This window comes from Marmota marmota, unplaced genomic scaffold (assembly GCF_001458135.2).
Source record: "Marmota marmota marmota unplaced genomic scaffold, marMar, whole genome shotgun sequence".
NCBI lineage: Eukaryota > Metazoa > Chordata > Mammalia > Rodentia > Sciuridae > Marmota > Marmota marmota.
This window is the reverse complement of record NW_026000093.1, coordinates 40,421,852-40,493,940: the sequence shown is the minus strand read 5'-3', so window position 1 is coordinate 40,493,940 and position 72,089 is coordinate 40,421,852. Positions and strand designations below refer to the sequence as shown.

Here is a 72,089-nt window from a genome sequence, read left to right as displayed (position 1 = left end):
CCAAGGGTGTATGCACTGTCCGTGCCTTGCGAGAGGTAGTTGTAGACAATGTCATTAAAGCCAATAGCTAACACATACCCAGGACTGTTTAGGGACTAAGAGAATTGAGGATTTATTTAAAACTGGGAAAAGAGAAGAGTTGGCACCTACAGGAAATCTTGCCAGTGCAGTTATTTTAATTGTCTTATATATTTCAGTGAAATCAATTGTTAAAAGGACATTAGCATTGACTTAATTGGTTCCAAATAAGATAAAACCTAGACTGTCCAGAATCCTTCTATAGCTGAATTGGCTTCACTATTTTTCAGCTTATTTTTCTATATCTCTTCATTGGAGGCAGCCAGGCAGGAAGAAAAAAATGTAGGGAGGATAGAAAGAAAATGTTAATTGACATTGTATCATCATCATTATTAGTGTGTGTGTGTGTGTGTGTGTGTGTACCAGGGATTGAACCAGAGGTGCTTAACCAGTGAGCAATATCCTCAGTCCTTATTTATTTATTTATTTATTTATATTTTTGAGATAAGGTCTTGCTAAGTTGCTTAGGTTCGCCCTAAGTTGCTGAGGCTGGTCTTGAATTTGCAATCCTCTTGTCTCAGCCTCTTGAGTCGATGCAGTGTATATACTTTTTGTAGGGTATATTAAAATAATGTTCTTCTTTGATGGACCCAAAGAGAACTAGAAGAGTTTCCTTTCCAATAACTTGATAAAATTGTGAAAGAGACCAAGAGTATTTCCTATATAGACCAAAGATAGAAAAAAAAAGGGCAAAGATACCACAGGCAGGAAAAGTTAACTACGATTAATCTCACTGTGTGCATATTCTCTGGCAGGATGATTTTTTGAGGTAGGAACTCCATTTTGCTTTTGCAGTGTTTAAAGAGAACATGGCCACTCCTTGGGTCCGCTTGTCTCAGGGGAAGTTTGGATCATAAGGCAATATTTGGTGAAAGCCTGAACTTGTTGAGATGGTATATTAAAGTGCTTTGGGTGTCAGGAGAAAAAGGTAAGAAAACAGGTAAAGAACAGAAGAGGGCAGAGATCCTCCAAGATCTTGGAGTATGGGTGTCTATGCTCTGTTCTCTCATAGAGGACCCTTGGGTGGCAGGACCTCTGGGGGAAATGGCAATATGGAAGACTGGACCCTAAATACAGAATTTGCTAGTCAAGATAAAAATTCCACTGTCTATTTTGATATAAGGTCATTGGGGTCCATGTCTTTGTATTAGTCAGTTTTGCATCACTGTGACTAAAATACTGACCAAAACTACTTAGAGGAGAAAAACTTTATTTTGACCTCACTGTTTCAGATGTAGTCCATGGTGGGCCAACTGCTCTGATCTGGGCTTGAGGTGAGGTAGAACATCATGGCAGAAATGCATGGTGGAAGAAAGATGATTATCTCATGACACCTAGGAAGTAGGAAGAGAGCATGGGAAGGGAGCCAGGGACAGGACATATAATTCCCAAGGGAACACCCTCAGTGACCAACTTCCTCCAGCCATGTCCCACCAAATTATTCATTCAAATGATTAATCTATCAAATGGATTCATTCATTTATTAGGTTATAACTCTCATAAGTAATCATTTTACCTTCTGCATGAACATAGGAGCTTTTGGGAGACGTCACATTTCCAAACTCTAACAGTCTCTTAATGGGCAAAGTGGGCCCATGAAAGTCCAGTTGTGATTTTGTAAATGGACAATTGGAGGTCTGTCTTAGCTTTGTGGATACCATTTGAGCTTCCAAGGTTTCTGTGAGATTTTATAGAAAGAAGAGTGTCAAGCCATGAATGGTCTGAGAGCTTACCTTATCTTCAAGTTAACTTAATATTATTTCATAGGTCTGCAGATATGATGAGACTTCTGGGTCAGAGATGAAGGTGATTTGTTATTCACAGCAATACTAGTAGCCAGAGTATCATGTTTTTGCACTAATTATGAGCTCTAGTACCCATAGAGTGCTGTGAAGAGGCCAGATGATGCCTGCACATGCAATGGGCTGCATCAGGAGAGGAAACCTGAGCTTAGGGAACCCTGATGTAATATAAAAAGCAGTAATCATGCTTGCTCTTTGCTTCAAGGGAGACACTATCTCTATATTCCAAGACTATTTGATAGAGGAGTAGCTTTGCAAAGATAGTCTAGAAGAAAGGGCAGTCAGTGCCTCTTCTTTAACATGTGCAGAAACATTAAAGACCCAAATAGAACTACCTCCCAATGGAGGGGACATTCAACACTGTACTGACTGAGGATGAAATCGTGTTATGAAACAGGAACTTTTAGTCACATTTAATGTGATCTAAAGAAAAACAAGAAAGTAGGATATTTCTTTAAAACAGAGTCTGTGGAAAAAGTTTTATACCGACTACATACTTCATGTGATTTATCTCACTTTAAGAGCATGAATTTTGAGTCAGATCTGAGCTCAAATTCTGGTCACCACTTCCTGGCCAAGTTGTTTATCCCTTAAGTCTCATTTGTCTATCTGTAAAATGGGAATAATAATTTCTTCCTCAAAGATGATGTGAGGAATAAATGAAGTTATGCCTGAAAAGAGCTTAACACATTGCCTGACATAGGCTAGGTGCCAAATATTTGTGAGCTACTGATATTATTAAAAATCCCACAATGCAATAATAATAAATGATGTGGGAAACAGGGCACCTGAAGGCAAAAAAATAGATAAGGCTTACTTTTCAAGTACTTTGCCTTATCTCTGAGGTTCTCCTATTTTTTGAAATTTTGAAAAGTTTTCTGAAAGTTTTGAAATTTTTGAAAGTTTTTTATTAGTTATTTTAGTTATAAATAACATTAGGATTCATTTTTGACATGATTATGAAAGCATGGAATATGATTTGTTCTAATTTAGTCCCTAGCACTTCCCATTTCCCTCCTTTCCTGCTTCCCTCTGCTCCCTTTCTTCTAGTATACTGATCTTTCTGCTATTTACTTATAATTCTTTTAAAACTAGTGTCTTGTGGATATACCTGATGGTGAGATTCACTGTGGTATATTGATATACATAATAGGAAAGTTAGGTCAGATTAATTCCACTGTTTTTTCCTCTCCCATCCTTTCCCCTTTCCTTTTATTCCTTTGTCTATTCCACCAATCTTTCTTCTATTTTTAAAATTTCTCCTTATTTTGGATTAGCTTCCTCATATCAGAGAAAACAAACATTTGATCTTTGACTTTTTGGGAATGGTTTATTTCACTTAGCACAATAGTCTCCAGTTCCATTCATTTCCTGGCAAATGCCATAATGTTTTTCTTCTTTATGGCCCAGTGTACATATACCACATTTTCTTTATCCATTCATCTGTTGAAGGGCACCTAGATTGGCTCCAGAGCTTGGATATTGTGAATTGTGCTCTATAAACATTTATGTGGCTGTGGCGCTTAGTATGATAGTTTAAAATCTTTTGGATACATATACTGAGGACTGGGATAGCTGGGTCATATGGTGGTTTCATTCCTAGTGTTTTGAGGAATCTCCATACTGTGGAAAAGTTTTTTTTTTTTTGACTTCTAGTTCAGATTAGAAAAACATATTTTCTATACTTGCCTCCCTCATGCTTTTCTTTGAGTTAATAGGTCATACAGAAATGTTATTCTTTTTAGAGAAATTCAGAGATAAAGGATAAGAAGGCCTGAAAATTCAGGTTGACTCAGGAACAAGTGATGGCCCCCCACTAGCCTGTTAAAGCTGAGTGGTCCAAAGATCAGCCTCTAGGCTGGCCAAGAGAAGGTTATCAATGTACCATAAGAATGGTACCCTTAGCACAGAGGTGGCTGAAGAAGGGCTCAAGTCCAATGGGTTCCTGGGACACTCACCTCTGACTGGGAACAGCTCAACCATTAAGGACAAATGTTATTTTCAATGTGAGTCATGGTGTGAAAAAGGCTGGGAAGCACTGATTTAAGGATTGAGAATTTTCCGTCCACAATGAGCAAGGTTGTAGATGAAGTTAGGAAGTGATGGCATAAAATCATCATTAAAAATTTCAGAATGAAATCAAGATGTTTCATGCTCAAGCAGGGACAGGAGCAGTGAATTCTGGAATTCCGGGAAGCCAAATTATTTACCAGAGTTGTCCAGTTGGAGGGCACTGGGTGGACATATGCAATGAGGAGATCCTGCATGGGATCTAGCTGTCAGGTCATGTGAATCTTGGAGTTTGGAGGTGAAAATTCTACTTATCAGTGGGGTTGGGGTAGGACTTATCCCTAGAGTAGACTCTATCACTTGATTATAAAGCAGAAGCTCATTTATCTAGGTAATAGGGGACCAATGTCAGAGTGACCCTGAAAACCAGAATAAAGTCCTAGAAAGTGTCCAGGCTAGTGTGTTATGGTTCCCTGTGCTTCCCTAACTTAGGGTGGGAGGGCAAGTTTGGTGCCAGCATCTGGAACAAAGCCAGATTTTAAAGTAAAGGCTTAAGTGTATTTAGATTTGATATCCTGAAGAAGCCAGGCAGGGAGCTAAGCAGACCACAAAATCCAACCTTTCTTTAGGGCTCTTGTGGCTGTGCTTGCCAAGTCTAGAATCTACTAACGGGCCATCCCCCATATCATGGACTATCCACGAATCCATATCAGTGGATAGCTTTGTTCCTCCTGAAGTTCAAGAACATTTAAGTGTCTGTTCTGCAACTTCGAATCACAGGACTTTTTTTTTTTTCTCCTTTAATCGAGTGGGTTAAGTAATGAAGTCAGATAATCATGCTCAGTCCTTGTAGCAGTATTTGAGTCATTTATTAATGCAAGGACATTAATCTGCTCTATTATAAATACAGGATAATTACCCAGATGATGTGTGAAGCTTAAATTTCTTTTCTTTATTTAGTCCAACATAAGAGATAACATATGGTGACTTTACCACGGATACATGTGAATGAGGTCAACCAGTTATGAAAAAAGCAAAAACTGATTGATAAACAGGCATGATTTAGAGGATTAATCAGTCAATAGGTGTTCTTCTGTAACTGGGACATATATTAGGAGCATGAGGACAAAAGAAGTGAAAACTAGGTATAATTCTCACAGCGTTTCCAATCTAGCAGGGAAGGAAGGGTAAGCTATCAGGGTTAATTAGGTGGATGGAAACTTGGAAACTCTAGGAAACTTGGAGACCCTCCATGTAGAGGTGCTTGGCAATGTCCACCACATGCTGAGGGCAGGTAGGCATCACCCACCATAATAGTTGGCACCTCTGATTCGCTTCTTGGGCTTGGAGGAGGGGAGAGCTCTTTAAAACAAAATTAGTTCAATCCAGTATAGGTAGCTGATTGTACAAGGTAGTAATTTTGAGCTTCATTCTTTAAAGAAACTACAAAAGCAGGCAAATCTGGTTAACTGAGCTTGATGCCAATTAAGAAAGCCAAAATGATATCTAACATCATGCTCAGGATCTATAACAAGTCTTATCTTTTAAAAATGTTCTTTTAGTTTTTATTTCTCTATAGTGATTATTTTCTGGAGAAGGATCTCAGTAGATAGGTGTCTGTTACTGAAGGAATTCTAGTACTAAGTGTGGAGTGTTGATTCTGCTGGATGCTCCTCTGTTACTCCCAAAGCTCTCCCTTACATCCTGGTATGTTGGTGACAGTTTGTAGGAGAGCAGCAAGGAAAAGGGAGCCCCATACCACATGTGAATGAGGTCAACCAGTTATGAAAAAAGTGTGGCTGTGGGCTGGAGAGAGGAGAATGAAGAGGCAGGAGAGACACAGTGGGAGAGGGAACTATCCGACCCATGTATATTTCTTTGGCATATTTTGAGTTGCTTTTTCAAAGAAACTACAGACATCTGCAGAAATGGGAATGACTCAGAAAATCTGTCCTTTTGTAACAAAACAATCTGCATCTATGTATGTTAGTAAAGTAAGTAACAAATGCAGACAGAAGCTTTTCTTCTCTGATATCCCTCTTCCCCTTTTGCCTGGGAGAAACAGATTGGAGGTCTGATATCTGACCCAGATAGAGATTACAGCAGGTGGCTGTCACCTGGGTGACTGCATCTGTGTAAGACCACCTGTGCTTACTGTGCACATCTTCTCCCATCTTTGCACTTCCTGTGCCACCTGTCTTCCACCCACCAGTCTGAGCCCCCATTCCTTCAACATTAGGATCAACTATTTTGCCTCTCTGAGTCTGATTCTCCCACACCTCAGGCATGTAATAAAATGTGTGTTTTTGAAATGGTAGGAAGACCTGAATAAATCCCCTAGATTTAATGCACTTACTTTTGACTTTTAAAAATCATACCAATTTTAGAGGTCAGGTAGCTAAGCAATATACTATTAGACTCCATTAGTTTTGCTATAGATACCACCTCTGATGTGTAGGCCATGATAGTGTTGGTTATGTAAGTTGTTTTTCAGGAACTTGGAGGCCACTTTTGTCTAGTTCAAACTGATTGGAAACACTGACCCTTCACTCTGGCCTGTGTGACTGTGCAAGGGGTGATTTTTGACATCAGAAGGCGAACACTCCACCCTCAGAACACATTAATGCTGCCGTTTTCTGAAAACACGTCCATCCTATGAACAGCCTGAAGTGTGATTGCCCACGTGCAGTCTACTGATGACTTCACCTTTCCTCCCTCCAATCACCTTCCCCAGGCCTTCAATCACTCTTCTTCTCTATCCCATAAAGACTCCTAAACCCTATCCTTGGGTGGTAGGTTTGAGACTTCCTCCCCTGTCTCAGCCGCCTCTTATATAAACCCTTTCTCTTTTGCAAAAATCTTCATTTTAGTGGTGGGCATACTGTGTGACAGGCTGAACTGCCTGGTGCAGTAACATTCTTTTTAAAGTTTATTTTATGAATTAAAGTTATCTGAACTTCAGAGGGAAAAGAAAAAAAAATTGAAACATCCTTACAACACAAAATAAAGATAGGGATCTCGAGGAACTTCCGAATCCGAGGGCCAAACATGGATGCCTAAGGCATTGCGGATCCTGAGGCCTAAACATGGACGCCTGAGGCATTTCTGGATTCTAGAGCCCAAACATTGACACCTGAGGCACTTCGGGATCCTAGAGTCTCAACATGGACGTGCATCAAAGGAACTTCTGGATCCCAGAGCCTAAACATGGACGTGCGCCTGAGGAACTTCCGGATCCGGGGCCTAAATGTGCACCTGAGGAACTTCTGAGGGCCTAAACATGGACGCCTGAGGCATTCCGGATCCTGGGGCCTAAACATGGATGCCTGAGGCACTTCTGGATCCTAGAGCCTAAACATGGATGCCTGAGGAACTTCCAGACCCGAGGGCTTAAACATGGACGTGCACCTGAGGAAATTCCAGATCCAGGGGCCTAAACATGGACATACACCTGACAAACTTCCATGTGCACCTGAGGAACTTCCGATCCAGGGTCCTAAACATGGATGTGCACCCGAGGAAATCTGCTTCTTGAACATTTCCAAGTTCTTTCCCACTTCTGCTGGTATCTCCCTTAACCTAGGCTCCTTTTACATGGCTCATTCTTGTCCTTCAGAACTTAGAGCAGATATGAACTCCTTAAGTATGTCTTTTCAAACTGCTGTCCAGTTTATCTCAGCTTCCTGTATCTACTGCTGTGTAACACATTGCCCCAAACTCAGCAGCTAGAACAACAAAATCTCTTGTCTCATGTTTTCTGAGAGTGAGTTCTTCTGGCTCAGGATCTCTTCTGAGGTTGCAGTTAAACTATCAGCTGGGGCTGCCGTCATCTAAGGACTGGAGGATGCACATCTAACACCATTTACCTGGATGTAAGCAGGCTTCAGTTCCTTGCTGGCTGTCACATGGGGCTCTCCATAGGCTGTTTGTGTTCCCAGAGTGAGACAGAGCATAAAAGTGACCCAAATAGAAGCTGTAGTTTCTTATAGAACCAAATCTTGAAAGTGACATACCATTGCTTCTGCCATATTCTATTTGTCAGCCAGACCAACTCTGTACATGTGGAAGAGGACTTGAGAGCATGAGTATCAGGAGGTGGGATCCTCCATTTTGAAAGCTGATGACCACAGTCCTGTTTTGCTTCTTCATAGCTCATATCCCAGTCTTTGATTCTCTTGTGGGCTTATGTACGTGTAGATTGTCAATCTCATCCCTATGCAAATGACACAATAAACATTATTTAAATAGTAAATATTCAAGTGAACCAAATGTTAAGTTATAGAAGTTATTAACTGACAATTTTCTTTTAAATTTATGTTTATCACAGTTTGTGATGAAGAGTTTGCTTATAAGATCTCTCACTGAATAAGGGAGCAAGAACATGAAATTGATGTCTACTTTCATTTTTTTTTAACTTGGTGAATGATTTAACAAGAATTATGTGTATTCTTATACTTTCTTTTGCACTTTGTCAAGTACAGGTTCTAATAAAAATAGTCTGCTATAATACATCATAGTTTCAAAATTGCTTTCACATTGTATGCTTCATTTGATCTTAACAAGGCCATTTATGTTGATAGGACTTATATTTATAGATATTGGAGATTTGAAGAGGTCAGTGACTTGCCAAAGAGAGACACTTATTGGGTAATATGGGGACCTAAACAAAGCCTCTGCCAAATGAAGACACTATTCCTGAGCCTAGACCACCTTTACTCAATGTTTTGCATGATACTTGTCTCATAATAATTTTTATATAAAATCCTATTCTTAGAATAAATTATTTTCTTTCACAGCATGGACTGATTCATGTACATAGAGAAATTATATTAACTAACCATTGTGACATGGGCTTTGAATTGTGCATTTAATTTCATTTAATTATCATTTGATTGCCCACTCTGTACCAGAGTAGTGCTATGTGCTGCATATAAAAAAAGGTGATATGGGGGCTGGGATGTAGGAGTGGTATAATGCTTTCCCAACACATATGAAGCCCTAGGTTTGATCCCCAGCAAACACACACACACACACACACACACACACACACAATATGTTATACGCCCTGGTTTTAAAAAATGATACTTCTTGAATTTTTCTTTTCCTAATTCTAGAAGGGACTCAGATATTTTTCAGAATACTTGAAAAACATAAACATATAAAAAAAGAACACAATTTATTTATAATTTAACCTCTAAATGTAGACTAGTGTTAACAGTTTGGAGTATTTTCTCCTCGGTTTCAGGTATATGTATATATAAGATATTCTGTATTTGTGATAGCTCCCAGGGAGTTGCTCCATAATACCATCACACAAGAAAAAAATGTTGCATTTATGAAAGTGTTATTTTTTTCTTTTTTGACATCTTGTTAAATTTGACCTAGTCTTAACTAACTTGGTTTTGGATTAGCCTACTGTTCTCATGAGGTTGTAAAAGACTCCTCTATGCTTTGAATGTCCCCTCCAAATCTTGTTCTGAAATTTAATTGCCACTATTGGGAGGTGGGGCCTTTCAGAGGTGATTAGATCATGGGGGTTCTGACCTCAATAATGGATTAATGTCCTTATCTTGGGAATGGGTTAGTTATTCAGGGAAGTGACTTTATTACACCTTCTCATCACTTTTCTTCCCCCCACCCATGCTTTCTCACCATGCAATACCTTCTTTCCTTTTATGGTACAGCAAGAAGTCCCTCACCAGATGATGACAACTTGATATTGGACATCTTAGCCTACAGAACTGTAAGAAATAAGTTTCTTTATAAATTACTCAGTAATTTTTCTTTATAAATTACCCAGTCTTTGGTATTCTGTTATAGTAGCAGAAAACAGACTAAAACAGATCCCAAAAAGTTGCATAGTATGGGAAAATTGGGAAGGCTTCTGCTTTTTTGGCCACCATGGTGGTAGAACTTAAAATGGATCATTTAGTGATTGAGGCTCCTGGGTCTCATAGCTCACCAGGGACCCTGTTCAGGTACCAGTTCTCCAAGGACCATGCTTACCTATGAAATACATCAAAGAGAGCCAGAGAGTAGTAACTTATCACTGGACTCTTGCTTTCCCTCCAGTCTTATAGAATCCAAGTCTCTCCTGGGTCTAGGGCCATGGCTTTCATTACCTTTAAATCATCTCTGTCCCATGAAGGTACAGCTTGCTCACTCTTGCAGTGATTGAAAGACTAAAGTTATGAGCTCCATTTTGGAGAAACAAGAGTCTGCAAGCTTGCAGGCCTTGCTGTTCTTCAGTAGTGGGGGCACGGGAGGGGAAAATTACATTTCCATCCTCTTGCTAATGATTACTCAGCAGAATGGAAAGATGTGAATTAATTTATTAATTACCCTTTCTACTGTTTCTCTCTACCTATATTGAAATGATACTGAACATGGTTTCGTATCCTGCTTTTTAACCCAATGTCATGTGAACATATCCTGCATTATTAAACATTTTATAAGAAACATGAGTTTGCTACTTTTTAATGTTATAAAGAATTCTGAAATCAATATTCTTGAGCATGAGTCTTTGTGACAACCTTATGATCATTTTTTTTAATAGTAAATGATGGTTTCTGCTTTTGAAGATTTTACATCTGGTTTCAGAATAAGAGTGGGGCACGGAGACAATGAGAGAAATAATTTTTGTGCTGGTAGTGGATAAAACCATGGAGACAGACAGCCAGGTACAAAGGTGGCCCAAATGGGAGAGAAAACAGTAGCAGTGATAGATTTGCAAAGATGTGCTCAGATAACTCTTTCCTAAGTCTTCTGACAATCAGTAGCATCTATTTTAAATCTGACCCTGAAAGAGAGGTGAAGATCTTACTACTCACAAAGTCAGGCCTCAGACCAGAAGCATCAGCAACCTGGAAGTTGTTACAAATGCAGAATCTCAGCCTCCACTCCAGACCTTGATAAATTGTAGAAAGCATCACTCTCGTCCCATCCTATGACTTTGTGTTCTAACCAGCTGATAAGCCTGCATTTTTTGCTTGCAGCCTAATTTCCCCTTCCATCAACACAGAGCCTATGTTTGAAAATGCATGAGCAGTTATTGCTATTACGATGATGACTATTATTACTATTGCCTTGATTTTATAGTGTATATTTTCTTTTAAGAGCTGAGAAGTCTTAAGAAACGTTATATCACTAATCCTAACAATATCACTGTGAAATAGGTAGGTGGCAAATATAAACAAGTATCAATATTATGTTAAATCATACTTAAGTATATGGTATGAAATCCTGAGCGATCTAATGAAAGCAATATACTTTTGCTTCTGGTGAAGTATTTTATGTTTATATTTCTCATGGTAAAACTTGAGGGATAGGGCTGTGTGACCTATTATGGGTTTCTCTCTCTCTCAACAATTTAGATAATGTTCCTTTTGCATTTAAATGAAATTGGTTTAGGTATTTTTTTTTTTTAATAAATTCTCGATGTGAAAGAGATTTTACAAACATAACCTCGGCAATGTCTCTTCAACACCACACATTTAAGGAAAACAGAGAATCACCAAATTGAATTGAAATCAGAGGCTGGAATTTAATCCATTCAGCTTCTAAATTGAGGCATTTCTGGACTGAGACCAACTCATCTTTCCATCTTGCCAATGACAATATCATGTTAGAGCTTTCCAAACTTTAAGTCATTTGCCCATCACATCCATCAATTCTATTATTTATCTTTAAAATAGGCAATTTTTAAGGAAGTGTTTATGTTTTTGAAGCAATTGTTTTTGTTAATATTATTTCCCCCACTTTTTCATTGAGTCGTAATATCTATACATTTTTATGGGACGTAGTATAAATGCATACAATGTGTAAAGATCCAATCAGGGTAATAAGCACTTACATTTCCTCAAATGTTTATCATTTCTATCTGCTGGGAACCTTTGGGCTGTTCTAGTTATTTTGAAATATACCATAGATTATTGTAACCAAAATTTACCCTACTGTGTTATACTCCTATCTAACTAATTTTTAAAAATTTAAATACATTTTCTTTCAAAGGAAATTTTATAATACCTGTTATAAATGGAAGACCATTAAGTCTTACTTGGTATAAAATGAAATAATGTTATATTCAAAACAAACACTGTAAAACCAAATAATGTTGTTATCATTGAACCTTGAGGCTGGTGTTCTCTTTGTTAAAATGAGGGATTTAGCAGGTATTGTAGTGGTGGTAAAGCTATGTTGGTGCCAAACTGAGACTGTCGTTTTGAGGCAATTGAGAGAATTAACAGATTATTTTTCTGATGTTGTAATTTAATGTTACTTAATGCCTACATGTGTATTACCCCCAATCAATTTACCTTAACTTCTGTAGTTTTGGATATTAATTCTCAGCTGCCACCAGAGTGATCTACCCACATTATTTCCCATCACTCCTCCCTCTTCCCACTAAATTCTTCTGCTCTGAACCTTTGTAAATCTTCTTCCCCTTGATGTGAGTTCTCTTCTCCCACCATCTGAATCTGTTAAGCCTTCAAGCTGGATCCCAAATTCCTCTTGGAGAGAGTCCTTGATTACCTGGAACTGTGGCAATCTCACCATGCTTTAAATTCCCTTTTCAGTACTCAGTTCATTTTTATCATACACTATCTTAATGGTTGAGAATCTTCTTGAGGGAAAGAAAAATCTGTCTTTATGACAGGCTAGGTAGTAAGTTTTCTGAGGGCAGTTTGATAGCTTGATATCTCCTTCTCTGTATGGTGCCTTGCAAGTTGCAGGGATTCAATAAGTGACTATTGCTTGTTTGAGGCAAAATTTCTCTGTCCCTACTACATTTTTTTTTCATATGAAAATTCATTTTCTAACTGGGGCTGTATCTACAGTAGACTGATAGCTCTGAGAGTTCCCATTTGACCTCGTCACTCTGTTCAGTATCATTATAGCAGAAGTAGAAACTTCCAGCAGCCTGTAAGTGAGAACAATAAATTCCAATTTATTTCTGCTCTGACCTGGAAGTTATGGCTTGTGCTATTTGTAACTGTGAGCTTCCTTAGTAACCTTAGAAAAGCCTTGTCTAACTCAGAAAAGGTAAATTAAATCAAATTGAAACTTTAGGTTTGGATTCAATCTAGTAGCCCAATCATCTAGAATTCATAGAAATCATTCCTGGAAGAGGGAAGAAAACTATCTTAAACCACCTGACACAGTTTTCATTATTCAAGCCATCAGATCAAACTTCTGTCTTCGGAGTCAATGCATTGCAGACTCTCCCTACCACAGTATGATTGCTTTCAATTTAGTCCTTCCTTTTGGGCTCTGTTTGCCAGGTTAATTAATTACATATGTTCCATATCCTGAAAGGTAATTGTTTCTAGGATTTGGATGCAATAGTCCCCAATAGATCACCAAATTTACAAACAAGTTGTTACTGCTGAAGTCTTTGATCTTTCACTTGGGTAAAATTGAAGAGTACCAAGATCATTATCTAAATACTGATAAGCTTTCCTTGTTCAGAATCTTCTTTCTTGTTTGAAATCTTCTTTGTGTTGGTTGCACTTCATATGAGATAACTGACCCTTGTAAGGAGTGTTTCTTCAGGTGTATATTCCTTTTTTAAAAATAAAATGTGAGTGTGTAACGATGTGATTCTGCAATTTGTATTTGGGGTAAAAATGGGAGTTCATAACCCAATTGAGTCAAATGTATGAAAGATGATATATCATGAGCTTTGTAATGTTTTGAACAACCAATAAAAAAATAAAAAAAAATATATTTTATTTTTGTGGTGCTGGGGATTAAACTCAGGGCCTTGTGCATGTGAGGCAAGCACTCTACCAACTGAGCTATATTCCCAGCCCCAGGAGTATATTCTTTTTGCAGAGGACTTCTTTTCACCTGTGAAACATCCAGAAAATAGCTAGAGCACATTTTAAACAGCATAGAAAATTATTGTGAAAGATTGGAATTTACATAAGATCTGGGGAAGTCAAATGTAAGCAAGCAAATCCAAAGCTCCTTTTCGTTATTTTTGGTTAGAGATGTTGAGATTGCATTTTTATGGCCTTTATAAAATTGTCAGATTGTGTAGGAATGTTAAAGGGTTAATTCATTTCATTTACTTAAATATTCCAAACCACGATGAAAACATTTTTTCACCTAAGAGGAAAGATTGTGGGTGAAAAACTGAAGATACATGATTTATCACTCCCCTCACAAATAAAATTTATTCATTGCATCCACCAGCCATCACACAGATGGTCAGAAAATTGGCTTTGTGTAGGGATGTGGATTCAGGCATGAATATTAATATGAGACAGATGTAAACGCATATTAATATGCATTTGCTTTGCATGGACTGACATTACAATATTTTCATTAAAGAAACTGCATTTGAAAAGAAAGTATAGGTCACCTTTTACAAAGCATAAAATTGTATAGTGGAATGAATTTGTTGGCTCTAGAAAACTGATGGAGATAAGAAATGGAAATATTAATGTTGAATCTATGGTTGGATGTTTACATGTTACATGGCAGTGGAGGCATCAGACTGATTTTGTCTCTCTGGATTACAATTAAGCTATATTTTCGAACTTCAGTCATACTGGGTACAGGCTGCCATTTGAGCAATCTAGGAAGCAAAGTCCTGTTTGGATACAATACATGGATAAGTATAAATTATGAGTCTGAGAGAAAGTATTTAGAAAGATCCATTCATAGCTAAAACACACATTTTCAGTATGAGGTTGTTGTAATAGCAGTGATTCATAAAAATATAAGATTTATGCAGGCATGGTAGTTTGGATTTTTTTTTTTTTGATGCGGGACAGCATTTACGCTGACATCAGCGTATGCATGTGTGCTCTGTTAGTATCTGCTTATGATAGCATTGTGCTTCCTTCCCAAGTGGAAAGAGAGAATGTGATATTGTAAAAAGCTATTCACGTGCTCACTGCTTTGTACCCACAAACCATTCACAGGGTGTTTTGCCACTAAAATATTGCTTACTGGAGAGAACAGCAGCTTTCTTCTGTTTGTGAATCCCTTTAAAACTGCTGCGTTAGCTCTTCAGAAAAACGTGATTACATCCCAGCACATGAATGTGCAAGTTAATAATTATAAATGATCTGTTATTGATTATTCACTTCAGTGACTTCACTAATCCTTACAAAACCTCCAGGAAGCTTCTGAATTCCATTCTCTAACCCCAATTTTCCTCTCAGACTTCATCATGTCTATCCAGTTGCCCACTGAACAAATCCATTTGGGGATCCAGCATGGAGTCCAAAAACAGAGCTAACATTTTCTCCCCACATCCTTACTAGACTGGTGTCATGAAGAGAGCATGAGCCCCAAAGTCAGGAAGCTTTGGGTTCAAATCCTGTCTGGGTTACTAACTAGTCATGTGATCCAGGCAATAATACTACTTTTCTGAGACTATTCTTTTTAGGGGGGTGGTGTGAGTACCGGGAATTGAACTCAGGGGCACTCAACCACTGAACCACATCCCCACCCCTATTTTGTATTTTATTTAGAGACAGGGTCTCACTGAGTTGTTTAGCATCTTGACATTGTTGAGGCTGGCTTTGAACTTTCGATCCTCCTGACTTAGCCTCCTGGAGCTGCTGGGATTACAGCAGGCACCACTGTGCCCGGCTTCTGAACCTATTTCTTATTGGGTAAACAAACAGATCATTTTATCAGTTTTCACAGCTATGTTTAAGTGATTCTTTTGTGTATTGAACGTGAAAATGATGGGAAAGTGCTCAGCATGTTTGGTATTTAGGTCCTCAGATTTATTTCCATAATTTTCTGCATCTTCTACTGGTCCTGCCATTTCTCCAATCTCTCCCTTTATTCAGTTATTGCTCATGTCTGTCTCATTCATTTTCACTATATCATCATTCCTCCTTGATCTTTTACTGTATCTGTCCTTTTATTATATAGTTGTTTTAACATCTGCTCATCTAAACGGTTAGGCAGGGTGGCTTTCCCCAAGCATAGCACACATTAATACAATTCTCCCTCACTCAGAATCAGGGGCATAGCATTACTCATCAAGTGAAACCTCAACCCTTAGTTGGCAGGCAGTCTTATGTTTCCCTTATCTATCCCTTAAAGCCACTGTCTTTCTTCTTGAGGCAAAACTCCAGAGCTACAGCCAAGTGGGCTTGACCACTTTTCCCTAAACCTGCTCTCCCCTTCCTGTCTTGGCCATTGTGTAGATTCTATCTGAGAGAGCTCCCCTTCACATCACCACCTGATAGATTCCTATCTATTTAAAGGGGATCAAGGGTGGGGGAAGGGAGGTACTCAAGAATGAAGTTGATGAAATTATGTTATGTGTGTATATATAACAAAATATAACACAATGAATCCACCTTTATGTATAATTATAATGTACCAATTAAAAAAGTAAATAGAAAGGAGAAGAATAGAGAAAGAGGATGAGGAGGAGGAAAGAGGGAAGAAAAAGCGGGAGTACTGGGAAATAAAATGGAGAAAATTATGTTATGTGCATGTATGAATATGTCACAAAGAACCTCAATATTATGCATAATTATAATGAACTAATAAAATATTTAAAATATCAACTGTAAATAATAATACAAATAATCAACAAATAATCCTCCTTTAGGAATGTTTTTCCTCTGTATACCCATAATGATTTCAGTCAACTAATATGTGATAGTTAATTTCATATGTCCACTCGACTGGGCCATGGGGTGCCCAGATATCTGCCTGACTAAACATTATTAATTCTGGATGTGTCTGTGAGATTGTTTCTATCTGTGAGGTTGTTTCCAGGTCCTTTCTGGAAGAGATTAATATTTGAATTGGTTGCCCTCCTCAACGTGGGCAGGCATCACACAATCTCTTAAGCACCTGAGTAGAACCAAAAGGCATAGGAAAGTTGTATTCTTTCTTTCTGATTGATTGAGCTAGGACACTAGTCTTCTCTTGCTGTCAGACTGGGAATTACACCATTAACTCCCTAGCACTGAGACCTTCAAACTTGGGACTGAGTTCACCACCAGGTTTCCTTGGTTTCCAAGCTTGTAGATGGCAGGACATGGGATTGCTCAAGTCTCCATAATCATGTGAGCTAATTACTTATAATAAATATATTTCTCTATACATCTATTGCTTCTATTTCTCTGGAGAATATTAGATGAAAGTTTGATAGCACTTTGCAGCACTCTGATTCATTTAACCTTCTTTTACCTCTACCGTGTATCAATTACACAAATGAGGAAACTGAGTTACCAGGGTTAGGCAACTCCCTTGGTCATGTAGCTGTTAGGTGGCACATTTAAGCTCCATTCAGGAAGTGTGCTTACAGAATCAGTATTATTCTCCACATGTGTTCTTCATCCTGCTTTTCAACTTTAATATTTTAATACTTCTTGTGTCTTCTCTCCAGTTTTCTATCAAGACAGCAATTAAAAAATAGTAACAGTAAGATATAATTTGATTGTATTATTGAATCACATACCTTTTTTGACATATTTGGGTCAGAAGATTTAAACTAATGTTTGTCTGAAAGGAGTTCTGTATGAGCTATTTGATAGCTCAATATGTGTGTGTATGATAAAATGCATATAATATACCAGATAAAATAACAAAATGTGTATATCAGGTATTTCTTCATATATTTGTTTGTTATACTTCCTTAAAATTTGATGTAATAAGACAGTTTGACTTTGGTTCTGTATATTCTTTATATATGTAGTTTCCACACAGAAGATTTTTCAACCATATGAGACATCTTGCATTAATCAGGCCAGAATATTTCCATGCTTCTAGATGCCCAGTTGTTTCTGGGTGAAAAACAAGTCTGATTTTCTCAATGCCTTATTTCCAGTATATAGCATATTGCCCAGAATATGGCTAGTAAACAAATGCTCCAAGAACCATTCTATTTCCTCATGTTGTTCTAAGTACTCTTAGTAATAAGTTATTTATATGTTAATGTATTCTTTCATGTTTGTTATGATCATCCTTGGTGTGGTTTCTAAAGTTGCAATACAGAGTTCCCCATCTAGTCACTTCCAGAGAAACAAAGGAATGAATCTTTTTAATTTATTTTTTATTCTAATTTGTTATATATGATAGCAGAATGCATTACAATCCATATTACACATTAAAGCACAATTTTTCATATCTCTGGTTGTATATAAAGTATATTCACACCATTCATGTCTTCATACATGTACTTAGGGTAATGATATCCATCTCATTCCACCATTTTTTTTACTCCCATGCCTCCTCCTTTTCTCTCCCACCCCTTTTTCCTGTCTAGATTTCATCTAATCCTCTCATGCACCCCCTCCCAACCCCACTATTTCCCACTTGAGGGCAGCTTAGCGTCACAGCAAATAGAGCCCAGGGTAATTACGACTATGTTTAATAGGTCCCCTGATCCTACTTCTCTGTACTAGTGTAGGAATCCAGTTTTTCAAAGCAGGGACTCCTAGTCAGGGGACACACACCCTTCAGGAGATCCATGTTGGGCTTTTGGGTCCATAAGACTGCTAAAATTAGGTATAGAATTGTACACGTGAAGCAGGCCAGAGACTTCCACCCAGAAGACCCTGGCCATAATGAAGCTTCTCCTCTTGTCAGAAAGTTTTACAAAGAGGATCAGCAAAGATCTTAATGTGGTTAGATTTCCTATTTCCTGTTGCTTTGTCTTGCAAAAACTAAGCTTGGCCATGGACCTCTGACTATTCTAAGAAATAAAACAGAAAGCACTTTCTGAGAACTCAAAGGAAAAGAAATATTTTTATGTAAACCTCCAAGCCCCTCCTCCCATTGGGTATAAGGTTCAAAGAATTTCCAAAATCTTTGTTCAGAGAATTTTGGGCAATAGCCCTTTCTGGACTGACTGCAGTAAATAAAACAGCTTCCTGAAAATTCCTCCAGTGTCCAGTCTCTTCTGTCCTACTTCACATGAATTTTTGTGGGGGAGAAGGTCACAGATTTTTTTAAGAATTTTTTTTTTTGTGTGGCCTGGGAGGCTGAATTAGGAGAATTGTAAGTTCAAAGTCAGTTTCAGTAACTTAGCAAGACCCTGTCTCAAAAACAATCAATCAATTAATCAATCAATCAAACAAACAAACAAACAAAAGGGCTGGAGATGTGGTTAACTGTCCCCCCCCAAGTAATTATTATTTTATCTTCATTTGCCTTTTTAAATGATAAAAGTAATATTTTTATACTATAAAAATTTCGAACTGTACAGAAAAGCATCAGGTAAAAAAATTTCGGTAGCACTGAAGTATATCAAGTAAAAAAAAAATTCTTTTTTCTTAACTTTTTACTCTTAATATCCTAAATTCCTTTCTCATAAGGAGATCATATCATAATTCTATTTGGCAACCAACCTTAATAATGTAAGTATGTATCTCCATATCATTTTATCTGTACTGACTTGCCTTTTTAATGAACTTTTTTTGAGATAATTATGGATTTATCACAGGCAATTAGAAACAACAATAACAAAACAAACAAAAACCAAAGTACAGGGAGGTCCTACGTTTTTCCCCAATTGTAACATCTTACATAACTATAGTACAATATCAGACCTAGGAAACTGACATTGGTCCATTCACATTATTGATATTTTACCAGTTGTGTGTGTGTGTGTGTGTGTGTGCAGTTCTAAGCAACTATGTTATGGGCAGATTTGTGTAACCACTAGTATAATTAAGGCACAGAACTGTTCTATAATACATGGGTCCTTCCTTATAACACATCCACCTTCCTCCCCACTCTCTCTAATCCATGATAACCACTACTCTGGTCTTCATCCTATAATTTTATTATTTCAAGAATGTTATATAAATGCAATCTTACAATTTGTCATCTTTAAAGATTTGCTTTTTATTTTTATTTTTTTTACTCAAAATAAGTCCCTGGAGATTCATCCAAGGTGTTCTGTGAATCCATAGTTCACTCTTTTTATTGCTGAGTGGTATTCCACAGTGAGTTGTACCACTGTTTAGGCTTTTTGCTCACTGAAGGACATCTAAGTTATTTCCAGTTTTGGAATATTATGAATAAAGCTGCTTTGAACATTAACTTATAGGTTTTTCTGTGAACATAAGTTTTGATTTCTTTAGGATGAATGCCCAATGGAGCAATTAGGTTATAGAGTAAGTATAGCTTTACAAGATGTTGCAAAACTATTTTGGGCTCCCAGCTTTTTTACAGGTTATTAAGAGGGCTGTGACTCTAAGAAAGTTGAACCAAATTCACATGACCCAAATATGGCCTGGGACCCACTTGATTTGCTTCATAATGTTATCTAAGGGAATTTCTCTTTTTTCTCACTCTTTCTACTGCTATGCATAGCCATTTCATACTAAAATGTGAGCGACAGTTCTTTGATTATATTTATTTATTATTTTCAACCCTAGTCCTAGAACTCCCCTAATACCTATTTATTCTCAATCTTTTTGATATTGATTATCTGCAAAAGCAATCAGCTCCAACTCTTGCCATCAATGATTTTGACTGAATTTGTCAAACTGTTCTTAATTACAAACATTGTTGACACTCTGTCTACTGATTATTAGCATCCACTCTGCTATTTCTGTATGTTCTAGAAAGTTAGCCTCTTTCTTCTGACTCTTGCATTGCATTCCTCTTTCTGGATAGTACTTTCAGTTTTCAGTACCTGATTTATACCTGAGCCTCATCTTTGCAGATCTGATTTTAGCCTGACAGCAACAGCCTGGTCTTGGCTGAACCTGGATTAGATTCTAAGGATCACGAGGAAGTAGCAAAAAGGGTCTTTGTCACTTTGTTATTTTCTCCTTCTCTCTTTTTAGCTAATGTTTATCCAGAGCTAAGTAAGTGTCAAGCATTGTGCTGAGCATTTTTCATGCATTGCCACAATTAATATTTATACCAACCTCATGCACCAAGCTCATGGCTATCTTTTCTGAAGCTTTCCAACCCTCTAAAGCATGTTGATTAGTATTCGCAGCACACTGGGTGCTCAAGGCCAGTGGGTTAGTCTCTTCTCTGGTCTGCTGAGCTTTCCAGCTTCCCTCTGTTGAGGGATAATCTCAGAGGGTCAGTTGAGTTTGTTCTCAAACCTGTTTTTCAGGTGTGTTTGTTTTTGAAAGTATATAAATTCACTGAATATTGTGTAAAATGATGACATATGGATGAGAAAGAAAGAGGAATTGCTTTCATGAAAACTAAGTTGAATTTAGAATGTCTTGATAAGAAAAGTCACTAAACAATTTGCTCTTTAGTGTGGGAAGAAATTAAGAAGATCTAGAAGGATTGTGCACTTGCACTGTTTCACAGGTGTCTGTGTGTTCTTGTTCATCTTTAAAGGAAGTAGAACTGGGAATTGTAGATATACTGTGGGGGCACTCAATGGAAGAAGGATAACCAACCCTGCAATGACAATGAAAAGATTATTTCCTTTTTCTTTTTTTCCATTGGTGCTGGGGATTGAACCCAGAACCTCACATATGCTAAGTACAGACTCTACTGAGCTACACCCCCAGCCTCTAAAAGATTCTTACAAAAACAAACAAGCAAACAACAACAACAAAAGCCTTCACACTGTTTCAGAAGCTCGGTGAATGTTAATTTACTTGTTTTACATTATGTAAAAGGTTTAAGAGATGTATTTGTATCATTTTGAGGCTCTTCTTTGTAAACGGTATTTTGTTTACAAAACTAATTCCATGACTGAATTATTCAGGAAAGAGGGTCTGCAGCACTAGTATTGCGTTTTACAGATGGGGAAATGGAAGCTTAGAGAGGTTATGTAGCTTGTTTTCCTCTACCAGACAATTCCATGTTATCCCGTGGAATATTGCAAAACTAAGATTGGATATATATCCTTAAACGTCAGGATATTGCTTGGTCCTATATAATTTTTTAAAATCTTTTAAAATTGTAATCTATAAGATGCATGTTGATGTTTAAAAATATTTTTGATGATGATGAATCCAGAACATTATAATATTGTAATTAAAATACTCAGGCTTACCTCAGTAGGGAAAACAGGTTATAAACAGTATATATAATGTAAATGTAATTTTTGGAGAATTATGTGTATATATGCATTTAATGTTATGAAGAATTATATATTTTATTAATATTATATTCATATGTATATGTTAGATTTATCACCACGATTAACTACATGTGTTTTCACATAAAATAGACCAAAGGATTTATGCCCAGTGTTAATAATTGTTTCTATTTTTGAGTTGTGAGAGAAATTCTTTCTTGGGGGGCTATTTTTTATTTTTCAAAATTTTCTCTGTACACACAAAATACCTTTATAATCATTTGAAATTTTCTAAAAAGCCAAACACATGCTGTATATTTTTCCTTTCCCCTCAACTCTATACAAAAATGTGCTGTGCAGCCTATTGTTATAGTCATCTTAATACATTATTGTTATTTCCCCTTTGTCTGGACTTCTGGACAAACTGCTTTAAAAAACAGGCTTCTGTTGCAACCTCCTTTTCTGTGATACCTGACAATTGATCTCCAGTGTTTCTCTCCTGGGCCTACCAATGCCTTATAGAGCTGCATTCTGAAGAATTGAATGCAGTATGAGTTGATTTAACAGGGCTTCTGTCATCCCAGATCTCTATTATGTGTAAGATTATAAGAAATCTCCTGTCTTGTGACCTGGAATGGCCCAACTAGAATGAATAATTCACTATACATTCTTCTTCAGTCACCTATTTATCCCTCACCTTTTTAAAACAGAAATTTCCTAACAAATGAAAAAAAAATCATGGGTAAACAAGTTTCAGATGTCATTTCTTGTACACCTTCAGCAGATTCCTGAGCTATATAAATGTGCAAATGAAAGCTGTCTCTCCTTCTCCGCTTGGTTTTCTCTGTGCAATTCATTTTGTTATGTCTCCATCTTTTCTTTTTGATGTAACAATTGCCGATGTGAGGATGAATTGTAATATTACTTGTCTGGGATCTGAGTGAGGTGTGTCTGAGGAATGCAATGATTAGGGTGTGTGTGTCGGGGGGTGTTTCTATGGGGGAAAAAAAACATTAAAAAAGAATCAGCATCGGCAAAAAAAATTCTCAGCCAGTACAAGTATCTTTTAGTTAAAAACAAAGTCCTAAGTTACAGTTTTTCACAGGAACACGATAAATGATAATAATTCATTAAACTTTAACAATTTAATCAAGGAGTCAGTAATGGTGGGAGGCCTCTGTGTGAAGCATAGGAAAAAAATTCTTTCTGAGGTTTGATGCAATTTTCTTGCTTTTAATCTGGAGCTCAGAGTGTTTCCAATCATCCTGCTTCACAGTTGGGAGTTTTCCTTGGAGTTCTTGTAGATTGGAAGAGGAATGATAAAACAGCTGTTATCAGGCTGTGTGAGGATCTCTCTCTTACCTCACTACACTAAGACCGTGAGGTGCAGCTGTTGTTTAATAAGGAATTTAAGAGGTGGGTCAGCCTGCCCAGCCTGGGTGAACACAGGCTGTAATTGCTCCAGTGGGAGACATGTGGTACCCTAGAGGGTGCCACATGACTTCTCTGCCTGAGACCTCTGAGAGGCCAGAATAATGATGTCTGTATGTCTATAATGATGTGTGTTTGGGTATAAACAGGGAAGGTGGCAGGTGGCAGATTTGAGCATCACAAAATGTTTTAACTTTCTCTTCCAAACTTAAGACACTTATGGCTTAAGAATAGTTCTGAGAGGTCAGTCTTTGACTTTTCTTGAACAACTTAATTCTCACTGCTAAACCACCTGCCAATCAACATCGTGGAAGTAAATGGAAAGGATCTGAAGATGAACCAAATACCTTGTTCATTATAGAGTTTTCATGGGTGGAGAACAAGAGTGCCCTCAGATGATCTCTTAGGACAGCACTCAAGAACTTGTGCTTACAATAATCTGATGCACAGACACTTGATATTATTCTGCATTTAGCAGATGGCAAAGTCTTCCCAGTCAACTAGGGACAAAGCTGGATTCTTGCAATGAATTAATACTTGTTTAATTTTGGTGTAAAAAGAGCTCCGAGGAGAAGGATCACAGGAGATGAGGAAAGTCTCGTTTTCATAAAGTACCATCACGTTTGTCTGTCCTTTTAGTGATAAAAATGAAAAATACTTAATACAAAAAATTTAAAATCTGAAAAAAAAAGAGATATAAAGTGTTTCTGAATTATGATGTCATCATCTGCAGGAATTCTCATGAACAGTTTGGCATGTGTTTTTCCATTTGGCATGTGTTTCTCATGAATATGTAAACTACCCCTCTATGTATACATTTTTTTTGTAATAATGGAATAATCACATTCATGTTGTTTAATTATATGCTACTTTCACTTATACTCAGTGTATAAATTTATCATGAGTTATTTGGCTGTTTCTCTAAAGATGGACATACAATGTATTTCCACTATTTTGCTCTTGTTATCAATTCTATGATGAATACCTTTGCAATGTTTTTTAATATTTGCCAAATTTTGTTAAGAAATAGAATTTCTGGAAAAATTGATACTATAGCCAAACTGTCACCAAAGATATTAAATCTTTTTATGTTTCCACCAATAGTATATGGAAATGTGTTCTCTGAAGCCATTGTTAACATTAGGTTATGTGTGTCTTTAAAAAACATATTACTCTGTTAGATTAAAATATTAAAAATTTGTTATCCTGATTTGCATTTATTTTATTAATAATGAGATGGTACAACTTTTATATTTGTATACCATTTGAATTTTTTTCTGTTACTTGCTTCTTTGAAACTTTTGCTTATTTCTTCTATTGGAGCATTATATTTTCCTTATAGATTTTTAAGCTGTTTGTGTATTAAACTTATTAATTATTTTGTCATGAATTACCCCTCCCCACTTTTCAGTTGTCTATTTAAAATTTTATTAATATTTTGGGTCAAATAGAAACCTTAAAAATAATATATAGTTAAATCTATTCATTTCTTCCCTTCATGAGTTCTATATTTGGTATAATTTGAAGGCCATGATTGCATCAATTTACTTATATTTTCTTCCAATACTTTCATTGTTTACTTATTCCCATTGGAGTCCTTAAGTGAAGTGTTTCATGGTATACAGCATGAGTTAGGAGTTCCTTAACAATTCTCCACTATTACTTATTGAATTTTCTATTGTTTCATTATTGTTTTGAGGTGTTTCATCAGATTATAAATTCTGATATATACTGGTTCTATTACTGAATTTACTTTTCTTTGAATCCATCTGCTCTGTTACTAATATCATGCCTGATCAAAAACTTTAACAGAATATGTATTTAGAAGGAATATCCTTTTGTCTATTTAGCCATTGCACTATACCACATTTTTGTAAGAAGTTATTAACATGAGTTTAGGGGTTAAGATTGCACAGAATTCAATCCCATCACTTGCACAATATATAATCAGAGGCAAAATTTCTAGCTCTCTTTTAAATAACTCATGCATTGATTTCTTCCTGCATAAAAGGAAGAAAGTAGTACTTAGCTCTCTGAGTTGCTGTGACAAATGAAATAATGCAGGTAAAACTTTTAGTGCAGAACTTGGAATACAGCATGTTCCATAATAACTGTGAGTTTATACTAGAAATATGTTTTGGACATGTTGCGTCTCATGATTTGCTTAGAACTTCATTGGAAAGATTAAATATAGGAATAAAAGGGAAACTTATAAAGATTCACTGTAAGGTAAACGTTCACATTCCAACCTTCCCATCTAGGAGGAAGGAAGGAGGCTGACCCAAGCTGCTGTGGCAGGTACAGAGATGTTAGTACTGTGGCTACTGTTCAAATCAGACATTTCAGGGCTGTAGTGTTTTTATTTTTTTTTCCTGTTAGCTTTTCCTTATACTTGTTCTCAAATACAGTTGATTAGGGTATATCTTTCATCCCCTACATTATCACCTTTAGCCATTGGGCTTGGTGAGTTCCTAAGTCTGACATTTACACACCAGGTCTCATGATCACTGACTATGCCAACCCCTTATATGCTGACTTTTACTATGTTTAGTTCTCGTGGATGGATGGTTATTTCCTGACCTTCTTTCCAGACCAGATGGTGTGGATGTTTGAGTACAGCACCCAAAGAGCAATGACTTTCTTTTTTTCTTTTATGCATCTAAAAGAAATCATGTGCTCTCAGTCTGGTTCTATTTTCTTGGGGGTGACATAAGACAAGGGACTTATAGTTTTCACATTTAATGTTATCCATATCATAATAATAGGCTTTATTGTTCTAAACTCCTATATAAAGACACAACCACTCTTGAGCCATTACCTGTATATATTTTTATCACCCACTATTCATTATAATGTCTTTGTGTTCTGTCAGTGTTATCAGAGGCAACCAGTATTTATTAGGTATCCACAGGATGTGTGACATTGGGGTGGGTGCTGCCAAGGGCACTTATTTAGAATGAAGCATTTCAAGGGAGGACAGTGACTATTTTTCTCTACAGACCACCACTCTACCTTTCATTGTGGTTGAGGCCACCATGTTGGTCAAATGATTTATTTTGTCTCATTGATTCGGCTAGGATTTCCTGGGAATATGAGTGCATTTGTCATGTGTTTCTGATGGTCTCAGTGCAGTATCTTTGTGTGAATTTACAAATAAGAAAAGATAGTATCTCCCATGATTCTTCCACTTTAACATAGAGTGAGAAGCAAGAAATGCTAATACCTTGCACCAGTCGTTGGAAATCAGCAAAACTTTCTGAGGCAGGAAAAAGAAATAATGTGAATATGTCATGTGTGTGTTTATTTTAGTTGGCATAACAACTTTAAATTTCAATACACATGCTATTAAACAACATGACTCTTGTAAACATTTCTAGATGCATCTACTAAAACAAACTTAGTTTATCTTATTACATATGATATCCTGGAATTTGTGGGGAGGCCTTAATGTTCTTTCCTACGAGCAAATTCTCCCTTCTTGGCTTTCCCTTAGTGTGGATTCTGCACTCTCAATTTTCTCAGTCTTTGAATTCATTAATCACCTTAAATCTCACAGTGAAGGTGTAGCTATAATTTACAACCATTCTATTGGGTGGTAACCCTTGTGAGTCTAAGCATTTGTCCAGGTCAGCACATAGGTCTTTGATCCTATTCTTTCTTGAGTTACATGTCATTTCTTATACTCTGCTCAAAGTTTCTTAGCAGAATTGGAAACTTTCCAGTAGAAGGTTGCCATGACATATTCTTTAGCACTGAAAGAAATTTACATTGCATCAAATAGAGAAGCAGGCTAAGCCATTGAACAAGACATTTCAATGCAACAGAAGTCTTTTGGACTATTATGTATGCGTGATAGCCATTATCACCAATAGAAGTATTGATAAGAAATATCATGAAATGGCAATGCATGGAATTGCACCTTTTTATATACAGAATTTTATTAGTCTTTTGTTTGAATGCTGTTGTGTGGTTTTGTGTGTGTTCTTTTATTCATCATAGGTAAAGTAGATGCTGTTGCCTTTTTGGGGAGACATCATGGGTTATTGGAAAGAGCAAGCAATTAAGAACAAGACACATTTCAGGTAGTATTCCACCTCAGCTCCTCTAATTTACTCAGTAGTGAATGTAAGCAACTGGATTAGGGGTTGTATCATCTGGGTTCCAGTCAGGAGACAGCGACCATACCAGTCATATTAACAGAGAGAATTTAATATTAGGAATTGTTAACCTGGTTTGGAAGAAATGAAACAACAAAAAGCCAAACACCTAGATATCATAAAGATGATAATGCAGGAAGCAGCTACCACCCATTCATCTGGAGAAACAGAAGGAAGAAATTGGAAATATTAAAACTATGAAGAGTCAGGGCCCTGCAGAATTGGGAGCAGACCTCTAAGGAGGATGCACTGGCTGGCCAGGCCTGTGTTGCAGAGGGGTAGCACAATGATGCCAGTTCTGTGAGTGTTAGAAAAAGTGTATGCTTGAATCACTGATGCTACCGGAATAAAAACTTGCTATTGCAAGCTGGAACGGACTTTTGCAGTGAGGGCTGAGAAGTGTTGCTGAGATGATGCTGACAAGAACAAGAATTAAAACAGGATCCAATCCCTTTTCCTCCTCCGGCCTGCAGCCTCTCTCTCTCTAATGCCCCCTATTGGCAGAGCCTAACAGGGAGCCACAGGCAAAACAGAAATATGGTCTGCAGGATCCCATCCCCAATGTCATCTGAGCAGAGCAACAGAACTGAGAAAAAATAGCTAGGAACCAGTCTGATATTACCTACTTCATCAACTGGCTGTAATTTTAATCATCATCATCATTATTCAAATATATGTAAAGAATCTAGTATAGTGGCTCAAAGTAAGGGCTAAACTCATTAGTTCTTTTCAACTTTTGTTAGTTTGCAAACTCTTCTAACAGCCAGATGTGGTTGTTGAAGATAGTTACTTCCACTTTGCACTCTTTTCCCTCCATTTTGACCTCAACTCCTGATTTGTACTAGTCATATGTAGGGGTTAGTTGTGTTGGTTCTGGAATTCATTTATCATTAGCCATGAACTTTGGGCAAGTTAATTAAGTTTCTTAAACCTCAGTTAATATTGCATGTGATAACATGTATTCAGTTCTTAACTCAAATCCTAGCAAATATATGTTTAATAATGTTAGCTGTTCTTATCCTGTCACCACCATCATCACCACCCTCATCCTCACTAGCACTTAATAAGTATGGAGAACGAGCAACAAAATAGTCTCAACTTAAGATGCAACATTTGAGAAGCCAACCCTCTCCCAAATCACAAACGGTGACCTTGGCTCTCTGCAGTTTAATCTTTGTAATGAAAAGTAAACACAGTCCTTTCTCCTGTAGCCAGAGTCTTCATTTTTGGTTCTTCGACAGACTCTCATTTTCCTAATCTTCTAACTGATAGTCTGAAAGAAGGAAATATTGCCAATTTTGTTTTTCATTAGGGGATATTGAAATCTGAAGTTTCTCTGAGACTTTCCATGAGTCATGAATGTGCTTGTAAAAAGGCCTGGAAGGGATTCAAGAATCCATCATTCTCCTATCAGGGACTCTTGAATTCTGAAGCATTCCTGGCTCCCACTTGCTAAGGGATATGGAGACTGCTGTCACTAGAAATTCAGAATGAGTGTTCTGCATGGTAATGTGGTACATCATTGCTAGGTCCCGAGGCAAGCTGAGGACATCCCGGTTTTATGCATTATGCATGAGAGGGTGTAAGAAATAAAGGATCAATCATCTTCTCCCTCAGATAACATTGATCATTTGCTACACATTATTTGACTGGGCTCGGTGCAGATTTATTTTCTCCAATGAGAACGAGAAGCAGATTGCCTGTTTTCTTAATGAGCAATGGCATCAATCTAGCCAAATCTATCTAATGCATTGGATGGTGCTTTCTCTCTCTCTCTCTCCCTCTTCCCCCTCCCCCCCTCTCTCCCTCTCTCTCTTCTCATCTCTCTCTGTCATAGTTAGAAAGAACATGGACAGCTTCTGAAGAGTATGCCAGCTCCTGTGAGGGTGGTGACAGAGTGGGAAAATTGGGTCTAATTCAAGGTGATGAAAAGTCTCTTTCTTGGCTTTTTTTTAATTTTTAGTTTAAAGCAATGCTTCTTTCCATTTTTCCAGATGGTGTATTCTGAGGGACAGATCTGCAGAATAGGGCAAGCAAAAAGTCACTCAATAATGAAAAAAAAAAAAAAAAGGACAGTAGCATATGCATTGCATGACCAGGTAATGGTACTATACCTTGGAGCAGGCTGAAATGGCACTGCCCTGGATAAAACAGCAAATTCCAATCAGAGAATGTTATTAGGGGTGCTCCTTAGCTAGCACAAATGACCTTTAATAGCAAGAATCAACATGTGCCATCCAATGAGCAAATTGGAATTGAAATTATCTTCTGATGATAGAGTCCTTGTGGCAGCCAATAAACAATGACACATATTGGAAGGAATGGTGTGATCCAGGATTTGAGAGGAGAATGCAGTGTCTTACTAGGGCATGCTCCCTCCCTGATTGAGACAAGTGTTTGCTGAGGGAGGCTGGTATGTTGGGACATAAGCTGGTTGAAGTTGGGAAAATTGGGAGTTGGTGGAGCAAATTATCTAGGCAGGTTTTGACAGAATTGACTTCACTGTAGGTTCAGCTTTCAAGGAATCACTAAACCTAGGGGGAAATGGGGAATTGCAGGCCCTAGTCAAGGCAGAGAGTAGACCAAGAGGGACACCACCTGTGATGGTCAATATTATGTGTCAACTTGACTGACCTAAGGGATGCCCAGATAGCTGATATTACATTATTTCTGTGAGAATGTTTTGGATAAGATTAGCATTCAAATCTTTTTTGTAAGTAAAGATCTCCCTCACTAATATGAATAGGCATCTGTCAATCTGTTGGGGAGGGGTGGTTAGGATGAATAGAACAAAGAAGCAGGAAAGGTAAATTCTCTCTGCTTGAACTGGGACATCCATCTTCTGCCTTCCGGCATCATTGATCCTGGTTCTTGGGTCTTTGGACTTATACTGGGACTTACACTGTCAGTTTCCTTAGTTCTCAGGCCTTTAGACTTGGACTAAATTATAGCACCAGCTTTCCTAGTTCTCCAGCGTGAAGATGGCAGATTGTGGAACTTCTCAGCCTTCGTAATCATGTAAGCCAATTTCTATAACAAATTTTCTATCTATTGATCTACCTATTGATCTATCTATCTACCCTCTTTCTCTTTATTCATCTCTCTTATTGTTCTGTTTCTCTGAAGAACTCTAGCTAATACACCAACAGAGGAGGGAAATGTGCCAAAAGGTGGTTGGAACACAGGGGCAGGCAACATCCAGGGTGTCCTGTCAACAAATGGCAGTAGCTTGGGCCCAGGGAGGAAGAGCTGTGAGAACAAGGCTGGACACCCATCCAGGCAGAGGTGACAGTGTGGGATATAAGGTCTCCCAAGTCATAGACTTCCCATGAACACCCTGGTGTCTCAAAGTCACAAAGAAAGAAATGTTTAGACAAGGTTAGAAGCTCATTAATCAGGAATCACAATACAATGATGTAAATTGTGAAACATAAGCCTGGGATTATTCATTTTGTAGAAAAATCTATTCATTTTGTAGAAGTATGGGAGAATTTTCACCAACCTAAAAATTAAGAACAAAGAAGCCCGGAAGGGACGTTGTCATGGACAATCATGCCACCACTACAGGCTTGCTCCCAGCCTGAAGGCACCGGAGCTACATATCAGGAACAGGGCTGAGGGAGGCCTGGTTACAGGAGCAAGCTTTCAGTGGTGGTGGTGGGGTGGGGGAAGGTATGGCTGGGAGAGTTCAGAGCTCAGCTACAATGATAGCTCACTGTGTGCCAGACACTGTGTGAAGACCATGAGGATTTTTACAAATGGGACTCCATTATTTTAGCTTGCTTGCTTGCTTCCTCCCTCCCCTCCCCTCTCCACCTGCCCCCCCTTCTACAAATGAAACTGTAACACAGAGAAGAAAACCAGCTTTCCAAGGTCACACCACTGGCAGGTAGAGAGCTGATCCATGAGAGAATCTGGTCTCCTCAGCACTGTGCAGCTCACCTGATCGGAGATGTCTCATCTCAGATGTCTCATCTGAGTCAGACCCTGCTGGGGGGTTGGGGTGGGGAGGGGGCTGCTCTGCACCAAATCATTGCCTTCCGCATTCTAGACACTCTTGTTTATTGATTCATCCTGAGATCAACTTACTGTTTAGGGAGTTCAACCACAGTGCTGTGTTGATGTTATTAACTTGTAATTGGCTCCTAAACTGTCTTTTTATTTTGTACCCAAATGTAGATCTTTATATTGTAGATTTTACTTAAAGTCATCTTACTGTCTTTAGCCTATTGCTCTAGCCTGTCAAGATCTCTTTAAATCCTTACGAACAGCAAATTCTTCTTTTTTTTTTATTTTCTTTTTTAAATTCAATACAACATGAAACAAAAACCACAACTCTTCTAAAAGCCCTCCTGTTCCCAAAAGCTCTGACACATTCAGCAAAGATCTATTCCTCCGTGTCTGTCTGTGCAGTGTTTATTTTCTGCTTTGCCGATTCGTGGAGTATAACTGTACCCAAATGTGCCTTTAGACAGCAAACTCTTCGGGGCAAGGGCTCTGCTCTTTGTTTTGGCACATGCTACCTATTATAGAGCTCAGTGTACACCTGGGGCTCTAGATAAATATAACAATCCAGGAGTATTTCTCACTTGGAAAGCTGCATGGGCTCTTACAGGCAGCCTGTTAGCTTTCTTTAAAGAACATCCAAGTGACCGATTTCACCTTGACATTGAAGGTGCCCATCTCTCTGCACCTGTTCCACCTGCTACCCGGCTGGTTCTGCTTCTTTATTGTTTGTGGCTTCTGTGCTGCCCCTAGGAGCCATTCCCGGGAAGGAGCACTTGGGCTTGCAGATGATGCTTGCCTTTATGAATGCTTTGATTCTGACCCCAGTCACACACCCTCCTCTTTTCCACGCCTCAACATAAAACCCTCCCTTCCCTGCCCCACTTTTGTGCTGAAGTGTGGATCCCACATGACTTCCAGAGGACGAAAGCCAGAGCAAGAAGAGGTAAAGAGGTGGGAGGGGATAGATACTTGATTTTTGGCAGTAAAACAACTAACCAAAGCCTGACTTTCACAGATTGTAGTAAAAAAGACTTTGATTTTGGTTTATTTCAGTTTCTTCATCATAGAAGAGGGTAGGGGGGAGGGGATTGCATCTTTTGTGGGCTTTGAGAAGAATAATTTAAATATGGCTAACATATATGTAATTGTCTGCAAAATATACAAAGAAAGGAATGCCAGGTGACATGAATGATTTGAAAGCAAAGTTGTCTGCTTTGATTATAGCCAGATAAAATCACTGTCTTTCTCTCAAAGGGCACTTTTACCGACAATGAAAGTGGGTCTTGAGGGGTCAGTTGAGAGATGTCTTATGCCCATGCATCAACTCTATTTTCTCTCAGATTTTGAGCAAATAATTTAATCCACCAACCTCTGCCCCAGGCTGCTGTCACATAAGGAGTGGTTGTTTTTAAACAGGTTTCAAGGTCTTAGATTACCGAACTTAATCTCATGCCTTTCTGACCCTTTTGGCAAGCCAAATCCACGCTTAATTTCTCTATCAAATGGTCCTTTTCAACAGGCCTTTTATCACGAATCCATCTCATTTACTCACCTCTAAAGTAGTCAGGCAATAAACTATGGAAGAAAACTCCTATGCTATCCTTTAGGGTCTGACATACCTCTATAACTTTTATTACATTCTTGCTCCAGAAAGTTATTTTATTTCTGATTTCAAAATTCTGCCACAGAGTCTTTAGCTTGTTTTCAAATTAAACCAGTCCTGTGAACTAATTTCTTGGTCAAGATCTATAAGATGGACATAGTCCAGCTCAGTTTAACGAGTTCATATCTGACTGTTGACTATTTTCCCACCCAAAGTTTCTTCTGATCTAAATTTGTAATTATGCTGAGGGGAGGGGAAATTACTTTTATGATGTTGGAGGAAAAGAGAAGCCACATCCGCTTTCTCTTCTGCTGATGTTCTTGTAGTCTGTCCTCCTACCCTGGATGACTCATGGAAGAATCACTCGACGAGGCAACCACCCCTCTTCTTGCACTACCAGTGTCTACCCTCTCCTTCTCTCTTTGGGGATTCCTCCCCAGGCAGGCTCTTAGGATTTCTCATTGACTCATCCTTGCTGTGGGTCCATGGGATCCTTGCAGGTCTCTATGCCTGGCTCGTGGCTGATGATGGTGGTCAGAGCCATGTGTCATGTCTTTATGTCTATACCACCCATAGTCCCACTCTGGTTTCCCTCAAATCTCACAGGGCTGGATATGTTTGCAGACTGCTACTCTCCAACTCCATCTGAAAACTATATCAGCAGTCTTTTTTCTCCTTCTGCTCCTCTATCTTCTTCTGTTAGACTTTGCACAACATCACAGGAAATTCTCTGATGCCCCTTCCTCAAGTCCCTAGTAGGGCCAGAAGTGGAAAGGAGTAAAAAACTCCTCCACTGCTCATTTCTAAAAAAATATTTTTATTTTAGTTGGATTTCTATGAATCACCTCACATGCTCAAACCTGTCAGAATGGCAGCAGAAGTAAGGGATGGTGTGAGATAGAGACCCGCTTCCCTTACTTTAAAACTATGCATTCTGCTACTGAGTCTTTAGCTTGTTTTCAAATTAAAGAAGAAATCGATTTCTTCTTTCTCATATCTGGGGCCTTTTACCTCAAAGTCAAGACAGACATTTCTTCTTCCTGTTTCTTTAAATATATGATTCTATTGCTTTGTTCTAGAAAACCTGAAAGCAAGATGATACTCTTTCTCTAATGCCAGGTCAAACCATTCTGAGTCTAGGGTGAGACATGTATGAGGTGTTAGCATGGAGATCTTTGGGTCAAGACCACATGGCACACAGGGACATGGTTTATCTCACTTATATATTATCAGTGGAAAATATAGTATTCCAAGATGGCTTTCTCTACTATGCAGAATAAGCTTGTCCTCTTTTCCCTGTGTCAGTTGGTGTGTGGTAAAGGAATTAAATTTAATCCCCCTTTTCATGACAATCCACCCAGCCCCTCCACAGCCATTCTCTAGATGGTAGGCAAAGGAATCTAGAATGTAAAACTGGCCGAGCCAAGTCACCCTTCCACTGAAAACTCTTCAAATCTTCCCGCTGTTCTCAAAATATATAAAAATCTCTTCTCTCTGGCATCAAGGTCTCATGTGGTCTGGCCTCTACTAGTTTCACTCAGCAACCTCTTACTGCAGCTTTCTCTTCTCTTCCACCCTGTTTTTTTTTTTTTTTTTCTCGCTCTCTCCTACTTGATCCTTCTAAGCACATGGCCCTTGTAAATGGTGTTTCATTTGCTCAAAGCACTTCTTTCCCTTTCAGACTTGTTGCAGTCTCAGTCCTGTGTGATGTCTGATGCCTGAGTTTCATACTGAATTTTGAGCTCAGTGTGCCAGTTCTGCTGATGATAACTGTACCACCAGGACCCACTGAGTGCCTGACACATGGCAGACTAGGATTCAGAGAATGACTGCATGAGTGAATGAACGAATCCAGGAAAAGGTGCCATTCAACCTGAATCCTGATGGATGAAATAGGAGTTCATCATAGGGTTCAGAAGAAGGCAACAATACAAATAACTTGGATAAAGGACTGGGGTAAATTGGTACATCCTAAAACTAAGTGAGGATGCTGGGAGGAACATGGTTTTTCTCAGGAGGCTAGGAATGAGGCTGGGCATGTTTTCTGGGACAGACTGTGAAAGGCTTTGTATTTCTTGTTGGTAAATTGAGACTTTTCCCCAAAGGAATGGACCCACTAAATGTTTTGGAGCAAGAGACTAACATACTATGATAAGAATTCAGCTTGTGTGACACTGTGAGAAAGGAGTGGAACACAGGGAGCCCAGTGAGGAAGGTGGTGCTGAAGTGTAGGGAAGAGATGATAGAGTTTATACCCAAGGAGGTAGCTGTGAGGATGTAGAAGAAATTAGGGAATTCACAAGGCTTGGCCATTAACCAGGGAATGTTAATTGAGGGAGGAAGCACAAAGAAATAACAGCTGCACTCTGAGGACAACTTGTGTAAGAGATGTCCAATAATCTACAAGGTCCTTCGATTTAACACCAGAATGGGAAACACAGTTAACTGTGGGAGAGAGAAGGGGGAAGGGAGGGAGAAAGGGGATGAGAGAAGGAGAAGGACTGAGAATGGGCACACAAGACAATAGTTTGTGGGAAGGAAAACATGGAAATTCTAAAGTACAACTCGACAATGGAGGTGGCTACATGCTTCCTCTGCTGTTTGAGACCCAGTAGTAACTCTTGCCCACCTAGAACATCCTCACCCAGCGATTTCTGGATATAGTGCCTGCCTCCACGTGTCTCTTTGAGAGTCTGGCTTTGGTAGTGGGGAGTTGCTCTGACTGCTGGTAGCATGAAGAGACTACTTGGTGTCCTCAATGATGCTTCCTGAATATTCTCTTTGCTTTGATAATTTGAAATGAAATCATATTATTCTTGGGATTTTGGGGGGAAATCACTTGGAGTAGTTTAGTTACTCATTGGATGGCTGACTTGTGACTAACATCTAGAGGGAAAAAAGCAGAAGGAGAAATACATGGCACATAATCTTGACTCAGAATTTAATCTAATCCAGGGATTTTGGAAAGGGAAAGGCTCTGCCAGTTAGAACTGAAACTGGTGTGAAAGGCATGCAGGTATGAAATGTACCTTTGGAAATGTGTAATGGGATCCTGCTATGCTCTACATATGAAGTATACTCCAAACACTTGTGTATTGAAGACTTGGGTCCCAATATAGCCATGTTTAGAGGTGGGGAACTTGGGAAATTATTGGATCATGAGGCCTCTGACCTCATCAGTGGGTTAATACATTGACTGCTGAATGGACAACCAGGAGGCAGTGGAAATATAGAAGACAGGACCTAGTTGAAGGAAGTAGGTCCCTGGGATTGTGCTCTGCAAGGTTATTTTCTGCTTCCCCAATCCCTGCTTCCTGGCTGCCATGAACTGAGAAGCTTTCCTCGGCCATGTCCTTTAGCCATGTCCTTTAACTGCACCTCTAGCCCAAAGCAATGAAGCTGGCTGACCATGGACTGACACGTCTTTAATCTGTGAGCCAAAGTAAACCTTTCCTCTTTTAAGTTGTTTGTGTCAGGAATTTTGGTTACAGAGATGAAAAGCTGACCAATGCAGATTCCAAAGAGTGAGATCATAGGCTGACCACACGGGGACCAAGTCTTTTAAACTCATGAAGGACTGAGCCATGATTTCACTTTATTCATTTCTCAGGTCTCAACCTTGTTTTGACTCTCAAAGTTACATTGTTACTCAAAAGTGGAAATTATCAAAGTTTAAGAATATGATGGAGGACTATAATCAGAGGACTCGTGAAGAAAAAAATTTCAAAACTGAAAAAATTGTCTTTAAAGTCTTTGTTTTATATCCAAACATTATATAATAAGCAAATCTCAGTTTTAAGTTAAATAAAATAATTATAGTGCATGTATGTGTATATATATTTCATAGATATACATATATTTAATTTTTTAAATAATTTCAATGGCGTTTTGATCAACCAACGGATGTCTGGTTCCAGTTATATGTTTTTATAGGGCAGTATCAAATTGAAAACTGCATATTTAACCTTTGTAATCAAACTTGTGTGGGACAGGGATGTGGGAGCCCAGTTGACCGAGGCAATAGTAGACTGTGCTCTTCCTTATCAAGTTCATTTTAGAGCTCTGCTCATTGATTGAGATTGAGTGGAATGGTTTAAATAATGGTTACATAATTTAAACTATTTTTTCTCTTGTGCTCATGCGTACTCTTATTCTCTGTCTTTTGCTCAGATTTTAGAGTCAAATTTGCATTAATTAAGTGCACATTTACACTTTATTGTTATCTCCTCTTCACAGATGATGAAATTGAATCTTTGAACATTTGAGAAACTTGACAGCTTCTCCAAGCTTTCACATCTGAGCTTTTGAAAGAAAGCCCTGGGGAATGTTTAGGCTTGAGACTGAGGCTGGGAGGGTTTTTTCTGCCTTTGTTTTTCATCCATTACAACCCAACTATTTGCTCAAACTTGAAGTATAGTAATCATTCTTGATTTCCCCCTTTTCACCCTCCATGTAGTAAATATTTAAAATCTATTCATTTCCTTAGTCTAAGTTTCCAATCATCTTTCACATGGATATTAAATGTAAGAATATGATAATAGCAAATGTATGCATGTATATAAAGCATTTACCACATGCCCAGTACTGTACTTAGAATTTAGAACCTTATCTATATTAACTATAGGTAATATATTTAATTCTCACAGTTACCTCTTGAGTTTCTCACTTTAAAACAGAGTTATACTTGGAATAGAAGCAATAGATGATGAATAGCATCCTATTTGATTCTCCTACTTTATTTTCATCTTTTCCAGTTCTCCACAATGTAGTGTTCTTCACCCCCACCACACACACCCCTTACTATATTTTTCAAAGAGAATTAAAATCTTTTCCTCTCTTCCTGGTATTTCACTTTCAAGTTGGAAGCATATAACCTGTTCCCCTTTCCCGTGGGATCTTAACTATATTAGAAGAGTAACTGATGAAAAACAGATGGTAGAAGTTGGATACTAAGGCCCTCTTTGCACCAGTACCTTCTTGGTGCTTTTGACAGACTATGTCCCACATTTGATTGCAGCAATATCTCCTATCCCACATGCTCCTCTTTCAATATTGTGTTCTGAGTGGAAGGGTCCATATTTCTTTCTCTTGAATCTGAGTGGGGTCATACTTATGGTCACTATATTATAGGATTTCTGAGGCTAGGTCATTAAATCTATCTTTTCCATAGATCATGGGAATACTTGCTCTGGATCCTTAAGCAATCAAAATGACCTGAGGCCAATGTGCTGCGTGGAAACTGACCTAGCCTTGGTGAAGAGGCCACATGGAGAAGCCTTGAGACTGCATGAATCCAAAGATGCCCAGCTACCTCTGTTTCAGCCAACCTGTGACTATAAACTCAGGAGTGACCTTGAGGTGATACAAGCATCTAAGGACTTTCAAAATAATGATCCAGAGAGACTATGAGATATAATAAAATAATTACTGGTGTTTTAAGCCACTAATACTTGGGCTGATTTGTCACACAGCAATATATAACCATGTTTAGATCACTTAGGAACTGTTGCCATATGCACTGGGAGAACATCCTCAGTGTTTTTATCCCTGGTTTGTGCTGGGAAAGGGGCATCCTCACCCTCCCAGACTTCTGAGCTTGTGGAATCTGCTGCCTATTGTTGGACTATGACCTTGAGCCCGCCATTCCTGTTTTGTGCACTTGAACTATGTTTCTTATTGAGCTGTCAGCATGTTGGAGTGTCACAGGTGGCAAAACACACATTTGTCAGTTTATGGCGACTGTCTCCTGCCCTATAAGGTGGTGACTGTCTCCTGCCCTATAAGGTGGCTTAGTGGAGAGCTAGCTCATTAGGAGGAGACAAGGTCACTAGGTATAGCTATACCAAGACTAGAAGCTCCCTTGTCAGGTTGTCCCCACATGTTCTCTACTTTCTCCTTCCATTTCTTGATAAATATTTCTGGAAGTATGGAGATACAGATCTCACTTCTGCAGCATATTCTATGAAATATCCACTGTACAGAGCCAACCATACTGTCTGTAAGAGTGCAAGGAATTCTAGGCTTCCTGTTGCTTCTCTACTTCCAAATTTTTCTCAACAAACCTCACTTGAGGCTTATAGTATCTGCTATTTGAGATGTCTTATGGTGTTATGTCTGTGCTTCTTACAATGCCAAGGTATGGTCCTGCTGCATATTCTGAAATTTAACCAGCCTAAGCTGGACTAATAGTGACTGAATAGTGGTCTCCTTCAACGTTAGTTATAAGAATATTTCATCAAAGATATCTTCCTGAATTCCTAGCTCTGTGTCTAGTATTTCATTGATAGAGATTTATCCAGTCAATATTTTTAAAAAATATTTATTTTTTAGTTTTAGTTGGACACCATACCTTTATTTCACCTATTTATTTTTATGTGGTGCTGAGGATTGAACCCAGGGTCTTGCACATGTGAGGCAAGTGCTCTACTGTTGAGCCACAGCCCCAGCCCCTCCAGTCAATATTTTTTAGAGCCCACTATATGTTAGACTCTATACTGGGTACTGGGGATATAAAGTTGAATAAAATAGTCTCTGTTTTTCAAGGATCCTAGACTTTAGAAGGGAGATAGACAGGAATCTGGCAACTGCAATTCAGGATAAGTACCAGGGTAGGAGTATGCATAGAATATCATGAGAAGGAGACAGGCCTGGGGTGGGCTGGGGAATCTAGGAATGTGTCAGCAAAGGAAAGGTGTTATGACTGAGATCTGAAGATTAAGATGGAGTTTGCCAAGTGCAAGGTGAGAGAGGTGCTGTCTCATTCTAGTCATTGAGAAACCATTCTCTGCTGCTGCTAGAAATTATGGGAGTGGGTTTTATTGGTTGAGTAGAGAGTGGATTTTCAAGATGGGGCTGAAGAGGCTGGAGTAAGAAAAGCCTTGAAACTATGCAGGGAACTGGGATCTGCTTCAAGGGCAAGAAGGAGCTACTAATTATTTTAGAGGAGGGGAGAGATAGGATCCATCTTAGGAATTTCATCCTGACTATAGTATAGAGAAGAATGGATCCAAGGGGACTACTAAGTTCATCCAGATGAGAGATGCTGGTGGTCTTCATGAGGACAGTGGCATGGGGATGAAAAAGGTCGATAACATGTAACATATTTTTCAGTGTGAGTCTAGAATATATTTTTGTACTCTCATCCTCCATTATTCCCAGTCACCCCCACTTGAACACTATGCTCCACCTTGCTGGTCTTTAGTAATGTTAGCTCTTCAGTAGCGTCGGCCATCTTGGTTTTCTTTTTCTTCTTTTATTGTCTTCTGTATTTGGTCCACTCTAGTCTTCTTTCAAGACCCATCTTCTCTCTATCTCTCCTGATTTTCTCAGGGAATATTACTGTTCTTTCCTTAATACATCGATTGATCTTTACCCTCTCTTCCACTATTGTCCAGGCCTGGGCTTCTGTTGTAACTCTAGATCCATTCTCTCTTCCCTCCCACTTTGCTTGCCTGAATGAATCAGATCAACCCAAAAAGGGTATCAGTGGATTCTTGTGAAGCTCTGGCTTCTGGTTGGGTTTGGCCATTGTCAGGATAATGGAGGGACTAATGAAAGTAATTTGGGGGAGCTTATTCCTCTATCCTGTGGGGTTCCTGGAATTGTTCCTACAACAAAGGTTACATTAATAGATGTGCTGGTATTTGTAAATGATCCTCTTAGGGGTTGGGGAAGTTCTGATTTGTAGTGTTTGCCAATTTCTGAGGTGTAAGTCTTTTATCATAACCAATTTTAAGCTGTCAGTATGATGTCACCCAAAGTGGAGCGTGGAGGAGATGCACAGTGTGCTCTCTCAAGCTGGCCTGAGGCAGCCCCAGCACAACACTCTTCCATTCTTTCCTTCTAGAAGCTTGTACTGTTTCTTACCCTAGCTCTTCTGGTCTGTCTGTGCCACACTGTTTTCAGCTCTAGGACACTGCAGTGTTTCCTGTGGTTTTCCTCAATACTTACACCTTTGTAAATAGTCCTTTTATTAGATCCTTCTCAAATTATCCAATTTGAGGTACCATATGTTTCCTGGTGAGATACTAATTGTTTCACCAAGCCATACTATGAGGAAATTAGTCATTTAGAAATCTTTTCTCCTGTTGTATTTGTAAATATCTAGAGTTCAGGGATTATGACTTATTAATTTATGTATTTCCAACACGTAGTCAATGGAGGGTGTGGGAAGAGAAAGAAGAAGGAACTCACTTTGATTGAATATCTATTATATACCAGATATTGTATCAGATACCTTTGAAATGTTCTTTTTTATTCTAACAAATAAAATTAATTCTAGGTACTGTGATTTCCATTTTACTGACAAAGAAACTGAGGCTCAAAGTGGTGGAGGAACTTTTCTAAGGTTGTTCAGTTATGAAGTGACTGAATTGGAAATGTGTGTCTGGCTGTAAAAAACACCCTTCTCTTTTGCACTGTAGCCTCAATTTAGTTTTAGTGAATGAATGGAGGTTTTAGTCAACAGTGAAGATGGATTGCCACTGAGCTGCCTGGTAGGGGAGAAGGAAGTTGGCTTTCTTCTGTCCCCTGGAGTGAAGTTTTTAGTAATCTAGTGGTTTATAAAATGTAAACTGTCCCTGGATAAGCATCCCATTAAAAGGATATTTTGGATAATATTAGGCAATTCATATATTCATCATATATCTGATAGATGTTTTTATTGGTAATTTGACATATTCATACCTTACAATACGTCTAACTTCCTTAAGGATTAAAAACAGCTTAATTCTCTGAGATGAGGAAAACTATATCCCTATGATGACATTAAATAATGAGGAAGACCAATTACAGGAAAAATTTTGTAAAAGAAAACATTTTGACCATCCTTACATTTCAAATTTCATGTTTGAACTTTTCCATTTAGAAGGTACTGGTGACTCTGGTCAAAACTTGGAAGGATCTGTGGGAGTTACCTTAAAGAAACATCTATAATATATTTCTGCTCCATTAAAGAGCTGTAAAGCAACTAATATTTTGTTATGATAATCATAAATATTTGCTGGAAAAACTGATTCCTTTCATTTGGTGATTTTGGTGTCACAAAATGAAGCACAACAGGTTGAATGCACCTATTAGGAACTTGAGTTAGAAGACTGGAGTCTCATTCTGGCTTTGTCCCTCTAGTTTTATAACCATAGGTAAGTCCATTAAATTTTCAGGGCATCTGCCTTTTTACAGATGAAATGTGCAGTTGTATTAGATGCAGACTGATTTACTTTCCTACTTTAACAAGATTTTGAAATGCTTAAGAATATTTCTTTCTTTTAAGTAATGCCACTAGAATTCTTCTATATATATATATATTTTTTTTATCATAAATGCCCCTGAAAGGCCCATGTGTTAAAGCCTTGGTCCCCAGTTTTGAGGCAGTAGAGCTTCAGAGGAGGGACCTAGTAGGAGCCCTTTAGGTCACTAGGGTTGTGCCCTTGATGGGGATGGTGGGACCCTGACCTCCTCTCTCCTTCTCTCTTTCTCTCTCTCTCTCTTTCTGTCTCATTTCCTGACTCTGAGGTGAGTGATTTTGTTCTGACACTCATTCCCCACAGGATGTGCCACCACAATGTGTCACCACAGTCCCAAAACAATGGGCCAGTCACTTACGGGCTGAAACTTCCAAAATTGTGAGCCAAAATAAAACTTTTCTTTTTATAAGTCATGTCAGCATTTGTTATAGCGATAGAAATCTGATACACATTTTTTAGCTATTTTCTGCTTTAATTCCAATTTTGTTATTTTCATCAATAGTAATACTTTTTATTTATTATATTTCTTTTTATTATCTATCATCTACTTACTATGTATATATTTGTAACTACTAAAGAGAAAGTCTGCCCAATGAAATAATCACTATATTATATTGCTTAGCTTTCTTTTCCTTAAGAGGTTTTGTATACAGGTGAGTGCATACATATGTAAATAAACATATATTTGTATCTTTATATTCACATATAAATGTCTGTGTTTGTGTATGTGTGTGCATGTGTGTGCAGTGGTGTTCCGGTAAGCATTTATCAGAAAACTGTCCTAAAAAAAAATCTCGGACTTTTAGTATTTGCCAATTTCTGTGGTGTAACTACTGTCATCATGACCAATTTCAGTCTACTCTCATTAAGTCAATGAACATGGAGCTGAGAGAAGATGCATAAAATTGGCTCTTGCAAGCCTGTACAAGTTCGTTCCAGCATGCCACTGAACACAAGCAGCCTGCTGGGTGTTAATTTCTCTCTTCCATGCTAAAACACCTATTTTAATATTTATTTTGGAAACTGAATACTGTTTGTAATCATAAGAACACAAAACATGTGCTTTCTAGTTTATTTTAATTATGGCCTTTACTTTGACTTATAATTAGTAACTCTCTCACTCATACCAAATACACAATACGTAAGATATATGTGTATAGAGAGGTATCTAAATTCTATTAATTTTTTTGATGGTGTCTATGCCTTATGTAATTATATATCAGTAGATGATACTAAAATGTTTTGCAAATTTGACCTTTAATAAGTCACCTGCCCTTTCAAATTTAAAGTGAGGAGGGTTTACTCAAATATCTATATTTCTTAAGAGTTCTAAACTTTTAAGCCCTTCTTCATGAGTGCATCTGTATTTGTACTCAATATTTTCATTGACTAGTTATTTATCAAAGGAGTTAGAGCTGGAAAAATCCCCAAACTATTAGATCATCAAGTTTGGAAATGATATAAATTTGATAAACTCAGAAACCCAAAAATCTGCACATAGTAATTTGGTATTTAGTCAATCACAGAAAGGCTACAATGCGTTAACTGTTGACTGAATGATGAGCATCAAACATAGAGTGTAATTAACACAGACAGAAGCTTACTGCCAACAACAGTTTGAAACAATTTTCGTTCTCTATTTCCTGCCAACTTTGATATATAAAGAACCCTTCATTGCATGATTGAGAAAATTTGTTTTTGCTGGGGGAATTCAGCTTGTCCCCCTTGAGCTTTCAGAATAGTGGCTCTCATAGGGTAGAAACTTAATGGTTATTTGTTGGACTGAACCAGAGTTGTATTTTTTAAAATTGGTCCTCAGACACCACAGTTCTTATAAGTAAATTCTCATTGAATTTCATGAACGGGTGGTGATATGTTCTCTGTACCCTAATGTAGAAAGTGAGCCAGTAAGCTTTTTCCAAGGGAAAAAAGACAATGATGAGCACCCAACTTATTCAATCAAAGCAAAACTTTTACAAAAATTGTCATTGAGAATTTGAAGCATGTGTGTACAGTGGTGTTCTGGTAAGCGTTTATTAGAAGCATGTGCTGATCCAATAATTGATTTGTGTTGATCAAATGTGCAAGAAGGAATACCAGCTCTAAATTGTCCATTAAGTTTATCTACTACCCCTGGAACCATGTTTGCCCTGAGACCTCACTGAGCCCCGGGCAAACAGCTTGAATTTTTAGCTAACAGTCAGGAGGGACTTGATTTGGAAAAGAATGTGTGCCTGAATAATCTTTAAGAAGACGTTTGTATAAATGTCAAACATTAAAAAATATGTATCATTTACCTATGTTAATATATAAAATTGTCAGAACACAACTATTATCAGTAGCCTTCGATTTTCTTTAGGCTAAAATTTAAAGTGAGCTGCCCCTGTGAATCTCTCTAACCTCACCTCTTGCCGCTTCCTTTCTTCTCCCCGCAGATCAGTCACAGCGAGTTACTTGCAGTTCCCTCAAGCTCTCTTGCATCCTACACCCATATATCGCATGAGCGGCTCTACGGCTTGATATAAGCCTCTTCCCACTCCAGATTTCACTACTTTAACTCATTCTTCAAATATCTCTTCCTCAGGGTGTCATGCTAGTCTGCATTAAGTGCCCATCTTGTGAGGTGCATTGCATCAGTAATACATATATCAGTGTCTTTATTGCCTGTAGACTATACATTTTGTGAGGGAGAAATTGATTCTTACATCTTTGACAGTATTTGGCAAAGGATAGGTAATCCATTATTTTAGTACTTCAATATACAAATAACTAAAATTAATGACAAAATGATTTTTTAGTGGAGTATTCATATATTCCACCTTGACCCACTTTTTGTTAATGAAGATCTTTTGTTGCGATAGAAATACAACTCAAATTCTCTTTGGGAAACATAAGCATATATCAGTTAAAATGACAAATTCTAAGGAGGGGTGCAAACTATGGGTATATTGGATTTGGGTGTCAGAAGACATGATTGGAAATCTGTCTCTCTCCAATATCTCTTTCTTTTCCCCACTGGGGTGTTTTAACTCAGCAAAGGCTCTCCTTGTAATGAGAAAAGAAGGTCACGGTAACTCGAGGCTTATCTAGTCCAACACAGCTCACAAGTATACCAATCCATCCCAGATCACTACACTTGGCTCTACTTGGGTTCTACCCTGAGCCTTGGACCTATAACTGTATCCAGGGTGATGGGACATTCTGTTTGGTCAGTTTAGATCAAATGCAAGCACTTGTGAAAAGTAGGATTCCTTAATTGAAAACTTCCCCAGGGGTAGTTTGCTAATGAAAATGATGTTGGAAGTCAAACATAGCAAAGGTTTCTGTATACTGTTAGTGGTTTTATGATGTGATTAACCAATATGTGTTTTTAAAAGGTGTCCAGGCCAGTTGAACAATTTATGCATCTTTTTCAGACACACCAAGATCGGCATAAAAGAAATATTTTATGCTCAATTTTCAGGTACTTAGATGCTGAACTTAGGTGTATAATTCTATGCCTGTACCTTATTTATTGTTTTTGAAAAAAAAACTTTTTAATTTGAGAATAGTTTAGGTTTATAGACAAATTGCTCAGATAGCCAAGAGAATTCTTACGCCACCCATTTGTCCCTGTTGTTAATCTTATATTATCATGCTACATTTGTCACAACAAAGGAATCAAGATTGGTGCAGTACTAATTAACCAGTCTCCACAGTTTATTTGGATTTCACTAATTTTCCTCTAATGTTCTTCTTCTGTTCTAGGAGCCCATTCAAATTACCACATTATATTTAGTTGTCTTCTTTGCCTCCTTCTGTCTGATAGTTTCTCAGGCTTTCCTTCATTTAGGAAACAACCTTGACAATTTTGAGAAATGCTGGCCAAATATTTTGTAATATGTTTCTCAACTGGAGTTTGTATGATGTTTTTTTCTCATGATGAGACCAGGGTTGTTAGTTTGAGGAAGAAGACCACAAATGTAAAGTACCCTCCTCATCATGTCATATCAAGGGTGCATACCAACAACATGACTTATCACTGTTGATTGTGCCTCAATCACCAGGAAGAGGTAGTGTTGGCTAAGTTTCTCCATTCTCAAGTTATTTTCCCATGTTCTTCTCTTGCTCTGCTCTTTGGAAACAAGTTACTAAACACAGCTTACACAAAAAAGTGTGGAGCTGACCTTCACCTCCCAGAGGGGCAGAGTATCTACAGAAATACTTGGAACTTTCCAGTGTGGGACATTTCTCTCTTCCCCATTTATTTATTTGTTCACTCATGTGCTTATGTCAGTATGGACCCATGGGTATTGACTTCATACTGTGGGTTGTAATTTAGTACTGCAATACTTATTTTGTTCCTCACATTATTCCAGCTTTAGCAATTTTGAGCTCTTTTTGTTTGTTTTCTGTCCCTCTGTCATGCTCCTGTCCCCCACCCTTTTGGAGTACTTCTTTAATTTCTGGCTTTATGAGTCATTTTTGTCTTGTGTATTCTTCTTTGCTCCAGTTCTAGAATTAGCCATTTCTCTAAAGAGGCCTGGTTCCTTTTATGGGAGAATGACATTAAAAACAAATACTTGGGTGCTGGTTGATTTGTTGATGCTCCTGGGGTGTCCTTATTTCTAGGTCTTCTAGCAGATGGAGCTAGGAAATACATGTGTGCATACTAATTCACTACTTCCTTTTTGTGTGTGTGTGTGTGTGTGTGGTACTAGGGGTAGTAGAATCCAGGGCATCAAGCATGTTAGGCGAATGATCTACCACTGAACTATAACCCTTGGCCCCCTTTGCAAAAAAATTTCATCTTGAGATAGGGCCTTGCTAAGTTGCCCAGACTGGCTTCAAACATGCAGTCCTCTGGCCTCGACTTCCTGAGTGGACAGGATTACAGGAGCCCACCATTTCCTTTTAATTTTCTTCTTTACTAACCCTGTCCTGTATTATTTATTAATGCATTTGTCTTGTCCTCCAATTTGATACATAATTTGCTTTTTCCTGGTTTCCAAATTTGGCTCTATTTCTTGGTTATGCTTTTATTGCCTTTTCTCTTTTATTCAGTAATTATGATGCAAGAACTAATGTGTTCAGTTTGGTTCAGCTCCCGGAATGTTCAATCCAGAAATTGTGTCTGTCACTCAGGTACTATAGAATATGTAGAGAAGGTTTTCTTTCTGGACCTTGTTTCAAGAAGCTCATAACAAAATTATATACCTCTGTATGTAAAAACTACATATTCTATCTGAGTACCCAATTTAACTATGCAGTAAAATGATAAAATAAGTATTTTGTGTCAGAGAGTTGAGTGATAATTTCTAGCATTCTACTTGTACAAAGATAAGACATTGTTTGGAAACTATGCTTTTATTGGGAAAGAAGATGAGCTATTTGAAGGCACACATAAAGATCTTCTCAGAGTTAGAAATGCACTGTGACAATTTCTGATATTTCTTTTCCTTCCTTACTTGCTTTCCCTTTTCCCTCCTCCTCCTCCTCCTCTCCTCCTCCTCCTCCTCCTCCTCCTTCTTCTCTCTCTCTCTCTCTCTCTTTGTCTTTGCCACAGTTATGAACATTATTATGAATTCTCAATTGGAATTACAGCACCAAGCCATGAAAACCACTGTGTGAGGAAGAAAGTGAGGTTTGTTCTTGGAGAAAATGAATAGAAGGTAAACCCTTGAAATGAAGGAGGGAAATCAACCGATTTGTAACAGCCTCAGGTACCCCATTCTTAGGGGAAGCATCAGCAGAGAACATATATACACACACACACACAAACTCTGGCTTGAAAAAATAATTCAGGTTATATTCACATAGGTCTGGAAGATATAAGCTGAATTAGGGCAAGTGATTTCTAGGTAAAGTGTAGTAGATAAATCATATCCATAATTTTACTATATGTTTATTTGTTGCATTACTTCTTAAAAAAATGACAAAATTAGTTATCAGTATTTATTTTATATTGATATGGTTAGATTTCCTCATACATATTTTTTTAAAAATATTTTTATTTGTTCTTTTTAGTTATACATGACAGTAAATGCATTTTGACATATCATGCCTACATGGAGTATAACTCCCCATTTTTATGGTTGTACATGAGGTGGAGTTACACTGTTTGTGTATGCATATATGAACATAGGAAAGTTATGTCTGATTCATTCTACTGTCATTCCAATTCCCATCCCCTCTCTCTTTTTCCCACTCCCCCTGTCCAATCTGGTAAACCTCTACTTCTCCCTCCCCACTGCCTATTGTGAGTCAGCATCCACATATCAGAACACTCAGACTTTGGTTTTTGGGGATTGACTTATTTCACTTAGCATGATAGTCTCTAGTTCCATCCATTTACTGGCAAATGCCATAATGTCATTCTTCTTTATGGAATAATAATATTCTATTGTGTATATGTACCACATTTTCTTTATGCATTCATCTATTGAAAGATATCTAGGTTGGTTCCATAGTTCAGCTATTGTGAATGGAGCTGGTATAATCATTGATGTGGCCACATCATGATAGCATGCTGACTTTAAGTCCTTTGGGTATAGACTGAGGAATGGGATAAGTGGGTCAAATGGTGGTTCTATTCCAAGTTTTCTAAGGAATCTCCATACTGCTTTCCAGAGTGGTTACACCAATTTGTAGTTCCACCCAACAATGTCCTCACACATATTTTCTAGAGAAAACACGAGTAAGGCATAGTCTACTCCCTCATTTATATCTTTTGGTGCAGCTATGGTTCATTTGAGTCACTCATGACCTTGCTCAGTTATCAGTTATTTATTGAGACTAATAAGCCAGGCATTATTTGCAATCTTGAGGGTAGTTGTGAATCAGCTACAGTCTTTATCATCATCACTCATCTCCAAGTGTTTGGACTGTAAAGGAGAACAACCTGTAAGGATAAAGTACTATGATAGAGGCTATGAGATGGGCTATGATGGAGATAAGCCACAAATGAGTTATGATGGGGAAAAGGAGAATGATCAGCTAGCTGTAACTCAGCAGCTTTCCCAGTGACAGGCACACTGCTTGAGAAGGAAATCAAAAGCTGTCCTAGCAGAGCCTGAAAACCCAAAGACAAAAACAAGAGAAAAAGGAGTCTGAATGTCCTCTACCCCTTACATCACTCTCTCATCTTCTCTTCCCCACACCTATCTGACCCTCACTGGCAAACCAGAGCTCGGAGGCTTCAAGTTTTGAAGTGTTAACATAATTGAGCATTTTATAAATTCTCTAGAGGAAGTGTGTCGTTAGAGCCCAAGACCAGGGAATGAAAATGGATCAGGATTCTAGGATTTATGATGGGCTGGGGCTGGGGGATGGAGAAGGGATGAAGTATGCAGGAAAGGGACAAGGAAAATATGATCCTTGTTACCCAGCATGAGGCCTGGGGATGATGAATGACACCAGGCAGAAAATGCTAACATTGAGAGACAGAATATAGCCATCATTCCACACGGTGGCTTGGCTGGTATGTATCTTTGTTTCTTTATCTGTAAGGTGGGCAGGGTAATTGTAGTTATTTTATGTGAGAACTATGTGAGCCAATGTACATAAAATCCTTAGTGCTGAGAGCATAGTCAGAGCCACATAGTTAAGTATTGGCACTGATTATTTTAATGTATGAAGACCTTCTATATGTAAAATGTTCTAAAAAATACTAAACACTACAAAAAGTTCTGGGTATGACTCTCCCCTGCAGTCTTTATGAACAAGCACTTGGAACCCTTCTCCACTGGATTATTACTTAAAAAAATATTTTTTGCAGTCTTAGATAGACAACATGCCTTTATTTTATTTGTTTATTTTTATGTGGTGCTAAGGATCAAACTCAGTGCCTCATATATGCTAGGCAAGTAAGTGCTCTGCCACTGAGTTACAGCCCCAGCCACAACCCCAGCCCCAGATCATTACTTTTTAAGTCCAACATTTTGCTATCCCTTTAAGAAAATGATCTTTTCCATACATTTTTCCTCTTATTTTCAGCATTTCCTATTAGGTATCACATCTGGCTATTCATTAAACTCAAAAGTATGTATAGCTCTCTGGGAATAAACTGACTTGGAGTGTAAACATCATCTGAGTCAATGGTACTTGGAGAATAAAGAACCTGGTTTATTTGCCCAGAAGGAAGTGAATTATGTGCTGTTTTCCAGTAGCAGTATCTTCAGATGCTCTGAGGGTCTTTAATTATGATTGCCAATTGTTAAACAAAACTAACAAAAGTATGCTTCACACATAAAGACAGTCATTTAGACTATAATATGAACAGACCAGCCGTGATGTAGCATTAAAAAATGAGCTATTTTAAGAAAATAATGAAAAAGTTCTGACAATTTAATCCAGAAGGAAAGGCCACTTCTTACTTGCCTGAGTTTAGGTATTAGGGTTGGAAGTCCAGGAGTATCAACAAGCTTTAGGTTATCTGTGTGGGTCTGGGCCATCCATTAATGTCTTTCTGTGGTGTTAAAGGAAAGAAAAAAGCAAACTTACTATGATTCGACTTTTCACTGATACTATGAAGTTAAATGAGATAATCTTTTGGAGGTTTTCTGAGACCTCAGGTGTCCATAGGTTTCAAAATAAAACTTTAGCATCTGAGTTAGTAAGCTAAAAGGATAATCATTACTGTTAAAAAGCTCACATTTGAAACTGCTAAAGGAAGAATCTAGAAAAGAACTTTAAGCTTCAGGTTAAGATTGATATCTTTGAAAAGTTCAAGAATAAAAGTTTTTGGTCATGATTCCAAATTAGTAGATAAAAGATGTTTGGGAACCTGAAATACAAGGAATGCTTTGGATTTTAAAAGGTCTTTTATGTTGTTAAGACATTTTAAGGGTAGAAATACTACTATAAAGTTTTTGTTTGTTTGTTTTCATGGTTCTTGATCTCACCAAAAGGAGTTCAAAGTATTATTTTTGTTGGGTTTAGTTTTGGGGTACAATCTTTAGGAAATTTGATATGGCATCAGGAGCTTTCATTGACTTCTCCCATCCTTAACTCTCCTTGCTTCTTACAGACTTTTAGTGGCCTTAGTTGTCAAATGAATCCAGGCATTTGAAGGCAGTTGGACCCTCTGCGCTTGAATAATTAAGTGAATACTATTAAAGAAAGGCTGCACATCAGTAACTTGGAGGATTCAGGGTGAATGAGCCACTTTTCAGAACCTGCATGACAATTTTGAAAATTAAACCCAGTTAATAGAAAAAAATGCTAAATCAATGGCTATAAAATTTAATGGGTTTATAGCAGCCTTAACACAGTAGGACTGAATTATCATGTTAATTTAATTTCCATTTCTAAATGAACCAGAAGGCACAATAAAGGTCAATTAACCAGCTACCTTCCCTGTCTTCTTTTTCTTTTACTGCCGGTTTTAAATCACATTCAGCCCCAAAGCACTCACCCTGCTTCTGGAAACTCATTAGTTTTTCTTGAAATTAAAACAAAAAAGAAAAAAAAAAGAAACAAAAACTAACAACTAACCATGTGCTGAGTGAGGACAACCACTGAGCGTGTTCCACAACAATGGGGACGTATGTGTTCAATGGGAAGTCTTTACCCTTGTCACACTGAGGATATAAACTCAGTTGCACCAAGCCTAAGGAAACATGCAAGTTGAAGGTCGCCATTATTTTGTGTTCCAAGTGTTCATCTACGGTGAAAAAGCTGTGTGTGCTACTCTTAACATTTATGAGGCAAAGAAAGAAGGGGACTCCATCTGTGTCATGTGGGGCCCCTGTGAGTACAGTGAGAACCTCAAGCTCTGAACAGCCTGCAATTTTAGCATTGAAATATGTCACTTCCTATTAACGGGTTTTTAAAATTACTTTGTGCCGCAGCAGGCTGCGCACAATCAGGAGCCACTTGTCAAAAGAAACTAACTTTATTTTTAGAACCACACACGCCAAACAAAACAGCCTCTCAGGAAAAACCCTCAGAGCCTCAACTGCCACCACCGGCTTTCCACAAGCCTCTCTCTCCCACACAAGCTTCTCTCCACCTCCCACAATCCTCCTGCTCTTGAGGCCGATTGGCTGGGTCATGTGGGCGGAGCCAAAAAAGTCCCCCAATGAGCAGCTCCGTGGTCTGAAAGGGCAGGGAAACAGCCCAATGAGCATCACCGCAGAGGAGCCAATCAGCTAGATGTTGCTGGGGCCGCTGTGAGCCAATCATCAGCCTGCAGCTGGAAGTTTGCTGGGGCCCGTTTGGCTGTGGCTCTCAACATCTTTGAAATTTTTATTTAATAGAGGAAAAAAGAGGTCAGATCCCTGCCCCTCACAGGCAAAAATTCAGTTTTTGTTTTGGGTGTAATTATTTTATAGGCAATCCTATATCTATCGAAATTTTTAAGTCTGCTAATTTCTAGCAATACAAATAACATCAGGGGACTATTTTGGGAAACAAAATATATTTTCACAAAACTTTTAGTTCTTCTTCTTCTTCTTCCTTTTTTTTTTTTTTTTGTACTGGGGATTGAACTCAGGGACACTTTTACCACTGAGCCTTATCCCCAGCCCTTGTTTGTATTTTATTTAGAGACAGGGTCTCCATGAGTTGCTAGAGCCTCACTAAGTTGCTGAGGCTGGCTTTGAACTCTCAATCCTCCCGCCTCAGCCTCCTGAACTGCTGGGATTACAGGCATGGCTCCAAAATTGATTTCTAATTCCAATGTTTGACATAATTTGAAGAGTAATTGGATGATATTGCAATAAAGATAAGAATTTTTATATCAATTACTTGGAAACCTGTCTAAAACCAAATAGTGTTGATAAAGTTTCACAAGGGACCACAAAGCTTTCAGTTGATGCTAATCTTCTTTCTCTTTTTCCTTTCAATGTAATGTAGAAGAATGAAATATTTGCTAAAGTTTTCTTGTTTGGAATTATTTCATAGAATTATAAAACTTTAAAAGAACAATGACTTGAGCAACCTACAAATAATGATAATAATACTTAATACTGCCCTTCTTTCTGATATGCAAAAAGTAGTTTATATGCTATTGATACCTTTGCTTTACTTGATACCGCATGCTCAATGATATAACCACATATTAAATTTTCTATGGCAGGTCAAAATAGCAATGCATAGATTTCACAATTACTATGATTTATAGTTAATTACTAACTTATAACTTCATAAATAAGAAACATCTTTCTTGCTTAGGGGAAATGAAATATGTTTCCTATAATCTTAAAAATAAAAGAGTTAAGTAAGCCATAATTTTATGAACACTAATCACAATAACAACCACTTATAGAGCACACACATGGTCTGTATATTGTTCTATGTACTTTACCTACATTAATTCCATTCCTTTTCCTCCAGGATCTTTTTTTTTTTTTAAAACCTAAGTGGCTTCCACCTGGGGTTCTCTCATATCTTACTCTGGATGCAGGCCTAGTGATAGGGGCTTGCTAGGGTGAGTTTTGGCATGGCACAAACAATATAGCTTGGTGACTGAAGCCCAGGAAGATAGCTTTGTCCAAATAAATTAGAGAAGGCTGTTTCCTAAGATGAAATTTGTACTTTTTTTCAGACTAACCTTGTGTTCTAGCTAAACGAATTAGAAGCTGTATAATCTGTAGATGTTTATGGCATTATTATTACATAATAGTAAAAAGCTGGAAGCTGGGTATGGTGTTACACCTCTGTGATCCCAGTAACTCAGGAGGCTGAGGCAAGAGGATTGCAAATTGAAGGGCAGCCTCAGCATTTTAATGAGAACGTTGGCAACTTAGTGAGAACCTATCTTAAAATTAAAATATCTACAAATTACTAGGGCTGTTGCTCAGTGGTAAAGCAGCCCTGGGTTCAATCCCCAGTACTAAGAAAAAGACAAAACAACAGTAACAAGAACAATGACAAAACAAAACTGAGAACAACCTAGATAGATGCCCATCTATCTACCCATGAAGAGGTCAACACAACTGATAGACATTCAAATGAATACTATTTAGCACTATAAAGGAAGATACTGCTGGTATGTGCTACTTCAGGAATGAGCCTCAAAAACATTATCCTAAGGGAAAGAAGCCAAACGCAAAGGAGATCATATATTGCATAATTTCACTTATATGGAATATCCTGAAAAGGCAAATTTATAGAAAATGAAAGTTGATTAGTGTTTTGGGGGGCTGGGAGTAGGAACAGGGATTAAGTGAATGTGAGTAATCTTATTGGGAGAAAATTGTTCTTAAATTGATCAATGATGATTGTGTTAGCTTTGCATCACTATGACAAAAACCTGAGATAAACAAATTAAAAGGAGAAAAGGTTTATTTTGGCTCATGGTTTCAGTCCATGTTTGGCTGATGCTATTGGTTTTGGGCTTGTGATGAAGCAGAACATCATGGTAGGGAGCACCGGGTAGAGTCAAGCTACTCATCTGATGGAAGCTAGGAAGCAGATAAAAAGAAATGAGTGAGCTAAGGGGCCAGGGACCCAATATCTTTTGCAAGGGCACATCCACAGTGACCTAACTTCCTTCCACAAGGCTCCACCTCCTAAAGTTTACACTACCTCCCAAGAGTCTCATAGACTGGCAACCAAGTCTTTAACACAGACACTCCATGGGGGACACTCCAGATTAAAACTGTAACAGTAATAGTTCCAACAGATTGGTAAAGTTCCTAAGACATAATTTAATTGTACACATGAAATGGGTGAATTCTATGACATATAAAATATATCTCAATAAAACTGTTTAAAACAAAAGAAGAAGCATGTGGCTTTGGCCAGGATATTGAATTCCTTTTGTTTTATCTTCCTTATTTGTAAAATGGGGTGACCAACGTTTAGTTCTTATTTAAATCTCCAACAGAATTTGCTTCTGCTTAACATTTGCTTCTCTCCCTGTTCACTTATTTGGAGAATACTTTCTTCACTCGATTTGATTTCCCTGGCACTGAACTATCCTGATTTTCTTCACAGCTAGAGCAGGCTCAGCTGTTTGACTCTGCAGTGAAGTATCCATCTCACAGCCCCCATTCATCCTCATCCAGCTTCTGTGGTTTCTGGTGCTGGGATTTTTTCAGAAGGCCTGGGATGCAAGAAATACCTCTCCTGATATTCCTGTGCAACTACAAGTTGATTTTAGTTTTTATATTTTGCTATTACTTTGATAGGCTTTTTGAGGAAGGAAGTGCTATCTAGGTCCTGTTCATGACTGGAGGGCTATTCCTCCAGTGGCCTGAGGTTGATCCCCTCTCTGGGAGAGCCATCACTCAATGACTTATTGACAAAAGCTTAGCCTTCTCAGATGGCTTGATTCCAACTCTGAAGGACTGTCCATCCAGCTCCAGGGCTTCCTATGGGGTTGGCAGAGGGCTTCCCTGAGAAGCCATCCAGACTCACTTCTTTTTTTGTCCTTTTTTTCTCTCTTCTCTGACCTTCCACAGGTGTGGATCCCAAGGGTGTGGGGACCGCCACCTCAGTCTGCTTCTTGCATACCCCAAATTGTGAGGAAGTTAAAGAGTGGGTGAGCTAGGTCATTTGCACCACTTGAGATTGTACTCTATTCTACCAAGAGCCCATTCTCCATCCATTTTGGGTATTTATAGTTAAGTCTCTGAAGGACTATTGAAAGAGGATGGGGGCAATGGCACTCTGCAGCAGTGTCCTTGCCCCACCCAAATCCCCTTACACCCTTCCTGCTGCTTGAAAGTATCCTTTCACTAGCTTCTTGGGCTTTGGCTCTTAAGGCCCAGGATGTGTATCTGTTCTTTGGTGGACAACTCTCATGGCACTGGGGCTTTGTCCTGCAGGGTCAGAAAGCCAGGAGTGCCTGGAAGTTTAGATCCCAGTTCCCACCACAAGAACCCATTGTCATTCAGAGACATAAGGCCCATTCTGGTTCCCGACTTCTCTCCTTCCTCTCCCCATAGTTGATACATGTAACTCTTTTCATGAGCTCAGCCTCCTACTTCCTACTGCCAAACCTGAGGCTGGGTGGAAAACTCTTGGCCATTCGTGTCCTGTCAGGTTCTCTTGAGGCAGACCCTAAGATAAATGTTTGTGTTTAAGTGCTTTATTAAGGAATTGTCTCCAGAAGAAATGGAGAGGGAGAGGCAGAACAGGGATGGGGAGGAATCCAGACAAAGATAAAATCTCCAGCAGAGACTGTTGGAAAACAACTTTGATCAGTAGAATAAATCTAGGGTACAAATTGACCTCATAGTTTTCCCACCCTAGACAGGGGAGCTGGACTTTCACACTCTTGTAACTCAATCCGATCGATTGACAATGCGTTCTTATGGTGGGAGCTGGGATCTAAACTTCCTGGCTTTCTGACCCTGCAGGACAAAGCCACCCCAGGGCCGTGAGAGTTGTCCACCAAAAAACACATACACATCCTGGGCCTTAAGAGCTAAAGCCCAAGAATCTAGTGAAAGGATACTTCTAAGCAGCAGGAAGAGTGTAAGGGCATTTGGTTGGGGCAAGGACACTGCTGCAGAGTTCCATTGCCCCCATCCTGATCTTGGCAGCATGATCCAATTTCAATAGTGAGTTCTGACATGAGGCTTTTGAAAACCAGCCTAACCAGCAGTCTAATTCTACCATGGTAGATCTTGTAGACTATTTAAATTTGTACTGGACTGCATTCTAATGAACCTGTTTGGATGAATTGGTTGCAAAATGTCCCATTAGATAATGAAATGAGTTAATCTTTTTTTATAGATTTGCTGTGTATTTGCTATCAAAATGCTGCAGTGTTTGCCGAAAGAAGCAATCCTGATCTGGTCTAATTGATATTGAGCTGTTCCTCAGAGTAGTAATTGCCCAACAAGCTCAGTTGCTCTTGAGGACACTCAGAATGATAATAGGAATATGTCATCAGCATAAAGCAGGATGCTATGACAGAAGGTCATGTATCCAGGTTACCAAAAGATGTATCAAATGGTCTGGGAGGAAACTAAAGAGTAGGTAAGCTAGGACATTTGTACCATTTGGGATTGCAATCTGCTCTGTCAAGAGCCCATTTCCCATCCATTTTGATCCCTTTTTGGTGTTACGGTAAAGGCTCCAAAGGGCCATTAAAAGCCAGGAATCAATATCGAGATCATGCAAGTTGGCCTATAAATGGTTTCTATCTATAAAATCAAAGGCTGACAATAGAGTACTAAATACCACAAGCCTCAAATTATTTTTAAACATTTTCTCTAATAGAAGACATAGAGTGTAGTAATAGTCTACAACAGAAAAGCTAGCTCTAAAGCATTTGCCCTCTTCCTGTATGACATTAAATAGAAAGATCTAGGCAGGCAGCTGTGAAAGAGCAACCTGGTACAGATATTTGAATAGGATATTCTGAGGGCTACTGGGTGGTAAGAAAGGAGAAAAAAACTGCTATTTTTTTAAACTAACAGCAGACCATTCCTTGTCTATTTTGTAGAAATTGTGCTATAGGTAATTAAGTCAATAATTTTCCTACCATTTAGAATAGAATTTGTGCTGGGAGGTTCTTCTTAAATTCATCATTTGAATCAAATCCAATGAGTAGAGACACTGGATTTTTGTTAGAGAAAGTTATAGTGTACTTAAAGCATGGAACAAATGTGGTAGAGTTCTAAAACTAAGAGAAAGCAACAATTATTGAATTCCTTTAATGACTGGAGTATGTGTGTACTGAGATCTGTGTGCTGAGGGTTAGACAGGTGACCTGATGAGGGAAAGGATGAGAGAGAGAGAGGTGGATAGATATTGGTTGTTAGCAAATGTGCAGGTAAAAGCAAGAAAACTAAGCTCAGTCATCAAGCCCAAGGCAAGGAAAAAGTTTGAAAGAAATGGAGACAAAGACAAAAACCAAGAAGCAGTAACCTAAGAACTCTAACATTATTATATCAATATGTCAAAAAAATCTTGATGGATGCTGAGTAGCCATTCACATTCATTCCTAATAATTTCTCAGTTCAACTCTAAATAGAACATGTTTCCTTAACATGATAAAGAGGGTCTGAATAATAAATAAATAGCCAAGCTATGTTTGAGGGGAAATACTTGAGATGTTCATTTCAAATTTGAAAAGTCAGAGAAAGATGTCTGCTATTAACCAGCATGTGTCTGGAAGTCATGATCAACAAAGTCAAGAAAAAGAAAGCACCTGTGACTTGGGATGATGTGGCCGCCATGTTTCTTGAATGGCTATTGACATTTGTTCAGTCGCAAAAAAACGCAGTTAACTGACCATTTCCAGCTTCCCAGGCAGCCCCTATCTAATAACTTATGCTCAATGTGGAACTTCTCTAATGGACTTTCCCCTCCACCCATTTTCAACACAACTAATTGGGTTGGCTAAGTCTTTGTTATTCTGCATCACAGTTGGACCTTTAATGCTCAATTTTCCTTCTTTCTCCCTTCAAATTTTCACAGGTGTTACACTCACATACTTCCTGCATTTTAATTCTTTTTCAATGTCATCTTCTCAGAAGACCCAAGGAACATTTTTTTTTTTTTTTTTGGTAGCATGAATGACCCAAGAAGGCAGGAGGTAAGTAGGGGGTAGGGATTGGATCATTCTCTGCTAATCTGGCAATGAGATGTGGGGCACAGATATTATGACACAAACTGGAAGTCCATTTGCTAAAACTGGTGCAATTGCCTTGTTGTTAGTAGGTTGCATTGAGGCCATACACAGGAATAGTGAAAAGTTGAGGGCAGTTAACAATTGAACATTGACAGAGAGGCTCTTTTCAGAGACTCTTACTGTCTGTACTGTGTGAGCAGATGAGGCTGAAGAGTAAATTTGACAGCTAATATAGTTGTCAAGCTCTTAAGAAGATTGAATCGTCAATGAAAGATTTGGTATGCTGAGACTAGGGTCCTGACTGGGAAAATGTAGGATCCTTGACACATGAGATCGAAGCATTTTGATTGATACCCTCAAAAGTTTTGGTTTCTAAGATTCTGTTGAACAGTCAAAAGTGCAGAGGTCACCCACTTATTCTTATTAAGAGTCAGCACTCTCCCTAGGTGGAAGCACACCTGTAGAGGCATCCTTCTTGCAAGGCAGTAGGTGTCCCTCTGAGGATCTGCTCTCACCTCTTCTCTTGCCCACCAGGTTGATAATTAGAATTAAATTGAAGCAAAACCCAGATAGGGTTTTGGAAGAAAGGGAACTACAAGAGTTAGCATCTGGTAGGAGCTGTTCAAATTGCTTGACCAGGAATCTGGAACATGATACTAGATGAGAGTGAATTTATTAACTTGGGGATATTATTTCACAGATACAGGATTTAATAACCTGGCAAAGACCCCAAAAGCTTGCCAAAAACAATGGCCCACAGTTGAAGTGCCTGAATTCCTGTGGCAGATGATGCAAGAGGGGATTAAGAGGTTCATGGAAGCACACATTGTGGAATAGATGAGTTATGAGTCTGAAAGCCATGCAGGAAATATGTTCCATAGGACCAGCCAGAGAACATACCAAGCCCAGGAAAGAGAGATGCTAACATCACTAAGAAGTTCCATTGTAGCTGAGAGACTGAATTGATAAAAGGACAGTGGTCACAGTCTCTGCTACAAACAGCCTAGGAAGCCAAACCACAAACTTCACAGCATCCTCCCCCCACCCCCGCAAAGAGATCAGGACTTAGCTGCAATGGCTATCTTCTTCATTTTTGCTTCTGATTAGATTGCTCCTAAAACAATCTTGTAAGATGCCCACTTCCACTTAGCCTGCTTCCAGCTTCTTCATGCCAATAGCCTCTTATCAGAACATACTGAAAACCTTCCCTTACTTTTCACTATCAAGCTCTTTTTTTTCTTTTCTCCCCTGCCTGCCTTTGAGTCTATGCCAAACACAAGTGATGGTGACTGACTCCCTTGTTTAGCAAGCTCTGAATAAACAGCCTCTGTTTATTATCATTTGGGTGGTCTTCATCTACTTCCACATGGTTCTCCTCCACAGGCAGAAGCTGATGGTGGAAGAGGCTGTCACAGTCCTCATTGATACTAATGAGGATTATGGAGCGCCAAAGCTATAGAGGCCAGGTGGTGGCACTTAACTGCCAGAAGCCAGGAGGTTGTGATTTTTGGGAAAACTGCCAGGGTTGAGTGGCAGCCAAGGAGGCGAAATCTACAGAGAGCTATGGAGAGATAGTTAATAGAATATAAATAACATTGCTAGCGGTAAAATAGAGAAGTCAAAGTATTGCTCAATGTACTGCATCTTCTTAATCACAGAAAACAGTCATGGAAGAGTAGGAAACTGAGGGCATCACCCCCAAATAAAGCCACAATCCCATTTGTAGTTCTTGGACCTGGGCCAGTTTGGGGGCCCAGAACTCAGTGCCTAAAGAAGTTTCTGGGTTCCAGTGGGGGTTCCATGGTAACCTCATGGCATCCTCATGACAAGGATATAAGGTACAAATTCCTCCAGCTCTTCCAAAACAGGACTCATAGTTATTTACTTGAGTGATTATGCAATAGACTCGTTGAACTTGCTGGCTTGCACTGTGGCCTCGTGGGTTGTCTTTTTCGGGGTTCCTAAGTATATAATTGGAATTGATGAACTTGGAACTTTAACTTATGAACTAAGAACTATGATAATGAAGGGGGGGCAAGAAGAAGCCTTTGAAATTGCCTGCCCACATTCCTGGCCAAGATAGGACATGAAGAGCAATATCACACCATGGGACCCTACTTATGGGTCTCAAGGATGTAGGAGTGTGGTTCCTTATCACATTTCCACTTAATTAACCATTCTGATCCCTGAAGAAACAGATGGATTCTAGAAAATGAGAGTGGACTACCACAGACTTAATCAAGTCACAGCTTTGACTCAGGACTCTGGTTGAGTGGAACTAGTTTGTTAGCATAGATGGATAATGCCTGTTACACCATAACCATTGATTTGATGATGGGGCTTTTTTTTTTTCTTGCCCTATTAGGGAAGAGGATGGAAAACACTGTATACTCATAGTTTTGACCTTGGACTAATTTTCGGTGTCCCTTACTGTGCTGTGGCTGAAAAAATCTAGACTGTTGGGACAGCTCACAGGATATCAATTGTTTCATGACGCTGATGACAGCAAACTGGTCAAGAAATGCGGGACAGGTTAGCATTCTGATGGTCTTGGTGTTTAGTTCAAAGGGTGGTAGATACATTCCACTAAAAATTAAGGATCTTTGGTAAAATATTTGGGGTTCCAGTGGTCCTGGGGGCATGTTGGGACATTCTCCCCCAAAGTATAAGACAGTTTGTTTCATTTTTCATTCATTGTCATAAAAGAGGAAACATGTACTTAGGCCGTTTCAAGTATTGTAAGAACACATTTCACATCTAGGAATATTGCTCTAAATCATATATCCTGTGACCCCCAACGGCCATGAGTTTTGAGAAAGTTCTGAAATAGGAAAAAGTTTGGCAACAACAGACGGGTGCCTGTAGCTCTTTCATGTGGGTATTTCATAACATCAGAGTTCAGTGTGCTCAGCACAGTGCTATATGCAAGACCATGGCCAAAAGGGCATGAGCATCCCAGATCACCAGTCCCTAATCACTCTGTTCCATGAGTTCAAACCTATGGCCATATGGGGAGAGGATCAGGTGTGAAGGGGTGTACATCCAACCAGATGAAGGAGAAAAAATTCTAAGGCTGATTTGTGAACGGGTTGGCTTGGTACAGGATTGCAGGCTGAAAATGGGTAGTAGCAGCAATATAGCCCTATGCAGGGAGGCTTTGAAAAGTAATGTGAGGAAAAAAAATCTTCCTATAGTAAAGTTTTGAGCATGTGTCTGGCTGTCTGCATTATGAGGGAGAAGAAGTGGCCCAAGGTGATAATATATCCAAGCTTCATGCAATGATGAATGGCATGATTCATCTGATCAAGAGCCGGACCAAGAGCCTGAGAGGAAGGAAAAGATTTGTAGACTAGAGATAAGATTTTTTTGGGGAGGAATATATGTGGATGGACATGAGAAAACTTTAATGAAATATGATTTTTATATCATATGTGTTAATTAATGTTTGCCAGAAAACATGTACCATTGAAATGGCACTAAAACAATCAACTAGACAAATAATTCAGATAAGTTGTCATTAGCCAGGCTTTGTCATTGACCACTTTAAAATGGTACTTGAAAGAGGCTACTGAGGCAGAGATAAAGACTACAGGAGAGCGGAAGAGCATGGATTCTCAATTTTGAAGGTCGATACTGCTATTGCCATTTCTGAAAGTCCGATCTGCCCACATCAGAAACTAGGCTGAGCCCTGGTTTTCCTCAGAGGAGCTGAGGCCTATCAGCTACTTGGTGGCAAGTTGACTTCATTGGATCCATTTTGTCCTTGAAGCACTAAAAATAAATCCTAAAATGAATCTCACAGTAATAAATACTTATTCCAGATATGTCTTTGCCTTTTATGCTTACAGAGCCTTGGTCAGTGCTGATAGCTTCTTCCCTGATTCATAGTGTTTGAACAATGAAGGAAATGGAGGAATGGGTCCATTACCTTGGGTTCTACTGGTCATGTTGCATGTCAGCCTATCAGAGTGACCCACTGAGGACACGTCTAAAAGGGCCATCTTGGGTGCAATACTCTGTATGCCTGTGGGTCTTGACTGTATCTGTGAGAGAAGATTCTAGGTTGCTATTTCACTCATTCTTAAGGGAAAGAACCCCGTTATCTCTCCTCTGGAATATGGTTTTCCTTTTAAAATGTAATAAAATGTATATCAAAATTAATAAGATTTCTTCACATTCAATGATAAACGAATAACAAAGCCAACTTGAGGTACCAGTGTGCAGTGCCCTCAGGCTCTGTCAGAGCGATCCTCCGTGACACCTGATTCCTCAGATGCTTTTCTCCCATTATTGCTCCAGTATGACCAGGTTACAACACATACAGTTCAAATTAGCTTGTGAACAACATTAAAAATGATGACATGGTTTGGGGTTTTAGGATCACTCCAAAGTACTCAAAACCATAAAATTCTATTTGCCAAAGTTAAGGTTCTATTGAATTGAGTTGCAGTTATGAATTATTTTGATTAAATGCTGGCCTTGTCCTCAGAGCCTTGGCAATCTTTCAGCTCAGCTGTTCCATGCATTTCATTTGGAAGCATCATTTCCCATCCTTTCCTTCGGGTCTCTTGTAATCTTGTCTTTTAGAGGATAAAATAAATACAAATAATAACAAGTCAGGACAATGTATTTCATACATATCAATTTAATGGTGCATCCTATGTGTTTAAGGCGTTCTTGGTCTGTCTTATTAGGGATCATAAATGTTTATTTTGTGATAAGAAGTCGCATCTACAATATTCATTTGGATCTGAAAATTGTTAGAAATGCATTCTTACTTCCAAAATGATTGCCTTGTTTTGAACCCAGCTGTGAGTGAGTTATTATTAATCCCAAACCCAGAAAGAAACACTTATCTTTAGGTATGAGGTTATTTGGTTGGAGATAGCTAGAATCAATATCAGATGGTTTTTAAAGAGAATATTTATATTCTTAAAGGTATCTAGGAGAGTGCAATATTGCAAAGAGATGTAAAGTTTACCTAAGGAAAATGATAAGTTAACTACTGAAATTAGTGTCAATCCAAAAAAAAGGGGAAGAGAATTACCTTGCCTCTTTTCAGAAAAGTATGTTTATTTCTATATGTTCTAGAATAATCCTGGTACATTTCATCTGTTATTATTCAAGGCTATAAATTTTCATTTTTAAAAGCTTAAAAATTTCCAATAGTGCTATTACTCTGCAAAAGAGGACAATGGGTGAAGCAAACAAGAAGAGTCAGAATTAGTCTCGAAATAACTCAACAATATTGAGTTATTTCCAGACTAATTCTGACTCTTCTTCTGTAGGTGGTTCTGAAACATTTCTAAATGAATATGAGTCCCAGGTTGGAATGGGACTCATATTCACTTAGAAATGTTTCAGAACCACCTACAGAATACAGAGAAGCTGTATTTAAACTTTAACATAAAATTTCATCAAGGAACCACAGGGAGAAGTCAAAAAAACGTCATTTTCTGAAGAGACAAGGAGAAGGGAGAAGGAGACGGTCTTAGACAATGCCAGTGGGGGTAGAGGAGGTAACACGTTTACCAAGATGATGGAGGAATCAGCTGCTGTCTGTTTCAAGACAGAGGAGGTCATTTTTTATGTCTAGAATTCCTGTCATTAAAGGGGGATGTCTGGCTCTAGAAAGTATAATCCATTTTGTACAAGCTGACTAGCTGGGTATCTGATGTGTGCTTAGGTACCCTGCTTGGTGCTGTGGGGGTTGCAGAGGTAAATAAAGGGTGAATCAGCTTTTTCTTTGCATTCTTACTTTGCGCTAAGCTCCTCACAGGGATTCTGCAAAATGAGTTTTACCATTTTTACACATAGGGAAATGGGAAGTTCAATGAAATGAAGCAACATGCTCCAAGTCACAACGCTACTAGACAATAATGATAAGATCTTTCATAGGGTTGTTGTTAAGTCCTTGGTGCAAAGTAGAAGCCCCAAAAAAAGTGCTCCCAGAAAGACTGCCAGTCTCCATTTTCAGTGGAGTTATTTTTATCTTAATACTGTTTTCAATCTGCATTTCAATTACCAGTTACCACTGGATTATAACACATTCAATTAAGTTATATTATAGATTTTTTGTTATGCATTAGATTATGTTTCTGTGACAATGTGTAAGCTCCTTTGAGATCTGAGCACATGACATATCATCAAGGTAAACTTTCACTGCCCCACAACTGGCTCATTGGACACTGCCTAGTGAAGATCTAGGTTTCACTCTTGCTGAAGTACTCCTCATTCACACACTCATCAGTGAGAACCACTGACGGCAGTAAGGCACAAGGTAAAATACCCACAGTGAAAGATGAAGCATATGCAAATAATAAGAATTTTACTTTAGGTCTGTATGCTTTAAAACAGTGGCTTTCAACCTTTACCTCTGAAATCGACAGACCTATTTTTCCCTGGATTCAGCATATGTGTGCATTCTTACATCCGGTCAAAGGTTTCATGAAACAATACTGGTCTTACGATGGGTGATGGGCTCTAATCTGTATCCAATCTCCCATTTCATTCTACACCCATCCCATTTAAAAATGTTATCATAATCTACTGGTGCCCACTGGTTTAACGTGTCATTCTTCTTATTTTGTAAAATACATTGACACTATTGGCCACTAAATGAACTTTTAAAATGTCTTATAATATCTAGCATGGTACTAAAATAATACTTGGATAATTTGATATGGTAGATTGCAAAATTCTTCCAATTCTTCATTCTCTTCCCATATCCGTGTTCTTTGCTGTAACTTTGTGGTCATACTTTTATGCTGGCCTGAATAGGCCATTCAATTTGTTTGGGCTGATGGGAAGTTAGTAAAAATGATGCAGTCAGAAAGAAAAAATGCACATATGTTTGGACTTGATTGCTCTTCCTCCTCTGTCTTGGTTATGAGAACAAATCCAACTGGTTTCTGGAGCCACATGGATCAGAGCTGAATTTGCTGTAGATGTCCCAGCTGAGGCAACCAGCCAAAACTCAAGGTGTTGAGCCCAGCTAAGATATCAGAGGCATCTTGCTGTCTAGCCAACCACCCCAGATATGTGAAAAAGAAACATTTATTGTTCAATTCCTCTAAGTATTTTTGGTTTGTTACATACTCTTACAGTGACAATTGGTAACATACACATGGCAGCACCGTTCATGTTTGAGTACATGATGAATTCTTAAAGTCTAGTAGGATGGATAAAGAATGCCTCTATCTTGCCTCAATTCCACTTTAGCACCAAAGTATATCCAGCTAGTTGACTGGGGTATTTTCATTTGAAGAAATAAATGGCGGTTCTCAGATCAGCTTGTTGATCGCATCATGTGATCTACTGAATTAGGACCTACGCTAAACTTTGAGAACTGCTGGAAACAGTGGTTTTCTTTACTTTTTGGACTTGAAAGCAGCAGGATTATTAATTGGTAAAGACCAGTGGGTGAAATGCACATAATTTTCTTCTTCAATTTATTTAGGTATGTTTACGTTCTGTGTAACTAATATTAACATATTAATCATGCTTCTTTGCTTAACTGTTTAGTATTTACATACTAAATGGTTAAAAGTAAACCTTATTTCTGGACCTTTATTTTTTTTAGTTTATCCTTTATCTGAATACTCTGTATGTTCTGGCTTCGGGTGCTTGTCATATCCTCAGAATCATATTGGAAACGGAGGCTTCTGAGACTTCTTTGACTTTTAGCAAAATTTAATTTCTAATGTGCAAAACATTTTACCTTTGTTGCAGTTTGTTTCATATTTCACATCTTTCTCTTCCTCACATTTTTTCATTGTCAAATTTCATTAGTCATTGCTTGGCTTGATTTCTTGGTTTTGGACAAATTTGGGGTCAATTTGAAAATCTACTATGCTCTCTTTGATCACTTAGTCATAGGGTCAGTCCTTTGTAAGCCTGGTCTCCTCAGGAGACTTCCCATTGTTTGCATCCTCTAAGACTCCACATATTAGCCTCTGAAGCTGGAGTCATTCATATTGTTAACTTTTAAGATTTTTGGGGGTTAATGTTAGAGTACACCATGTCAGGGTATACAAGTACTTACTGGACAGTTAAATTCACTAGGGGTCAAAAGCAGAATTATTGGGAGATCAAAGTTTTTCTTATTAAGTCTGCAATATTCAGATTTGAGGAATATAGAAGGCACAACGTAAAAGATCTTCCTAAAAGTAACTCTATATCATTGACTGATCATTAATCAGTTAAGAACTGGTTCTTTTAAGACTGCCTACACTTTCCCCCTTTTCTTTCTGGTTTTCTAGCTTTTTGTTTTAGGACTTCTAATACCCTTGCCTTGAACCTTTTTAAAAATAGTTCCCTCTCAATACTCATGTGCTCCATTCCTTCCATGTAAAAGTTAGGCAACTTGAGATATTCAAATGATAGACATTGCTTACTACTCTGGAAGAAAATTGAAAAAGACGGGAAGATCTGGTTATATTATTTCTCCTGGATATCATCCAGAAAGCATGACTGCCCAAAAGATGATCATTACAAAGAACACAAACTGCCACTTTTCTCTGGTATGAGAGACATCACTAAGGCCACCCCAGAATGCCTTCTTTAATAAAGCAGCTGGACATGTCTCCTTTCCTCCCATCAAAGGGTCCTTGGCCTATTTGCTTTACTTACTTCCACCAGCTTGGGCTTCGTCTTTCTTAGTCAGCCTTGAACCCCTAAAGAAGCCAGGTGTCCTAGAGGGAGGAATCCTAGCACCCCAGCAGATATTCCTGGCCATATTTTCTTTTTAGGTACACCCTACATTGCTGTCTTTGCCAGTCAGGTCCCAGTGGCAGAACCAGAATTACTGATTTACATCTTTCATTTTTTTTTTGACTTTTGGATATTAATGAGTTCTCCGGATTGTGAGATCTCAGTAATCCCTTTAGCCCAGTGGTTTTCAATCCCACATGTACTTTGGAATCACTTGGGAAGCTTTGAAAAATCCAGATGTCTAGGCCACACACACAGATTGATTATATCAGAGTTCCTGGGGGGTAGGTCTCCAGTCTCAATGCTCTTTTTGAGTTCTTGGTGTTTTCAGTGGGTGGCAGGGTGGAAAGCCAATGTGCCAGTCCATTTCTCACCTCATGTTCTAAATTATTTACTTGTGAAATTGAGATGTTCTAAGCCTTTGTACTTCTGTGATTTGGGGTAGGAAGGAATAGATTACACAAAGAAGACTGTCTTCTCAAGATGTTCTTTCTCTACTTTTCCCATTCATGATAAAATGTCTCATTTCTCCCCCCTCATTGCTATTAGTCAAAGAATACATTTTTTTTCTGTTTAAATGTGAAGTATGGAACTCATATTCAAACCACTGCTAAGCCAGCAGAAAGTCTTAAAACCCTCATGAATCTTTAAACTCTTCCAAACTTCGTGTACAATTAAATTGAAACATGAAATTTTCTCCACTCAAAGCAAATACATTATCCCATGGTGTCTCTACATTCTGAAATTCTCAGGTAAGTTTGTGACTTTCCTGGACTGAATGGAATCATTGCATCTTTCCAGACAGACCAGCTCCACATATTCAGTGTCACGATGCTTATTCCTCTGTGACCTCTTAAGCTCTAAGGATGTTTTCAGGATGAACAGACTATTACTTTGGCAGGGAGTTATGGGTATGTATTTGGGTTGGGGGCGTGGAGATGGTAGCACGTGCTCCTATATATCTCTTTAACATGGAAAGAACTTGGTTTATTTTGCTTCTATTTTCCTCCCTTAGGATGAAGGAAGAATACCCATGAGGAAAAATGATATTATTTCACTCTGAGGGCTAACAGCGATGCAAACTTGGAAATGAGAGCAAGTGTGTGTAGATACAAAGATCATGAATTTTAAAGTCTGAAGGACCTCTGCTTTATGCATTTAAAAGGAAAATATTCTTTAATCATTAAGACATTGTTTATGGCTTATTTGGGGAAAATTTATCTTAAAACCAGATATAGATTTTGGAAGGAAACCAGAATCCTGGACAGTTAAATTCACTAGGGGTCAAAAGCAGAATTATTGGGAGATCAAAGTTTTTCTTATTAAGCCTGCAATATTCATATTTGAGGAATATAGAAGGCACAACATAAAAGATCTTCCTAAAAGTAACTCTATATCATTGACTTTAGATGAAAAAGCTAGGAACTGGCTTCATTTGAAGGAATAATTATTCACCTCTCCAGAGTTTGCATACATGATTTCAAGGACCAAATTTACAGCTTATATCATGTGCTATTAAATCCCTTTCTGCTTACATTTCTGCTTGTTTATTCATTTGGCATGCCCTTTTGGAATGCCCAGAATATGCCAGATTCTATTAGGTCCTTGAATCACATTGATGGACAACATGGTTCCTGTCCTCATGAAACTTACAGTTTAGCAAGAAAGATAGTCAAATGAACGTAAGTGATCCATAAGATGATTTAATTTCAGTTGTTGTAAATGCAATGAGAGGAAAATTATAGTATGCAATGGAAATCATTAACATGGGAGGTGACTTGCCTGGGGCCCTAAGATGTTTTTCCTGAGGAGACAATATTTTGGCTGGCATTAGGAAGTTTAATAGGCATTAGCTCACATGTTATTTTGCAAGGGTACATTTTAATCAAAACCTTGAAAGCTCATATGTGTAAAGGAACCAGTTCTGGGTGATAAGGTGCCTAAGATGCATGTATAAAATTTAATTTAGAAAATCAGTAACTGTATATTATAGAAGACAAAGGTAAGCAAAAGCAGCAAACATGACTCAAAAAATTATATCCATTCACTCTAAAAATATCTGCTCTGGGGATATAGCAGTAAACAAAACAAACTCCTGCCCTCATGAAGCTTGCACTATAGCGAAGCAGATGATTATAAACAAAATAAATAGGTGGCATATATAGCATGTTATTTATAACTGCTCTGAAGAAAAACCAAAGCAGGTGGGGAGTTAGTGAGTGTTGGTGTTTGCCAACTCATCACAACCTGATTTATAGCATAATGCTCTTGGAAGAAAAATGTCTTCTCATCCTCCTGCAGACCAGCTACTTGGATTGTGGTTAGCTTGGGCTCCTTTCATGTTTTAATGTTGACTGAAATTCTTTAGAGCTGTCACCTTTACATTGTTGTGAAGACACTAATATCATTTTTCTCATGACTTCCGATTTGCAGACATCAGAGAAGGAAAAATGCTGGCAGAGAAGTCCTTGGATGCAGCAGAGCAACAGCCTCATCTACTGCCTGCATGCCTTTGTGTGTCTCCAGAGTTGAGGAAGGGTGGTGTGATATGGAGGAGAGAGCTGGCCTATGGCCTCATGGATCTTCAGTCAAACCCTAGCTCTGTGATTCATAAGCTGTATGATCCCTGGGAAATTAGAGAACCTCTCTGATCCTGTTTCCTCTTTGTAAAATAAATGATCTGGACCAAATCTCTAAAACTCTTTCAAACCTAAAGACTTCCTAAGCTGCAAGACTCAGGAATGCCAACTGGGGCATATGAAAGCATCTTCCTCACCCCACCCATACAATACATTACCTGTATTGGTCAGTGGCCTTTCTTCCAGGAAGATAAAGAATATATTGCACATGAATTATGTCATTTTAATAAAAATAATAATTTTTAATAATATCAGCTACATACCAGTTGCATTTCTCAGTCTCTTATCTATAATACTCATACAACCTTAAAAGATGAATGTTATTATTATAATTTACATTTTACGAATGGCAAAGAAAGTAAATTGTCTGAGGTCACACAGGTAGCAAGGGGAATAATTAGGAATCAAATCCAGGCAGACCATGTTCTTGGTCTCCAAGCATACTTTTGAATATGTGTTCCATTTAAAATAATTTTGAGTACTCAACCCAATCAGTCTGTTTATTGATTTTAAATTATATTGATTTAAAATTAATATTAATTAATATTAATTTGATCATAGTGTGTACATTATAAAACATACATAAAACAGAAACTAAACATAATGATCTAATGTTAACATTTAAAAAGCACATTTTACTATTTTATTAAGAGTAAAATGTTTTGTTTCCATAAATGATATTGAATACGCTTTCTTATTTTTTGTTTTGAATTATGGCTGACAGTGTATAATTCACCTATTCAAAGATTTGTTTCTAACTGAAAAAGATGCCTCACAAAGATGTTTGAATTCTTATGGCAGATGTATGTCATTAGCTGCCTTCAGGTGTGATATGCATTTGTAAATCATTAACCCTTAATACCAGGCTTTTTAAAATTGTTATTTCCTTTTCTTTCTTTTCATTTTTCTTTTTGGGTACTGGGTATGGAACCCAGGGATACTCTACCCCGAGCTACATGCCCAGACTTCTTAATTTATTTATTCTTTTTAGTTATACATGACAAATGGTCAAAAATATATGAAAAAAAATGTCCAACATCTCTAGTAATTAGAGAAATGCAAGTTAAAACTACACCAAGATTCCATCTCACTCCACCCAGACTTTTTATTTATTTTTGGGACAGGGTCTTGCTAGGTTGCCAGGGTCTTGCTAGGTTGACCTTGTGATCCTCCTGCCTTAGCCTTCTGAGTCCACAGGATTAAAGATGGATGACTCTGTGCTTGGTTTTCAATTTGTAGTTTTAAAAATTCTCTTAATTCCTTATTTGATCAAATGTTCCTGCAAAACTCCTAGAAGGGGGTGTATTTTTATATCTGTAAGAGGTTAGAGTAAAACCAACTATTCTAAGGATCTTGAAGCTGGGTAGAATACTCTGTTAGAGCTTTTTTTTTTCTTTTTGACACCGATAAGGTAGATTTTATAGAGCTCATCTCTCCTTGGCCTGTGTTCCCCAGAAAGCAGGATCTGACATTTTTGAGGAGTGTACAGTCCTAGGGAACAGGAGGGAGGGTCAGGAGAGGAGGACCAGCTGAGGATACATTACAGAGCTGGTCACTGTCTTGTATAGAACATGACAATTGCTCACTATTAAGAGATGGTGTTTCTGTAGCCCCAAGATGACTGCTTCTCAGGACAGTCTCCAGGGAAAGGCATGTTCTCTAGCTCCCATCCTCCATTGTTCAAAACTTTCCTCCACTTTTGGGTTGCAAGTGTGTATATTCAGGGGAGCCACCACTCTAGTTTTTCATCCCTCCTAGTCAACAGGAAAGATCCAGGCTGAGAGGAGAGAAAGAGTCACCCTTGCAGGTCTGGGGCGGGAGCTGTCAGCTTGTGTCTGCTTGACAGAGCCCAGGGCCCATGCATCACTTGTGGCCTGCACAGGAGAGAGGTGGGGC

General features: G+C 38.4%; 1 long non-coding RNA gene across 1 annotated transcript; it reads left to right on the top strand.

Annotated features, from left to right (window-relative positions):
• The first annotated feature begins 37,295 nt into the window (after positions 1–37,295).
• Positions 37,296–70,439, top strand: LOC125610511. The gene is made up of 3 exons (XR_007340502.1): positions 37,296–38,442; positions 58,689–58,806; positions 69,988–70,439. It is a non-coding gene; the product is annotated as an uncharacterized LOC125610511 (long non-coding RNA).
• The last annotated feature ends 1,650 nt before the right edge of the window (positions 70,440–72,089 follow it).